Source organism: Protomyctophum bolini, assembly GCF_963924005.1.
Source record: "Protomyctophum bolini genome assembly, chromosome: 7".
Classification (NCBI taxonomy): Eukaryota; Metazoa; Chordata; class Actinopteri; order Myctophiformes; family Myctophidae; genus Protomyctophum; species Protomyctophum bolini.
In genome coordinates, this window is record NC_137868.1 from 41,152,678 (window position 1) to 41,215,709 (window position 63,032).

A 63,032-nucleotide genomic window follows, 5' to 3' on the forward strand; every position below is an offset into this window, starting at 1 on the left:
AGAGACTGCGGCAACAGCTCTCTGAGGGGAATTCCTCCTCCGTCTGGAAAGGTCTCAAGACCATCACCAACTACAAACCAAAGTCCCCACAGGCAACTGACAACCTCCCCCTGGCAAACGAGCTCAATGAGTTCTACTGTAGATTTGAGAAAGAGACGTTCCCCCCACCCTCTTCCCCCACCCCCCCCGGCCACAACCACCAGCGCCACACCCCCCTCTCTCTGTCACGGAAAGAGAGGTAAAACTGCTGCTGAGGAGCCAGAATCCCCGTAAGGCAGCCGGCCCGGATTCTGTCTCTCCCTCCGTCCTGAAGCACTGCGCTGACCAGCTCGCCCCGGTGTTCACCAACATCTTCAACGCCTCGCTGGAGCAGTGTCATGTCCCAGCTTGCTTCAAGGTCTCGACCATCATCCCCGTCCCCAAGAAGGCCAAGGTCTCGGGCCTTAATGATTACAGACCTGTCGCCCTGACCTCTGTGGTCATGAAGGTCCTGGAGCGCCTTGTCCTGGCTCACCTGAAGAGCATCACAGATCCTGTACTGGACCCACTGCAGTTCGCGTACAGAGCCAACAGATCCACGGAGGATGCCGTGAACATGGCTCTGCACTACACCCTAGAACATCTGGACACTGCAGGCAACTACGCCAGGATCCTGTTCGTGGACTTCAGCTCGGCCTTCAACACCATCCTGCCATCCATCCTGGAGCACCAGCTGTTCCTGCTGCAAGTGCCGGACTCCACTCGGAGCTGGATTACGAGCTTCCTCACCAACAGGTCGCAGCGGGTGAAGCTGGGGAAGAGCATTTCCAGCTCCAGGTCCACCAGCACCGGTTCCCCGCAGGGCTGTGTCCTGTCCCCACTCCTGTTCTCCCTGTACACCAACAGCTGTGTTTCTCTTCACCCATCCGTCAAGCTCCTGAAGTTTGCGGATGACACCACCCTGGTGGGCCTCATCTCCAAAGGAGATGAGTCGGCCTACAGGAGGGAGATCGAGCGGCTGCGGAGTTGGTGCAGTAATAACAACTTAGAGCTTAACGCTCTAAAGACAGTGGAGATGGTGGTGGACTTCAGGAGGACCACAGCCCCGCCCCCTCCCATCATGCTGGGAGGCACCCAGGTGACCCCAGTAGAGTCATGTCGGTTTCTAGGCATGATTCTCTCTCGGGACCTGAAGTGGGAACTAAACATCATGGCCCTCTTGAAGAAGGCCCAGAAGAGGCTGTACTTCCTCAGGCAGCTGAGGAAGTTCAGACTATCAAGGACCATGATGGCTCAGTTTTACACAGCCATCATCGAGTCCATCCTCACACACTCCATCATCACCTGGTTCCCCGCTGCAGCTGCAAAAGATCTTGCCAAGCTGCAACGGGTGATACGCTCTGCAGAGAGGGTGATTGGCCGTCCTCTGCCCTCCCTCAAGTCCCTGCATGACTCCAGGGCATTGAAGAGAGGGAGAAAGATCATGGCCGACCCCTCCCACCCTGGCCACGGCCTCCTCACCCTGCTCCCCTCGGGGAGACGGTTGCGGCTGCTGAAGACTACAAAAGTCCGCCACAGACTGAGTTTCTTCCCCTCAGCCGCCAGGCTGCTAAATGACTCTGGTCTCCCTCCCACCCCTGCCCCCTAGGGAGTGTCACCGGTCATGTTTTGCACTATCCATAAACTCTGCACTTTATATTTATACTTCCTACACAGTGTTGTATTTTGTGTTGTTGTTGTTTTTTCGTTTTATGTGAAAAAAGATAAGAAATGCACACATGTCAAATGTCAAAGCAAATTCCTATGTGTTTTACACAATGGCAAATAAAGGTATCTGAATCTGAATCTGAATCTGAATTCGGCCGTAGACACTTGCCCAAATGTGCCCAAATGTGCTGACCTCATCACATTTGTGATGACGGCTATGGCAATTTTTTAGCCCAAGGAGTGTTTTTCATGCAAAACTAATGCTTGACTAGCGCGCGTGATAGGTTCCGGGTTCGCCTCCCAGCCGAGGCTACACAAATACCTCAAAATTGTATGTACAGTAAACTTAAAGGTTTCATGACATTAATTTGAATGAATGAATTTTCTTTCAGGTTTTATGACCTCAATTACATCCAAAAAAACTTTAAACATTCAGTGGATTTTCTGTGGTCTGGAGCTTTCTCTGGGGTTTGGAAGTCTTTCTGAGCTGCAATGAAAACAGGCAAAACTGTGAAAACAGTGACATCTGCTGGCAAATCCCATTGACATATATGGGATTTTCTGTCTCTTACATCACAAACAGCAGGAAACTCAGAGCACCTGTTTGAGCCAGAAAACTCCACACCACAGAAAACCTAGTGAATGTTAAAAGTTCAGTTTTTTGGGTGGAATTGAGCTCAGAAAACCAAAAAAATGTCACAATCCCTTTAAGTATAGTTACTTTCGACTACTGAATAGCAGACCAAGACAAACTGGCATTGTCGCGGATGCACGCGATGCGTTGTGTGAGCTTCCTGGTCTGCTGTTCTCAGCCGGGCCGTTCTCGGCATGCACGACGACATTAAGGCATATAAATCAGGCGTTTGAGGTTCTTCTGAGATGAAATGTGCGCTCCGAGACGCCGCGTCATCCATGACCGCTTCTGAATCAGTGGCGTTCCCAACGTGGCCATCTTGTTCTTCCTCATATCTCGTCTTTAAATGGATTCGTGGCCTGCGCCGTGCAACGCGGAGGGACGGTCCCCGAGCGAGAGCGTGTCACCACAGCATGTGTGAATAATGACCACACACACACACAGCAGCCTAACGTCTTGTTAGAGATGAGGAACGGCCTCGAGCTGGCCCGGGTAGATCCAGTTCAGAGAGAAAGAGAGAGAGAGATAGAGAGAGAGAGAGAGGTACAGTGACAGTATGAGGTGAGAAGAGACGGATAGAGGGATGTCAGGAGAGAATGAGCGAGAGAGAGAGAAAGAGAGAGAGAGAGAGGGATGTGGGGATGTGAGGATAGAGAGAGAGAGAGAGAGAGGTACAGTGACAGTATGAGGTGAGAAGAGACGGATAGAGGGATGTCAGGAGAGAATGAGCGAGAGAGAGAGAAAGAGAGAGAGAGAGGGAGAGAGAGAGGGATGTGGGGATAGAGAGAGAGAGAGAGAGAGAGAGAGAGGAGCATGGCGATGGTATGGGGTGAGAAGAGAAGGATGGAGGGATGTCAGGAGAAAGAAAGATGAGAGAGAGAGAGAGGGATGTCAGGAGAAAGAAAGATGATAGAGAGAGAGAGAGAGAGAGAGAGAGAGAGAGAGAGGGGGGGGGATGTCAGGTGATAGAGAAGTACAGTGCAAGATGAAGGTAGAGGGCCCGGAACAGAAGGATATAGAGAGAGAGAGGTGTCATTAAGAGAGAAAGAGAGAGATGGGGAGAGAGAGAGACATAGATGGGAAGAGAGACGGAGAGACATACAGAGAGTTGTGGGGAGAGAGAGGGAAAGAGATGGGGAGAGAGACAGAGAGAGAGACAGCGGGAGCGAAACAGAAGGGTAGAGGGCACCGTCTCCCGAGGCCTCCGCGCTCCGCTGCCAGTGTGTGTAAATCAGCAGGCAGCTCACGGCTGCAATGAGGTAGAAAATAAAAAAAGCATAAAAGTGTCGGAGTGAAATAAGAGGCAGGGAGGAACCTTTTATGACGAGCCTAAATTCTCCTTACTCCGCAGTAGATCCACTGGGCCGGGCTCGGCTTGTCTCCCCGCCGCGGCCGTCCATCATCTCGCCATGCCCCTCCCCCTCCCCTCCCCCCCCCCCCCCCCCAGGGCCACAAATTACTCAAATTACCCCACCTGCTATTCATGTAATACATATGTAATGAGTATCCTAAATTCACATGATTATCATTCATGGTATGTTAATAGGCCGGCGGGCGTGGGCACGCCAAATTTATTAAGATGCCAGGCGGCGCAAAAAATGGTTCAGTCGACGCATTTGGTCTGGCAAAAAAAAAGAGGAATATCAACAGACAAGTTGAAATGCATACAAAGGGCCTGGAGAAGTTTGTTTGTTCTGCGTTGCTAGGCAGCGTCTTGTTGAAAACCCTCACGTGTAATGTAGCGGACCCAGCCTTGGCCTTTTAAGGATGAAGTCTGAACTGATGATTTTGAAGTTGCTTCATTCATAGATCAACGTAGCACTGGGACAGAAATAAAACACAATATATCAATGGTCATGAATTATAACTACAATACAATCCATAAACAGTTCAAATCTCAGGCACAAATTACATTTTCCATACATCACTAAAGTACACTACGCAATACAAAAGCAGCCTTCTGCATACATTTAACAATACCAATAACAGTGCAAGCAAATCAATAAAATACCTTGTCCCCCGTTTTAGCTAGGTGCTATCTTCTGTGTGTGTGGCATCAGTTAGTTCTATGGTTAGTTGGCCTTTGGCCTTCCTTTCCTTAGCCATCCACAACCAACAAACTTCAGCCACACCATTTGCTTCAGAAGTACTGGGGCAGTGCCCTGGACAGCCCTAGCGCCAGCTCATCACTGTGACATACCAAAAGTCATGTCTGTCATGTCCTTACACCTGGGAAAAACTGAATCCATTCTCTTCGGATCAAATAGTAATCTCAGCAAGGCAGATGGCTTCTTGGTTAGAGTGGGTGACAATATTATCACACGAAATATACTATATAATATTACCTACCTAGGTTCCATCCTGGAGGCCAATCTTTCCGGTGATAAAATGGCCACCAACGTAATCAAAAAAGTCAATCAAAGAACAAGATTCCTTTACAGGATCTCCTCACTGGTCAACAAAAACACCTTGAAGACGTTAACAGGAGCCTCGTACAAGGTTTCTTTGACTATGCATGCACCTCTTGGTACCACAGCACCTCAAAGCCCCCGAACCCACCTCACCACTGCCCACTTTGACAGGCCGGGATGGCTTAGGGTCGACGACAGAGTACAGCATCTTGCAATGGGTCTGGTCCACAAGATTCGATACACCACCAAGATACCCATGTACCTGTCTAAATACTTCCTTAATGTAAACAAAGTCCACACCCACAACACCAGATGGAGTGCAACAAACCATGTACAACCCAGATTCTGCACAAACAAAGGACTAAATTATTTTCGCTCCTATGCCACCAAAATGTGGAACGCCCTACCAACAGTCATTAAGACATGTGAATCCCTTAATTGACTCCTTCAAAACCGCTTTCAAAGAGCACCTACGGACGGCTGCAATTCGAAACTGGCCCCCGTAAAATCTGAATCCCCCCCTTTTTCCCCTCATTGTATATGTTTCTTTTCCCTTTTTGCTTCCCTTATGATGAATTCCTGTTTTGTTCTTTAACTATATAGAAGTGTCTATTTGTACGTCTCTAAATGTTTTGATGAATTGAACATGGTGGACCCTGTTGTAAACAAGTGTAATGCTTAATTGGGTAACTGTTAATAAATATTTCAATCAATCAATCAAACATTTGTGATGACGTCTATGGCCGTTTTTAGCCAAAGGAGTGTTTTTTTATATAGATTTTTTTCCCCCACGATTTTGTAACCCATTTTTCACCCCTGTGTGATCTAATGTGATCCTGGGCTCTGCACACCCTCCGCCAACCTGGGGAGAGCAACGGACTTGAACTCATGCTTCCTTCATGCATGAGTGTCCAAGTCGCTCTTTTACACCTGACAGGGGGGGGGGGGGGGGGAGTTTCCCTGGTTGGACGTAGCGCGTGGAAGGAACACGTTATTCCAACCAGTTCCTTTCCAATCCATCAGGCGCCAAGGCTGGCCAGGGGGAGGCAGTTTAGAGACCAGGATTACTGCATGTTTTTGTGTGCAAAAATTAATGAATCATAAAAACCCCCTAGTTTGACACGTCACATAATATACTTAAAGCATAATAGAATTTAGAAAATATTGCCTTATAGGTTATCAATGGTTGCATCTTGGATTTTAGGGTATTAGCAGTGAGCAGATTAGGGTTGATTTTTTATCCTGGCTATAGTAGACCTAATGTCCTGTCAGAATCATTTGAGAAACAAAATGATCCAACTTTGTACAACCTCTGCCATTTAGCCACGTACTCAATGGAGTGAGTACTGTGGTGGTGTCAGTGTTCTCCTTAGTGTGCTGTGCCACCCACACTGACCTCTGACCCCTACGCTAACCCCTCCCCCGTCTGTCTCCCCCAACCTTGTATGTCAAAAAATAAAACAGCATTACACTTTTCAGAAAATGGAGAAAAGAACACGTGTTCCAAATGGGTCCCCAACGTGGTTATTATTTTAGTGACGGCTCCATGGTTAATAATACTTTGGTTCAATAATTATAAACCTCTCGATCACACAATGAATTCACTCCGTCACAACGCTGACAGCTACAAGCTCACAGCGCGTTGCATTGCGACAGGTAGATATACGTTTAGCGAGCCTTGCATACTTACAGGCGTATATATATACACAAAGGCTAAACTTATGAAATGTATCCAGTCGCTCTGGATTAAGAGCATCTGCTAAATGCCTACATTTTATTTACTGTAAATTGTGCTAATACCAGTTGGCACCTACAAGAAAACCCTTCCAATATATATGTCCGAGATGTAGTGAAGTAGAAGTAAAAGTACTGGAAATTGGAAATACTCCAGTAAAGTATAAATACCTCAAAGTAAAAGTAAAAGTACTTAGTACTTTCCACAACTGGGTGCAGACTGACGAGCACTCGCCCACATGGACCCGTACGCACGCACGCGCCTAAATCAGCGTATAGGCATCTCTGACAGACAGGGGGTGTACTTGGATACGCGCCACACACAGCAAACACACAGCGACAACAGGGCTGAACGGGAGCGATATATGGATGGCCGCCGCGGGCTGGCTGTCCAGCGGCTTAACAGCCTCCTCGTAACCCGAGCCCTCATTCCTCTACTTCCAGTAGTCATGAGACGACGACAGGCTCTGGATTACCATACAGCTGCTCAGCGGTGGAACGGAAACCAAGTACATTTACTGAAGTATATACTGTTTGAAAACTTTAGTTACTAGTTACTTTGTAGATTTTTCTTTTCGTTACAAAACCTCCATCCATTTGCAACCGCTTATCTTTAGTCGGGTCGCGGGGGCAACAGACTCCAGCAGAGGGCTCCAGACTTCCCTGGAGCTCCAGAGTAAGATTCGTATAACTTCATTCATCCTGGGGGCATTCCGAGGCATTCCCGGCAGATATTGGCATAGGCGGCGGGTGTGTAAGGCTAGGCAAGGCTTAGCCTTCCCAAAGATTTGGCTGGGTATTTCTTTTTTTATATATATACTCCAACTCATCCTTGGTCTGCCCCGCGGGGGTCTCCCCCCAGCGGGACATGCTTCGAGGACCTCCCGGAGAGACGCCAGAGCTAGATTTCGGCTATTTGAAAACTTAGAATGGGACATTCTGCACAATGAGTACTTTTCACGGTTGGTACTTTAAGTACATTTTGTTTGATGCCTTATACAGTACAGCCTGCGAGCCTTAATTGTTACTTGTAACAGAGTATTATACAGTATCAATACTTTTGCTTGAGTAAAGAAATGGAGTGCTTGTTTTCACCTCACCACCATACTGACAGCTGCTATATGAGGACCTGACATTGAGCTGTGCATCCCTCCTCTGTCATTCAGCCCAGAGCCACTCCATGGGGGGTGTGAAACATTAGGGGGGTGAAAGCAGGAAGGAGAGAGGGAGAGAGAGAGGACTGATCAGCTTGCCAAGAGGTGGGCGAAGCATGAGCACAGCAGCAGCTGCTGCGAGGTGTTCACACAGTACAGTGAGCAGAAGGCTCCGGTTTCATCTCACACATCCCTGACCTCCCGTTTGAATAACACCCAACGACCGAACCGACGAAGCTACCAGGCCATCACTCACCTCCCTAACCCACTGAGACCGGGCAAAGCACAACCTCGGCGTTGCCGAAAAAGCATTATTTTACACTTTTGGCTATTTAAAAAAAAAAAAAAATCAGATCTACAAGCTGATAGCGCGTCACTTTGTGCCGTGCTATGAGCTTGTAGATCTGATATTTTAGGAAAATCTTGAAAATGTGTACAAATCTTTGAATATATAATCTTTTAAAGCAAACAAACAAGCAAACCCCAAATCTTTGCTTCTAGGCGTCGCTGGAACTGAATATTTTTTATATGGGGGGGGTCCGCAGCAGAATACACATAATTCCGGGGGTCCTTGACATCTCAATGGTTTGAGCACCATGCACTGACACACCAAAATAAGAGAATATATAGAAGACATTTTCTACAATCGGTATAACCTCAGGTCTCCAATGGGCTAATCTAGTGGAGCGGAGCGGCGTGGAGCCGGTTTTTGCCCTGACCTGATATTAGAGCCTATACTATACCGTCCCGGGGGCGGTCGAGGGTAGAGTAAGCGGGGGCCAGAGAGAGTAACCCGGGGCCTAGTAAATAATCACAGGACGGGACTGACGGCCCGGGAGCAAAGGCGTAGGAGATGTTTATAGCGAGTGGACAAACAGCTGTCACGCTGATGAGCCTGATTTATCCCGCGAGACGTGTCAGCACATAGTTCTCTCTCTCCTCCTCCTCCTCCTCCGGGCCTGACAGGCTGTGGGCAGTGGGCCCTGTGCCCCCCCCCCCCCCCCACCCTGCACAGTAAGGCAGGAGACCTGCTTGTTGGAACGGGCAGTGGTGTCTTTCTTATGACGAGACGCAGTGATACACTTTGACGCACTGAGAGCCCTTTTTCCACCGGTTGGTTGGTTGGTTGAGTTATTTTTGGTTCTTATAGCCCATGAGCCAGAATGGGAACGTCAATTATGAATTGAGTTGGGCAAAACTATACCTATATTAGATTGTTTATAGGATCAAGTAAATTAATATACCGGTACGATAACCCTTCCACAGTAGTTTTCATATTTTCTATTCTTTGCATATTTTCCTATATATAATGCCTCATTTGCATATTTAAAACATTTAAATTTACAATACAATAAATCAGTGTCTTTGAAGTAATCAACTGGGGAAGTTTCATGGTGAAAACAATCTAATATACTGTAGGTATATTATTGGCCACTCAATTTTGAAAATCGAGTCAGCTTGTATAGATGGCCTATTTTCAAATAGGCAAAATGTAAAAAGTTTACAGTAAAGTGGTTAATGTATGTTTAGTAATAACAATATAAAAAGTAGCTAAAGCTTTCAAATAATGTATTGTAGTGGAGTAAAAGTATCGGAGATAAATCAGAGATGTTGTGGAGCAGAAGTAAAAGTATTGAAAAATGGAAACGCTACACGTAAGTAAAGGTACGTACAGTCAGTAGCCTACTTTACTTTAAGCCACTGGTAACGGAGCGATGCATACGGTAAGGGAACGATGCATACGGTAAGGGAACGATGCATACGGTAAGGGAACGATGCATACGGTAAGGGAACGATGCATACGGTAAGGGAACGATGCATACGGTAAGGGAACGATGCATACGGTAAGGGAACGATGCATACGGTAAGGGAACAGCTTCTGTTACAGGTTTACGTCAGCCGGGGGGGCGAGACGGCTCAGCGGTCAGGAAGACCATTCCAAAAAAAACGAAAGGTCACAGAGGGTCACAACAAAACCAGAGTGTCCTGTCAGAGCTTCCCTCGAGCCAGCCGCTGAAAAAGACATAATACCCCCCTCGCTCATACTATAGCCCTGCTCTCCGAGACTGTAAAATGTAGTGTGTAAAAAAAAAAAAAAAGGCAAACATATGGTGGAACATTTTGTGAGAATACATTAAAGGTTTTTTGCGGCAAACAGAACACAAATTAACGTCGCGATGAATCAAAAGCAAAGATTAAACCCGGGAGCCCCCTGTAGAATAGCTGCTGGTTGGGGGTTCGTGCGTCTCTTAATTCCTAAAGACAGAGGCGCCACTCGAGTCTCCCGTCCCGTCCCTCCTAGGAGATTGGTCCCCAGACGCCGATGCTAGCCTCCCTGCTCCCAGGAGCCAATTAACAGGCAGTATGATTGACCAGCCTCCCGATAAAGCGCAGCGTGTGGGTGTGGTGCTCTTAACAAATGACCCGTCTATCCTCCGAGATGCACTGTCCAAAATGGGGGGGGGGGGGTAAGATGTGCTAATTTACTGTCCTGCCATCACTGCCACCAAACCTGGGCCCGTGTGTAAGCTCGTAAAAAAAGAAACGCGGGTATTCACAAAAAACACGCAATCTATTTTTGTGAATCTATTGATTTCACAAATAACTTACAGGGGGTTTTTTTTGCGTGGTCTGTGTCTGGGTGACACCAGGAATTCGATCTTCCGGAGTCTAGCGGAGTAGAAATATGACACGAGCATTGGCAGTATTCCATCGGCATGCCAGCAAAGGTTTGGGTGATGACGAAACACTCATGCTAATGGCGTCCGTAATGACCTCCCAACCACCCCCGGAGAAAAGGAATGAAAAAAAAAAAGAAACTCCCGTCATCACAATTAGCTCGCATTGTAAATAAACGCTGTCTTCCTCTTCTTGGCGGTGTCATAAAGCCAAGTTGAGGAACTCTCTCTCTTTTGGCGGACGCGTTGAGTTGCATCTACGGGACGGCTGACCTCAATTAAAAGCGACTTCCATTTAAAAGGAAGCTTTCTTTCCCAGATTTAAAGGTTCAGACCTGTGAAAGGTGCTTTTAATGGAACGCTGACAGAGGGCCAGTTGGAGAGGTAATACATTTCCCCCTCAGAATGCCCGAGGATCCCACATAAATAAGGCCCGTGTTATTCACCCACAGAAACTATGATGCCGGGGCAGCAGCAGGCGTGATCTACAGCTGAATAACTAAAAAAAAGGCAGCAGCGCAGCAGAGCTGACAGCTTGATCAAGACTCTAAACCCTGCTCTAAAGTGGCGTAGATTAAATCCTCTATGGGCTCTACCACCTATACAGAAGAGATGAGAGGATGGGGTGGTTCATACCATACGATAGAACCACCTTTTTGTTTTCTGCGTATTGTTGTTTTATGAGACAGAGAGGGCATGACGTGCAACATCTATACCGTACAGTTAGAGCTGGATTTCACCCCCATAGAAACTGCACTTGGGTTTATAATGTCTCTGCTGTCGGGAAGAAACCACCTAACTCCAAAATCTCTTTTTTTTTTCAGGAAAATTAAAAATATACGTTTTTCAGGAAATTAAGAAATCCTTATATTTTGAAAACGAAACAATGCTGCCTCATCAAAGTTGGTCTTGTGGTTTTATATATTGTCAATTACTTCCATGAGAGGGGGAGAGGTGGTGGAGTTAGTTGCTTTAGCAGACAGTTTGAGGGTCCAATGGAGTTAAGCGGTTTTGTCCAAAGCATTTTCTTTTTTTACTACTTTCCACTTTCTAAACAACACACAGACAAAGGGTGTTCAATAGCACTGACTTATGCAAAAAATAAAAACTCAAAGATGGAGTTAAGAGGTTTCCTCCCGACAGAAACGATATGCTCCCGTGTGTTTTACGCACTCGCTGAGACAAAAGGGTGAGCAGAGTACAGCAAAGGTTCCGAGCAGTTGGCAAATTTGTGTACTGATATTGCCCCCGGGGCTACTATACACCGCAGAGCAGAGCACTTGTCCAAAGTTGCACAAAGTACTGGGGACCATGCCAGCAGCATTATACAGCCCCATATATACTTCATATATGACAGTGGCACGCCGCACGCAAAACAAAAACAGCCCATCTACAAGCTCGCAATGCATTGCGACGTATCGTGAGCTTGTAGATCTGCTATTTTCATGCCTGAAAAAATCAACCCCCCCCCCCCCCCCCCCCCAACCACCGAACCCACGCACCAAAACGTTAACAGCCTACGAGGAAATAAGTTTCACACTTTTCATCATCAACACTTTCCTCCATTTATTAATACTCAGCAGCTCAATCTATATATCTGGCCTGGGTAAAAAAAAAAAAAGTGTATCTTTATGGTTGCGAGTATTAATTAGTGATATTCCGGTATCATTAGTGAAATTTAGTGCCGGGTAGATTAATGGCACCCTGGCATTTATCTATGAAACATTATATCTTGATGTTAAATTGCAATAAAAAGGACCTGTATATTCTGGGGGGGATATGGCCGCCCAAAGCTGAGAGAGGGGTGGGGTGGGTGCTGCTGGGTGCAGTTGACTTCCATTAAGGAAATCTTTTATTGGCAACATAAAAGTGAGAGGCAATATTTAGCCTAACTTGCCTTTGGCAACCTAACCCGTAGCCCAACATTACGAGGAGGTCTCGGAAGGGGAGAAATGGCAAACTTTGCCACGGGTCTGGTAATATTTGTCCCACAACAAAAGCCTTGGGCACAATATACTGTACTGTTAACAGAGCATGACCTACAGTACCTAAATTATGGATTAATCCACAATCTCACGCTGTAAGCATATTTCTTGGGAGAGGGAGAACGGGGTGGGGGGGGGAGGTTGTTTTACAATCTTCTCCGGCTGCAGATCACATTCTGCATTCCTTCCATTGACGAGTGTTACAGTCCCCCCCGAAAAGCAAAGAAAAAAAAAAAACCCTTTCCTCCAGTCTGTATGCAATGTGATATATTCAATAACTAATTATGGTAATTCATTACATATCCAATTAGCAGAGAGGCTTTATCGCCGCGCTATACCATAAAGAATGGGATTTATGTTGGCTTTGAATGTCACCCAGAGGACAGGCGAGCGGGGCGGCATCATTCAGGAGAACAAAACATGAAAGAGAGAAGAGGAGTGGAGAGAGACAAAGGCATGCCAGAGGAGAAGGAGACAGAGTGGATGAAGCCGTTTTCTCGGGGCTGACCCGGCGCGTTTGACCCTTCTGTTGTCGCTCGCAACCTTGAGAAGACCTTGACAGAGGAAAAAGGCACTTCTACACGTGGTCCTAATCTATGTGAAAATATGGCTTCACGTGTTTATTCATACTGTATGCTTCATTGCACGATATAATCGGTATAGCATATCGAAATCGGCCATGAAAATGCCATATCGGTATCTGTCTCAAGATAATACTGATCATTTTCACAGATATTGACGACGCAATAACAATGTGACCGACAATGACTCAGTCACTCTTGTTTCGTATATATTTCTAATGTTTGAAGGCAGCACAATCCGTATAATATCAGAATCGGTATCGGCAGATATTGACCCTGCAAATAATCGGAGATGGGATATGGGTCATAAATCGTGCACGCCTACTAAATGTATAATATCATACGCTCATGCACGCCGAGAATAGCCCATCTACAAAACGCGATGCGACCTTGTAGGTGTGGGTATTTTCGTTAACGCAACACCACAAGGCTATCGGCATATATATATATATATACATATATATATAGTATATTTCAGTGAGGGTCCCACAGATAGGTGTGTCTATGAGACAGTACACATTGTACTGTATATCCTCCAGCAACAACATGGCTGCTGAGAGGCAAACGGCCCCTCTGAGGCCGATAAGCCGCGCTGCTGGCCGCGTGGGTGGCTGCCTTATTAGGAAGGACCCTGTAGCATTTCAGTCAGGCACACGGCGGAGCCAGCCATCTGCCACGCAGCCTCCCCTCTCTCTCTCTCTGCCCGGGCCCGCTATATGCTCTCCCAGGTGCCATAAAAGAAAAAAAACTGCCTGCCTTTGAAGTCTGGACACAAAAATGCTGAGCAAATAACTACAAATCCCCTTTCTTTTTTTTTACGGAAACAGTGGTCACTCCCCATTTGCCAGGAAGGGTGGTGGTGGGGGGGGGAGGGGAGTACCGGAAGGCTATTTGCATGCATGTGTAGTACATGAGGTGTGCAATATTTACAGTACATCGACTTGAACTCCTCTTTTCCTATAGCAAAGAGCTTGGCAGTAATATAGTTGGAAGAGAGATACTGGCTCTGGCGTGTTGGGAGTTGTGCTTGGCAGTGGAAGTGTGGTGGCTGCTGCTGCGTCTAAAACGTTGTTACAACCCGGCCTTGCTCGGATCATTTAGGGCTCCCCTCCTGTGCCGGGTCAAGCCCGGGGCTTTTATCAGTGGGGTTTCAACCTTTTTTCATTTCAAGGCCCATTATTTTTCGGGGGCATTTGAGCCACAGATTATAGACCACCATTTGATGAGATTTTGCCTCTCAGACGGCCTAAAAACTAATGAAGGTTGTGGTCTTTGGATAAAACCTTCCGTCCACAATTCCATGCTGTATTGATGTTGGTATATATCACAGGAGAGACAACAGGCAAACGTTGATCAAAATAACAATTCTTCTACATTCTGAAATTGTATAGACTTAAATTAAGTAAATGCAGACGTTTAACAATTTAACTCTTGAGAGCGTAAAATGAACCTGTAAGGGTCCATTTGGTTTCATTTTACACTCTCAAGAGTTAGAGTTCTAATAAGGGTCCATTTGGTTACCAACTCTCCATCAGTTGGGGACCACCTGGAACCCCCTCAAGGACCACTCACCGGTGGTCCCTGGACCACTGGTTGAAAACCACTGCTTTTATGATATCGCCATTTTGTTGCACCTTGGTATATAGGGTCAAAGCCTCATACCTGTACTTTGCAGTGCGTCGCATTATGAGCTTGTAGATCAGTTATTTCCGTTGCATGACGGATCGATAGTAGCCAAATGAAATGTGCAATAGCACAGCTTTCACATGTTTCTATGCTTTCAACTTCTCTCTCTACACAAGTCTTTAAACAATTAGGTTTCTTAACAGTACCTTCATGATGCTCAGTGACATCATAGAAGGTAGGCTTGTTCCCCCTGCCCACATCACTAGTTAGACTGATAGAGAACTAGATAAAGTAGGTCTCCACCAGGGCAGGTCAGGTTGTGGCCTCCTGGTGGCGCTATAGGGTGAAAAGGGTGCCATTTCTTCTTAAGCCTTGGGTGGCAATTGGATGATTTGAGACATTTTGTTCCAAGAATGTGTTTAGCAAAAATCCACCTGTTGGTGGCTATAAAGATTTCACGTAAGTTGCACGCTGCATTCATGATTTGAGGCCTTTTTGTTCAAAACGAGCCAATCCTGCAAACTTTGAAAGCCAACGTTAGCCAATTAGGATGGAATATGAAATATCGGACAGATCCGTCTTGAACACATGACTATAGAGATCGGGTGAAACGATTTTGCGTGATTTTGACAGAATCTGGAGTAGTTATATCAAAAAAATACGGGCCGCCTATTGTGGAACCCTGGATTAGGGTAACAGACAGGACGGACGGACGGACGGACAGTTATACACGGAGGGAGTGCAAAACATACTCTCTCCCCATGCCTTCGGCCTGGTGGAGACAATAATGGGCTTTTTTGTTTTTCCTTCACTGGACCATTCTCACATGTCCCAGGCCAGGAATAGGTGGACCAGAGGAGAAGTTCCCACTTCCCAGCTCCATTCTGGGTTTTTTTAGGAATACTTTTAAGATAATACGCACGTTTTTCACCTATTTTGCACCCCCCCGGCCATGATATTTAGTTTTAGTTTTTTCGTGAAAAGTCGTGATGAAATATTAAAGAAAAATAAAGAAGTTGCCACATGTATTGCTGTATATTTTGATGAGAAATATTTTTTATGGAATATTTTACAGGTATAAATATACCCATGTTTTTATGTTTTGACAAAAAGGATGTTTAGTGTTCTAAAGGGTTAGGATCAGTGGAATAGTAATTGACTTGTAGGATCTGGGGGGTTTTCTGGGTTATTTCAATGAAAGGAAGTCTTCTATGACCTTTGCAGAGTCTCTACTGCCACCTTGTGGGCTGACCGCCATGCACATTTAATACTCACAGAACAGTTCAATATCATTTATCATTTATTCACTCAGTTTGCCTTACGCCAAGAGCAACTCAACAGCACACTGTGAAATGTCTTTGGGAATAGGCCAACAAAGACATATGGATTTAGAAAATAAATACACAAAAAGCAAATGCAAAGTTAAATTAGAGAAAAAAAAATACAAAAATGTGGAAAAATATCCTGATCAGTCTCATACAGTAAATCTGGTTCTTCCTAAAAGAAGAAGAAAAAAGAAAAGAAAAGAAAAAGATTCAACTTAATGATTTGAACAATACCAATATGGTGATGTATACAAGTGGTTCTCAAACTTTTTCATGTCATTTCATTATTGAAAATAATATGCCACGAAGCCCCATAAGAGAAGATTTTCAAGGACCCCCCAGTTTGACATGCATTAGGCTACGGTCCTTTTCATCTCTGGGACCCCGATTTATATTGTAAAAAATAGTAAAGTCAATGTTAATTTAACTCTCGAGGGTGTACAAATGGAACCAAACGGACCCTAACGCAGAGTTACAGACACATTTGGGTCCTATAGGATCATTCATCTGGAGATCGCCTGGAACTCCCCGGACCCCACTTTGGGTACCACTGACGTATACATGATGATAATGGTCATGCTACTGTACGTGTAAAGTAAGGTTACTTACAGTCATGCAGTACACGAGATGCATTCAGAGAGCGTACAGCTCCATGAGGTAATCTTTGGGTACGATTCCAACGGCTCCCTTCATCTCTCCGACCCACCAGCCAAACTTCTGATACTCCTGATAGTGGAGAGAGACACATAGTATGAACTGCAGTGTGCCGGATGTCCATCAGGGCTAGTATAGTTAACCCATTCTGACCTGAGATCAGATTCATACGAGGTTTCCACTAGGACACACACTGGTCTGATTAGCCCATTCTGACCCGAGATCAGATTCTAAAAATGTCAGTCGTTCTTCGATTTTTCAAAAATAGCAGACCTACAAGCTCGTAGAGCTTGTAGATCTGCTATTTTTCAATAGCTAAAGCATAACACGATGCCGACACCAAAATGGGTTCCCGTTCAGAATGGGTTAAGTAAAATTAAAAGTTAAATTAAAACAAATAAATAAATATAATATTGAAATAGATAAATTAGTTAATGTCTCACAGGTTATTTCTTAGAATTGTGTTCCTTTTGTTGATACAGTTAACCCATTTAGGCCGTACGACGTGTGGGAACGTCATAACTAATCCAATCGACGGGTTGCTAGGACGTGTATAAAGCCCTTAATTTCTTTTTTTATCACATTTTGTAACCCATTTTTCAACCCCTGTGTCGATTAACTAATGTGATCCTGGGCTCTATACACACCCTCCGCCAACCTGGGGAGAGCAACGGACTTGAACTCATGCTTCCTTCATGCCCGAGTGTCCCAAGTTGCTCCTTTTACACCTGACAGGGGGGAGTTTCCCTGGTTGGACGTAGCACGTGGAAGGAACATGTTATTCCAACCAGTTCCTTTCCCCTCCATCAGGCGCCCCGGCTGGCCAGGGGGAGGCAGTTTAGAGACCAGGATTACTGCATGTTTTTTGTGAGGGTACCTACCCTAGGGGACACGGGGAGAAGATGCAAACTATGTATGGGCACTGATGACGCGGAGGAGGAAACACGGCGCCAGCACGCAAGCCGCAAGCCCTTCATTTCTGACTTCAACATGCCTCTCGTTCAAAATATGAAGCGAGTCATCATCAGCGACTTATATCGTAATCTTAGCGAGGTAAGCAAGCAAAAATATGTCTCCCGGAACGGAAGGGGGGGTGGGGCTTCACAGAGTTTGAAAGAAATCCCGGTGCCGATTGTTAATATGCAACTTTACACGAATGGCGCACGCATGCGTGTGTGTGCGTGTGTGTGTGTATTTTTTTGTTTATGTTGTCAGTGAGTTTTCTTCTACACAGATCTCTAGATCAGTGGTTCCCAAAGTGGGGTCTGGGGACCCTTAGGGGTCCTATGAGGGAATTTAATGTCCAGGATGAGGTACATGCAAGGAATGTGTTTTGCCACATGTGGCACAGTAAACAACACCACTATAAAATAAATACAGTAGATTATATTGACCACGGTGCAAATCGAGGTTGGGGACGGACGGACGACACAAGGTCTTTAACATTCTTGCTTTTCCTATCGCTCTCTTCTCCTATACATTTGTACAAATAAAGGAAAAAAGGAAAAAAAAGGCTCAAAATCTTTTTTTTTTAAAGAAAAGAAAGAAAGAAAGGAATAGTAGCCAGTAAAAGGGTGATCTACAACGAGGGCTCAGCCCCCCCGTGACCTTGACGCTGGAACCCAAGGTCACGGGGAATAAAAAGCTTAATGGACGCCGCAAAACAAGCATCGGCTCCGAGACCTCTCGTCACCCCGTCCTCCCTCGTTATGTCTTTAACTCTCTGCCTCGCGGTCCATTCTCCCATGACCCTCTTCTTCTTATTCTTCTTCTTATTCTCTCTGCGCTCCTCCGAAAAGGAGGAAAAAAAACAAGCCCCGGCCGACCGTCCCAGTGACAACTTTTACTACACGTCTCCCCTTCTCTCCCTCTCTTTTTTCCCCCCTGCCTCCTGAACACGCCGCACGCCCCCCCCCCCAAAAAAGGCCTTCATTGTGCACAGAGAGAGAGAGCACCGACGTCACGCATAAATCTGTCACGGCGCGCCGAGTAATAGCTCCAAATGGCTGTCAGCGTGCAGGAGATATATAAGGAGGGGGGTAAGCGGCAGGGAGAGAGAGAGAGAGAGAGAGAGAGAGAGAGAGAGATCTGAGACAGACAGAGAATACCCCTGCTCTGCTCTCCCTTTGGCCGAGAGCCTGACCTCACATCAAAGTCCTCCTGGGGACATGAATCACTGTAGCGGAGATCACATGATGCTACCAAGAGGCTGAGAGAGTAGGGCCCAGAGTGTGTGTGTGTGTGTACGGTGTGTGTGTGTGTGTGTGTGTGTGTGTGTGTGTGTGTGTGTGTGTGCGCGCGTTAGTTATTTGGGAAAGAGGTCCGCTAGATATAGGGAGTTATTCAGGAGGTCGCACAAGACACATACACACACACGGTAAACGAACGTAAACATGTATTTACACACACACACACACACGCACACAAAAAACATACAAGTGTTTTTGAACCGGAGCCAAAGCCACACTACACAGGGCGAGCTGGGAGGGAGACAAGCTGTGGGATTTGTTCCACACGCTGGCCTGGAGGTTGTGAAGGAGGCGGAGGAGGGGGGAGGGGGGGGGGGGGGGGGTACAGTAGAACACAAGGCGAGGGAGGGGGCTGTCCTGTCCTGTCCTGGTGGGTTCCAGCATTTTAGGGTGCATACCACCATGTAGGAACAGAACAGCCCCCCCCCCCCCCCCCCCCCTAGCTGTGATGTCATGGGTTCGTGTACTTGGCCCGTGACCCCCTGCATGGCGTCTGCCCCCCCCACCCCCTCCCCTCTCTCGAAAATAGCTGATCTACAAGCCCCGAGCACGTAACAAGTCCTACATGGGGCTATTTTCGGCTTGAGGGGCGTAACGTTTATTACAGAGTAGACGACTTGGATGGAGACATGGATTAAAAGATCAGACTTAGATGATGTAAGGCTTGGGGGGGGGGGGGGACTTTGCGGCAGATGAAGAGATAAGGAAGGCGCTTGGCTTTTTCTGTTACGCCACAACAACACTGCAATGTAAAAAAGAACACCTGGACGTTATCTAATTACTACATCTAACGAATTAACAGCAAATTAAACAATGCACCATAAGTTACCCCCAAGACACAAGCTGGTAAATATCAAGTCTGGTGGAAATGGTATTTTGCGCACAAGTCCCAACTAATCAACGCAAGCATGTGCGCGTGTGTGTGTGTGTATGTGTATGTGTGTGTGTGACAGGGAGACTTATGTGTGCATTATGACTTCCTGAAACTAGCCTTTGAAAGCCGCAACACCTCATTGTGCAGCTCTGCCCTGCAGTGGCTGACAAATAAGTCATGCTTGAGTGGGTGTGCGGCTGGAACATGCGCACGCACGCGCACGCACACACACGCACACGCACGCACGCACGCACGCACGCACACACACACACACAGGTGTGTGAGACCTAATGAGAGCCTGCGGACGGGGGTACGTAGGGACCCCACACTGTGACAACAACACACACACACACACACACACACAGTATATGACTGCCCTGGTACCTCTGCGTTCACTTCCTAAAATCCCCCCCCCCCCCCCCCCCCCCCCCTCCTCCTCCAATATTTTAGTTTATAAACATTTGGGCCGATGATGAAGTGGCGAAGTACGATAGCAATGCAAAGAGCTCAAAGCCTATACACGGGGTTAGTGTGATGCAATGCAAAGAGCTCAAAGCCGATACACGGGGTTAGTGTGAGCTCAAAGCCTATACACGGGGTTAGTGTGAGCTCAAAGCCTATACACGGGGTTAGTGTGAGCTCAAAGCCTATACACGGGGTTAGTGTGAGCTCAAAGCCTACACACGGGGTTAGTGTGAGCTTGTGGACATTTCCGGGGCGCGACCACCAGGCACGCGACTAAACCCTGCATACCAGCAGCACGCGTCATAAATCCAGGCTAACGGAGGAAGAGAACAGGTTTTTAAGCCGTGAGGACACAGGTAGGTAACACAGCTGCACATTGATTTCCCCCCCTAATGAAGCGGCCTCGGAGAGAAGCAGACATGTTTGCCCGTTGTGTGAGAGAGAGAGAGAATGAAGCTGAGAGAGAGAGAGAGAACATAGTGGTGGTGGGTGTGGGTGTGATGACGATGGCTGGCAGGCGCAGATCAGATAATGGACGGTGTTTACAACGTATCAATCCTTCTGGCCGCGTACTCAGACACTACTCGGGTCTAGATTAGTTTTTATGTGCTGTGAGTTGCGGCGGGATGGGGGGGGGGGGGGGGGGGGGGAGACGAGGGACTTGTTGGACATTCTGATATCACACAATCTCCGTTCTGCCCAGTCGACCGACCGACACCCAAGTGGGGGGTCTCTCTCACAGCTCACAGGCGTGTATAGTGTGTGTGTGTGTGTAAGGAAACTATGGCTATTTCTGAGCTGTGGAATGGAGTGAGGGGGGAGGGAGCGAGGGAGAGGAGAGGAGAGGACTCAGGGGGAGTGGAGGGAGAATGGAAGGGAAGCTTGCAGCTGGTCCCCCCACGGTCCAGACAGGTTTTATGGTCATTGCCCTCCCCTCCCCCCTACAGGCCACAACCCCCAACACCAAGGTTTCAGCTAATGGCACTCAGTCGCCGTGAAAGGGCAACTTGATTCTTGGTTCTTTTCCACAGAAGTGTAGGAGGGAGGAGGGGGAGAGAGAGGGGCAATAAAGAGGCCAGAGGGGGCTGTTTTTTTTGGGAGATCTGCTTCGGATCTCTTCCCAGGCACTCCCAATTTGAAGACAGATGCAAAATCATTACTTTGCTTGACGTGATAACACCAGGTTTGTTACGTTTACAAAATAAAACATTTCGTGGATAGGAACGTGGGAATAAAATGGGGGTCGAAAAGGCTCATCAAAAAAAAAATATATATATATTGTTTTTTCATATATCCCCTTTCGGCCACTAGATGGCAGACTTGAATTTGTAAAAAGCCTGAAAGGCTGGCAGGTTTCCACCATGCAGGCAGAGAGCCAGAGTGACTCATGTGAGACATAACAAAACACGAGCCAATCTGCGCCGTGCATGTTTCATATAATTTGATATAAACCCCTGCAGTTGACAGAAAAATGAACCACCCCCCCCACCCCCCCACCCCGCTCTCGGGGGTTATTTGCTTTGCCATGTTCGACAACAAGCTTGATAAATGTAGCGAGACAAGAAAAAGAAAAAAAAGAACTAGCACACGGTGCGTGTAAATCACTTCAGCACAAAGGGTCTCCTATTTAGTGGCATAATAAGGAGGGAAAAGGCACATGCATGCAGGGGCCCCCTCGCCCCCCCCCCCCTACAACACTCACACCTGGCTCCCGCCAGCACCAACGAGCCCCGGAGCCGCCCGACACGACAAGCTCTCGGAAATTGTTCCGTCCACTACACGTCCTCACCTGGTCTGAATAGAGTGGCCGACCGCGGCCACGGTTTCCTGAGAACACACATTCTTATTAAAGCCTCCCCGCCTGGAGAGGTGAGAGAGACGTCTGCGAGGTGTGTGTGTGTGTGGGCTGCTGAACCCCCACGACCCCCCCCCCCCTACAAATAGCGCCTGCCTGGCACACACACACACACACACACACACACACAGATGAAGAGTGATGGAATGAATGGCGCTCCCTCCCTCCCTCCTTGCCAGTCGGGACCACGCCGCGGCCAGCGGCCACTAAATAACGGTTTCCGTTGTGACACAACTAATCCCCGTCACGGCGCCCGAGAGCCGCGGGCTCCGCGTCAAGCCTCGCCTCTACTCGCCCGTCGGCCGAGTAACTAAAAGTACATTTACTTATGTAAGTTTATTTATGTAAAGTATAGCCTACTGAGCTTACAAAAATGCATAAGGTGTTTGTATACACTTTACTCGAGTATTCATACTCCTTTTTACTTCCACTCCACTACATCTCAGATCCAAATATTGTACTTTTTTTAGTCCACTACATTTATTTGACGGCTTTAGTTACTTGGTTATTTTGTAGATTTGGATTAGGGAGCTTGTAGATATGCCATTTCCAAAAGATTTGTATACATTCGAAAAGGTGAAATGAGACATTTCTGCATAAACAGTACTTTCTACCTTTGGTTTTTAAATACATTTTGATACTTTTACTCAAGTACATTTTGAATTGCGGACTTTTACTTGCAACGGTGTATTTCTATTGATACTTTTACTCAAGTATACAAAATGTAAGTACTTTTTTCCCCCCTGCCGCCAATGCCCTGCACCATTCCTGCCCGCTGTATACAGGCGGCAGCGAGCCAGACGCTGCCAGTAAGGATATGAACAGCCGGCTCCCTCGGAGCGTTGAGAGAGGCCCAGGAATAACTCCTTGGTGGTCTTCTGGTCTGGAGTTGGCACGGCCTCTCCAAATACCACAGTAAGTCTCACAACACTTGGCATAAGTGGGGCCAGCAGCAGCAGCAGCAGCAGCAGCAGCGCTAACACTGGAGCTATGCCCCGTGTTAATGAAGACACTGCAGAATATTAGCCCATTCAGGCCTGACCAAGATTTGAGGCACATTTTAACGATTTAAAAAAAATAGCAGACCTACACGCTCGTAGCGCGCCACTCGGTGGCGCGCTATGAGCTTGTAGATCTGCTATTTTTCAATAGCTAAAGCGTAACATAATGCTAACACCAAAAGGGGTACCCGACCAAAATGGGTTAGAGAGAAATGTGCCTTCCAACCTCAGAGCAGGGGTGGGTGGGCAACGTCGACGATGGAGGGGGCCCCCACTATGTTTCCACACTATCACTCCAGAGTAGCCTGGGCACCATTTCATTTAGGGTATATTATGATCCTGTCGGGAGCGGATATGATATCGTTATACATCATGTTGTAGTGTTGTTTTGTATAGTCGACAGGCAGGAACAACAGGTTGGCAACTTCCTTCTCCCCTCAAACCGATTTTTCTCAATAAAAGCTACGAGAGCTTTTATTGAGAAAAATCGGTTGTTCCTGCCTGTCGACTACAAAACAATACTACAACACCATCCACTCCCGACAGGATCATACGGACTTTTGAAACAGAGACCAGGCTTTCCTCCCGAGGTGGTGGAAAGCCTGGTGAGGCGAGGTTACTCCAGAGGGCCACATTGCATACTGTATCACTAATACCGTCGTAGCAAAGAACAGCCGATCTACAAGCTCAAAACGTGTTGCGGTGCGACGCGTTTTGAGCTTGTAAGATGTGCTATTTTTTCTATATTTAAATTGAAATCCTGAAAAGTATAATTTGTATTTAATTTCAAATTTAGTTATACTTATGTTAACTTTATGAACATAAAAGCACTAAGCGACTAATATAGACGCGGCTCATGTTTGGAATTGTAACTGTAATCAATACTATATCAGAATTCCGATATTAACTTGCGGGCCGCATTAAGTGCGGTGGCCCCCGGGCCGCCAGTTGATATTAACCTGCGGGGCCGCATTGCGTGAAGGTGGGGGTCGCACGCAGTGGCCCCCGGGACGCCAGTCAGAGCCGGACTTACCGTTGGGCTAGGGTGGGCTGCAGCCCGGGGGGCCCCCCGACTAGGGTACACAGCTCCTTTGCGCGCCCCCAAGGGCCCTCAAATTTGCTCCAGCAAGGTAAATCCGGCTCTGCCGCCAGTTGGTATTAACCTATGGGCCCGCATGCCGTGGCTGGTGGCTCCCGGGCCGTTAGTTATGTATTATTCAGAGGAAGAAGAGGAGGAGGGTTCCTCTGCTCTGACTCTATACTGAAGACTGAAAAATGTTGCTATAGGCCAAGTCCTAAATTAGGCGATCTACAAGCTTACAACACGTAGGAGGACACACTTCTATAGAAGGCATGCCGACGTCCATCATGGAATCGAAATGAATTGTTGGCGACTGAGAACGTGAATCATCCATGCCTTGGACTGTACCTTGCTCAGGATGTAGATGGCATCTCCACGTCTGAAGGACAGCTCGTCTGCGCGGTCTCCCGCGCAGTCCCACATCCCTTGGTAGTAGTTGGGGTAGTCGGTGCTCTTGTTAACAGCTGCACAAGACGGGGAGACGAGAAGATCGGTCAGACAGACACCTTTATGCTGTTTTTTTGTTGTTGTTTTTTTATGGTACCATCATGCCCGATGAAGGTCTGACGACCGAAACGTTGCTCAATAAATCTAAACTCAAGTGAAGACAGTGTGCGGGATTCTTTTTTTTCTCTACTTCTCAATGGCACCAACATCAACATATCGGAGCAGTGGTTTTCAACCCTTTTTTTTCATATCAAGGTCCAGAGTTTATTCTGCATTTGAGCCACGGACAGACCACCGTTTGATGACATTTAGCCTCTCAGGGCCAAAACTAAAGAATATATGTTGTTTTCCTTGGATAAGATTCTGTCCACAACTCCATGCTGTATTGATGTTGGTAACATTAGGAGAGATAACAGGCAAACGTTGATAAAGAAATAGCAATTCTTCTACATTCTCTACAATTGTCTAAACTAAGTAATGCAGATGTTTAACAATTATGAATGTAACTCTTGAGAGCGTAAAATGAACGGGTCCATTTGGTTTCACGTTACGCTCTCAAGAGTTAAAGATCTATAAGGGTCCTCATTAGGTTACCAACTCTCCATCATTTAGCTGGGGGCCCCCTGGAACCCCCTCAAGGACCACTGGTGGTCCCCGGACCACTGGTTGAAAAACCACTGTATTAGAGGTCACATGTACTATATGTATGCGCCTGAAATTTCCTAGCACGGCCAACAGGAGGCAGTGGAGAGCCAACTAAATAAATGCAATGTGACTCCATGAATGGAGTTGGTCCCCCATCCCATGATCATGAAGCTGCTCATTAATTTACTGCAGTGGTCCGGGGACCACCAGTGGTCCTTGAAGGGGTTCCAGGTGGTCCCCAGCTAAATGATTTACTTGGCAACCAAATGGACCCTTAATTATTGTTAAATTAAACATCTGCATTAAGTCCCCACAATTAGGGAATGTAGTTTTTTTTTTAATTCTGATCAACTTTTGGAACTATGGGCAAAATCTTATCCAAAACAATACTGAATAATTATTAATAATGATGGCCCGTCTTAGTTTTAGTCACCATAGCTTAGTTTCCGTCAGTGAAAAAAGGTAGTAGACGAACATTTTTCGTCATAGTATTAGTCGACAAAATCAACACTTGGTCGAGTATTTAAATACAATATAACCAATCTGTGTGGTCGAGTATGTTAATACAAAGCGGCAGGACCACTACTACTTGTCCACAAGAGCGGTACTGCATGAAACTAAAAGGGAAGCGTCTCGCCTTCACAAACGCGTTCTTCGTTATCAGCTCAGCTGTAGAAATGTGTACTGCTCGTGCAGGGGGAAAAGTTACAGATTGCACCATTTCAAATACATTTTAAAATCGCAGTTGGTAATTAGAGTCACACGACGAAGACTATAAGGCCTTATCAGCTGAAAACACATGTATTGCATTAAACTCACAACGTTGCATTCTTAGTACCAAAGGAAAGAAGGAAGTGGCCAACTAAAGGTTAGTTAAATTCAGCACTGCTCACTTTCAGCTTGCATTGCTCACATAGAATAGTTCCTCTCTCTGCAGGCATCACTTCCTCCATGTCATCCTCTGTAGTGGCAATCTCAAAAAGTACATTTTACAGTAAACCCCACAACCTATTTTCTCGTTGCTGTCGGGAGGAAACCTCATAGCGCAATTTTGGAGGTTTTTGTTTTTTGGCATAAATCAGTGCTATTGAACACCCTTTATGTTGTTTCGAAAATATTGAACCAATGGAAAGTAGTAACAAGTGCTTTGGACAAAACCTCTTAACTCCATTGGATCCTCAAATTGTCTGCTAAAGCAACTAACTCCACCACCTCTCCCCCTCTCATGGAAGTAATTGACAACATATAAAGTTAAATCAACTTCGATGAGGCTGTATTGCTTTGTTTTAAAAATATAAGGTTTTCTTAATTTCCTGAAAAATTTATATTTTTCATTTCCTGAAAAATGAACATTTTGGAGTTATGAGGTTTCCTCCCGACAGCAGAGATATGTTCCTTGTTGTATGTGGAATGATTTTCTAATAATCAATATATTTTTAAGCTTGCAAACCTGTAACATATTTGATTGAATAAAACATTATTTAACCCAACTAATAATAGCCTTTTCCCAATCAGCCATGGTGGCCGGTGATTCTTTATAATTAACGGCCAATTAAACATTTTATTGGTAAATACCACCTGAGGGAAACCCCGAATGGGCCTCAGGTCTAAATGGGTTAAAACAGTGGTTCTCAACATGGGGTCAATGGACCCCCAGGGGCCCGTCAGGGCCCATTTGGTTCCAATTGTACAAAGAGTTAAATTGACATTGGTTTTACAATATAAATTGGGGTCCCAGAGATAGAAATGGCATTAAATGGGGTTCTGAATTAAATGGTCCTTGAAATTAAAATGGTTGAGAATCACTGCTAGAGCCGTAGAAATCTTCTCTTATGGGGGTCCCTGGCATATCTTTCCACACGGGGGTCCACGGGCTAATACGTGTCAACTTGGAGGTCCTCGACACGAAAAGGTTTGAGAACCACCCCGTTAAAAGAGAGTAATAACAGTACCTGGCCTGGGCCGGCTTAGTGGTCCGGGCACCGTGGCTGGTAATCCAGCACGACAGTGTGTCGCGGGTTCGAGTCCCGATCCCGACGAACTTAGCTGTGCGTCTTCCACCCCCCCCATCGCTCTCCCCTTTCCCGTCTAACTACTGTGATCTATAAATAAATAAAAGTATCTAAAAAATGTAAAAAGGGAGTACCTGGCGCAGGAGGAAGAGGAGGAACGGGCTTGGTGCATACGTCCACCTTGGGGGGACATGGTGGTGGTGGCGGTAGCGGCATGTCGTCGTCCTCATCTGGGAAAGACAGACGGACAATATCCACACATAAGTCAACAACGTACAGTACCGCTTCTCAAGGCAGGGTCCCGGGACCCAGTGCTGTAGCCTAGCTTTTCTTCCCCACAGACGGTATACAGTACCATAATTATTCCCTGCACGACATGCGCACGTATATAGGCTATACGCTCGTGCGGGGGTTACTGGGTCAATGAATTAAATGATTAGCAAAACGTTGTGCGCTTTTTTCCCCCCTCCAAACACACACACACACACACACGGCACACTGTGTATATAAGCGGTTGATCCTGATAGAGATCACCTGGCAGTTCTTCATAGATGTCATCGTCGACGGGCTGAGGGCCCACGTCGTCGTACGTCTCCTGGTCGTCCTCGTCGTCCTCCTCGGGAATGATGCCCGTCATGTCTGCAAAGAACCAAGCGCTGACGTTTATACGTGGGAATGATGCCCGTCATGTCTGCAAAGAACCAAGCGCTGACGTTTATACGTGGGAATGATGCCCGTCATGTCTGCAAAGAACCAAGCGCTGACGTTTATACGCGGGAATGATGCCCGTCATGTCTGCAAAGAACCAAGCGCTGACGTTTATACGCGGGAATGATGCCCGTCATGTCTGCAAAGAACCAAGCGCTGACGTTTATACGTGGGAATGATGTGACGCCCGTCATTTATGCTAACACCGAACTCTTAATGTTTATCGTCTCGGTCGGGCAGAACCCTTGTATCTCCATATTTCTGTTTTTTTCCCCAGAAATGAATCCCCTACTTTGTAGCCGATCTACAAGTTCACAACTCCTTACATCGCAAGCTTGTGATATGGAAAAATGTAATGTCACGATTGTTTTTATTCAAGCAGTATCACGATACATGATATTATCACAATATATTTTTTCATGCTGTTTTATGGTTATTTTTCAACTTACTTAACAGTACAACCACCTAAGAGGCGACACAAACTAAGAGAAAAAGGAGTCAAGAGACCATTTAAGACCTAAATACGAAATACCTAAATATGAAACCGTCGTTCTACAGAAGTATAAATTAAGGTATAGAACTGCAAATCATAGAATGTGCATTCATTCTATCACGATATATATATATATATATACACACGATATCTCTGAAACGGCATATTGTGGAGACTTTGTATCGTCTCGATATCGCCCACCCCTACTGTACTTGTCCTAGTGTAGATCTCCCATTTTCGAGAAAACAAATATCACGTGAAAGTGGTTATACGTCTGCCTGTGGGCTTCATAAATATTTAACCAATGAAAGTCCATTTGGTTTCACTTTATGCTCTCAAGAGTTAAATTATTGTTAAGCATCTGCATTACTTTATTTACAAGAAGTCTACACAATTAGAGAATGTAGAAGAATTGTTATTTTGATCAATGTTTGCCAAAAGCATGGAATTGTAGACAAAAGTCTTATCCAACGACAACAAAATATTCTTTAGTCTTCTGGACTAAATCGTAACTCCGGTGGATCCATTTTTGGTATTTCAAGCATTCTGTTCTACTTTAGCTATTGAAAAATAGCAGATCTACAAGCTCATAGCACACCACCGAGTGGCGCGCTACGAGCTTGTCGATCTGCTATATTTGAAAAGTCGTGAAAATGTAGCACACATCTTTGAATATATATTTCAGAGCGAACATTTTTAACAAAAATATTGGCTCTGGTATATTGGTCCCTGGAACAACATATTTTGAGATGGGGTTCCGTGGCCCAATAGAGATCATTCTGGGGGTCCTTGACATGAAAAAGGTTGAGCACCACTGACATAGAAACATGGGTTTTTCCAGGAATAAATATAGGATTTAGAAGCCTTTTTTTTTTAATCGACCTCAGTCCAAAATGGGTTCAACATGCAAGGTTTATAGCCGACAGCCACGATATGGAAAACAAAAATGGCACTCGTGCACAAAGAGAGCGGTGAAAAACATTTCGAGCGGCGGTTCTCGACCGGTCTGCGGCCGGGACTCAAAATATGACCCCTCTCCGTGACTGTGTCAGTGAAGTGACCTTCTGCGACGGGTCTCATCATGGCCATGACGACCCACTTTTGGGTCCTGGCGAGAACCGCAAATTTGAAGAAGCCCCATTTAGAGTGTCGTCGTTCCACATTTGGATTTAGCGTTCGTGCGGAAGCAAAAATACGTCGGGGGTTAATATTCATACATGGGCCACGTTGAAAAGCCGTGTGACGGGCGGCTTCACCCACCTTTCAGGACAAAGTCGATCTGTTTCACCCATTTCTCGGCCTCTTTGGGAGATGACGCACAAAACTGCACGAAGGAGACGAGACATGAACACGGCACTCAGTCCCGACGTACAGTTATACATATATTAATTAACATAAGCAAATAACACTGCATTTATGCATAGTAAAATGTTCCACGCCAACGTGTTAGAAACGCTCATTTAAAAACCCTTTTAGACGTGCATGTCAGATTTGGCCCTTTGAGAGAGGCCCGGGGGGGGGTGCAGAAAGAAATGAATGTTGTTTTATTAATAACGATTTAATGAAGTGTTAATGCAAATATGACTTTTTAAATGGCGTGTAAAGTCGAGGCTCATGCTTGGCGTTTCGTGGACAGAAAAGGCTACATTTAACACGGCGATGAGTGGGTCTGCTCAGGCGCATCCATTAGGAGCCATGTCACGCCTGTGACCTAAAGTCATGCAGTATTTTGGAATAACTATCGTATCATTTACAACATATAAACCCATAATCCAATTCTCTTGCTTCTCCAAACATCCGCCATCGGCCCAGAGACTCTAATCTTAATCGTCCCGTTCGGAGCAGATGAGGCCTTTACTAGCAGCCCTCATCGCGGTGGTGTCCGGAGAACTCGCCAGTTTTTCCGACTCGCCGAGGTTTAGTGCATTTAGTTTTACTTCACTCCGGTATCCCTCATCACCACACCCCGTTTCTCCTTCAATGCTTTACTCCTTTTTACATAATGGTGAGATAATGCTACGGCTGAAACGTTAACCAATGGGGTGGAAATGATCCGTATTAAATATTATACTGTCATTTATCGGTGGGACAGAGGGTCAATCTTTCGTCACTCGGTGAGGGTCAAGGGAAATATTTCTGTTGATTGATTGAATACGTTCTGAAATGCTTCCTATAAAGTTGTAAAACATTTTTTGGAAAAATCTGAAAAATCGATTACCGGTATATGCTTTGGAAAGTGGTTGGCAATAGAGTGAAGTATGATTGACTTCAATCAGCCTGGCATCATGCCAAGTGTCAGAAAGCATGTGAATAGTTTAAGTCAAGATTTACAGTCGACATCTGTCAGAATTCTGCATTTAAAATACACTGGGATTGTTCTTTAACCACTTTCAAACTACTTCCCAATGTTGCACGTGCCTTTATAGGGTGAACAAACTCTAACAATGAACATTTTCAAAAATAGTGAAAAGAAGGGCCATTTCCACATTTGATCGTATGGCAAAGTAGATTATATGAGGCTTAAGTGGTTAAGATGCTCCACTCCATTCAGAGCTACAGCACATGGTGGTTTAGTTTCAAGAGCATTCCTCGTGTTCCCCTCCCCGTCAGCCTTCCTACTACCTGCATCAATAAAGGAAACTTAGAAAGGGGGATTGGAAAGCCCCTTCTCAGATATTGTCAAAAGGACCACTGTACCTGATACACTCGCCTGCCGGGGGCTGAAATCTCAAAGCAGGAGTCTTTCTTGGAATCCTTTCGGAGGGTGCCGTTCATTTTGACGGCATATCCATCAACCCCGAACTCACCTTTCTGCTGCTTGTCTGTCAAAAAGATAAGTTAATTGAGCAAAGATGGTGGGGTCCTTAAACTCCACATGACTGACACACCACATGTGCTCCTTTCATAGCTGCCCAAAAAATAATGCATACATTTACGCCATCTCCCCATTTGCTTATACTTTCTGTCTCAGAGAGAGAGAGAGACAGATACTGTATATTGTTTTCCTATTGTTCTAGAAATATATACTACAGCATTATATAAATGTAGCCCCTTTCTTTGAAAACAAAGTTGGTTAAGATTAGCAGTAACAGCATTGAATGGACTATACTGTGCCTTCAACCATCTACAGAATAAAATGAAAAGGCAGCATCGCCCTGCTCCCTCCGATATCAATTCCAATAAAAACCTGCTCTATGCATCGTCAACATGTTTTCTGAATCTAAAAGAAGAAAAAACGCCTGTACCTTTTTCACTGCTGTAGTAGTAGAACGTATGGCTGCTTATAACGCACCATCTCTTCTGCCATTCAGTGCCAAAGAAGCTGTGATCTACAAAAGAATGTTATGTACAGAAGAATGTTTAATAATCTTATCTACTCGACAACCTTCCAGCCTTATTCTGGGCATGTCATAATAGAACGAGCATGCCCATCTGTCAAAAACAGCTGATCTACAAGACCTTGTAGATCTTTTATCTTCTTGTGTTTTTTTTTTTGTCTGTTCTGTTCCGTTCAATCTTCATCAACATTCCTGGTGTGGATCTGACGGAATTACGGACATAGATGGAACCCACCTTTTCTGCGTTTCTCCAAGTACCCTTTTTTTAATACAGAGGTCAGATCCTGGGCTGCCACAGGTGGGGACAGTTGAGCACCTGCAGGGGAAGTGAAATGGAGAACATGTTTAAGAACTCGAGAACACTACAGATAATCCCCCTGTAGTGACTAGTGGTGACTAGCACATCAAAAAGATGTCATATTGTCATCACAAACTCGCTGAAAAAGGCCAGCAAAATATGTATTCAGGCTTTCTTTCTTTCCACATGAGCCTTCTCTTGGGTGTGAGTGAGTGAGGCTACAGCTTGTTTGCTACCATCAACAAGTCATCATCCCCTCCTGTGTCATCATTAGCCTCTGAACTTGCATCCACCAGAGCCTGCAATTAATTCATATTAGACATGCAGTAAGTACGCCCAATTAGGGTAGAGGATATCTGCGTACAGCACGTCTACTTAAAACTAATTAGTAGCATCCAGGTAGCATCCATGACACCATTTGATCTGACCGTGAATGGTTGGAGGACATCATTCATACAACATTTGAAATCCTCCTCCCGTTGCCTTGATATTCTGCCAGCAGGCCTGAGGCCTCAGACAGTCTACAAATTGTCAACACATCTTTTCTCTCAGGTTACTTCCCACAGGCCCTGAAAACTGCAGTCATCAAGCAGTCAACAAGCCACACAGAATAATCTATACACGTCATTAATGAACAATTAGGCCCATATTTAAACAAGAAAATATGTTGCAAACCATGGTAATCCAGATGACATACCATTTTACATAACCATACCAGGGGACTAATGGTGCAATGCAAACGCTGGGTGAATGCATTGAACAAATCAATTAGACGAAGACAAAACTGAAGTAATTGTTTCTGGAGCCAAGGAAGAACAATTAAAAGTCAGAGCTCAGCTTCAGTCTGCAATGTTAAAAACCACAAAACAAATCATCAGAAATCTTGGTGTAGTCATGGGACATGAGGCCCAGACGCTGAGTCAGAATTATTGATCCATTCATCTCAACCCAATTCACTAATACTAATACATTTACAATTAAGGGTTTGACAGACTGCTCTCAACAGACACGATTTAATAATTAATACTAAGGGATAAAGTATCTGTGTGCTAAAAAGGAAATCGCTAATGCACACAAAACGTGCTTTTAAAAAAGTAAATACTTCTACAAAGTAAAACAATAATGGTTATCAGCAAATTCAGTTCATAATCAAATAGAATGACCTCAAAGTTGAACATTTTATCTAAACGTCTTATTTCCGTCACTTGGCTCAGGTAATTGCATTGTCATACCGCACACAATTCCGTCCTCAAACTGGGGCCTGGGGACCCCCAGGGGTCCTTGAACAGCTAGGAGACTGTAGCTTTGAGAGTGTACGGGTCCATTTGGTTCCATCTGTACAAAGCTTGGATTTTATAGTACATTGCGATGCCAGAGGAATCTATGTCAAACGGGGGTCCGTGCCGTGGCGTGGACTGATGAATCCCAAAGTGGGGGGTCCTTGGAATTAGCAGCGGTCGCCAAACCTTATTGGCCGTGCACCCCCTGTTACCTCCTGACCTAGCTGACGCACCGCCTAGTGCCAACTGCCAAGTCTCGTTGTATTTGGCCGAAAATGTTACATTTTTTAATATGATTTATATCACAGAATGTCACTGCACTGAGAGACATGCAGCTGTTGTATACTCCCACAGCTGCTCTATACATCTCCTTACAACAGTGGTTTACCGGATTTTGCCGTTTTGGGCAACAAAACAAAACACCATAAAACCGCCATTACCCTTTTCATGTCACACATCCCCTAAAGGGCGTTCGCGCAACACAAAGGGGTGCACGCACCACAGTTTGGGAACCCCTGATGTAAAGTATAATGGTTAACATCTATAAGATTTGATTAGAAAAGACTATATTATTTTAGGGGTGGGGGGGTTGACATAATCCATATACGTATCCGATTCCAGTCCATCACCTTTGTTATAATGTACTAGGTTGATAAAAGTTCAAATGAATAGTCAAGGTTTGTTCATCCACTCGGCTGTGTTTTGGCTGTGTTTGAGTCGCCCTGTCCCGAGTGCAACTTCAATGCAAATGCTCAAATGCTGTGTCAAAGTTGCTTTGTGTGTGAAAGGGCGGCTATAAAAGTGGCAGCTGCTTAAGAACCAATAAAACCCAGACCCTTTCTCTAACACTACAATCACAGGAGGCTTTCCCCTGATACTCCGTCTAAAACAAGTCAAGTATACGAAATAAGAGAATCTCATAATGACCATCTACAGGTATATACTAGACGTGGCTACTGTACATTGAGCAATGTGTTTTCTCTAAAACTGCAGGCCTGGTGGTAACTGGTAATGGGCCAGGCCAGACCATAGACTGTGACCAGGGCTAATAAACCATGCTCTTGCTGTCAGGGGTGAGGGGTTGGGGGGGGGGGGGGGGGTTCTGTCTGGTGGAAGTAGTTATACCCTCAGATTGCTTCCCCAAAGTATGTTGCCAAGCTACAGCTGGAATGTCTGCCTCACTCTCGCCTGCTCAGAGTCACTTTCTCCCACACACACGTCACTCTGTGGTTTGTATGTTCATTCCAGACAGAATGGAGACCCTATTTTTTTTGCCCTTGGGGAGGAGAGATTTTCACTAAAGGTTTGCATAAACACGCATCTAAAAGTGCAAAACAGTGAAGGTATTCGACACAGCATTTACTGAAAAAGAGGTGTCAGCCAAGTTAAGAGAGTCTCCCGAGAAAGCCTCAGCCAAGAACACTCAGGGGTGAGGTGAGGTGTTGTATAACACAGTGTGGTTCTCAAAGTGGGGTCCCGGGACCCCACTTGAGAAGGGTTCCAGGGGGTCCCCAGTTAAACCCCAAATGGATCCTTACAGGTCCATAATAACTCAAGTACAAATGGAAAAGAAACTGGACCCTCGCAGGTCTGTAACTCAGAGAGTGTGTACACACACACCCTTGAGTTATAGGGGTCCGACGTGGCCCAATGCATACCAAACTGGGTGAAAATGTGAGAACCACTGGTATTAACAAATATCCAAGTGGACACGTACGTGCGTACGCGTCCTCGTCTTCTCGGTCTGTGCCATCCACGTTGCTGTCGACCTCTTCCTCGTCATCGGAATCCTCCACACCTGTGGAGGGACAGAAAGAAAGAAAGTGCTACAGTAGGTAATCATGTCACGTGTTTAACCATCAGCTATATGACGTGAATCGGAAATTAAGAGCTACTAACAACATGGACCGCAGTGTCCCTATATTCTTGAGTGAACATTCGTCAAAAATAGCAGCTCTACAAGCTCACCACGTGTGACAAAGAGGCTTGTAGATACTAAACTAGGCTATTTTTGCCAATTCTGGTGTCCCGAGGGCCCTAGCCTCGGTCCCAGCCTTACTCATCTGCGAAGAGAAAAGCCTGGTCACAATATAAGGCAGAGAGTGCATAGCCGGAAGTGTCGGTCTGGAACATGATCCGTCAGATATTTTGTTTGACCAATCACAACACTTGTTTCATTCACGGAGAATGTAAACAGACTGGGTAACCCAGTATATTAAGTGTAGGGTTTAAGTGAGAAAAGGACTAAACCATATGTTATGTCTCTACTCTGTGTGCCATCTTTACATACCACTGCTGACTGTACAAGGCATTAAATACAATTGCATTATGTATAACAACGTACACCTGCAAGCTGATCATTGTTATAATAAAATAGAATCTCACTTTTGGCCTGGAAATCATGTGGGAACCTGTGTGGGGATACAGTAAACAGAGAACATTTATCACATGTTATACTGGATAGGCTACTATATACACAAAAAGGATATAAGAATATAATAAGACAGAAAAACATAATGTATTGAGAGAAGAGAGCGTACTGTACATAGCATACACATACCCCAATTTAACCTCTCTGATTCGTTTAATAAAGGCCTCTCTCTTCTCCTTTGCCTTCTTACTCAAAGTTTCTCCTTTCAAGCCATCAGAAAGGAAGGTTTCTAGATCTAATTAGAGGAAAAGTTTTAAAAAGAGATGAAGATATTGATAATTAAACAAGTTAAGGTCAACTCTGTTGTCACTTCAGGCTAGGTAATTAATTCCACCATTGCTCAATTTGATGTCATTAAATTAAAAGAGAAAAAGAAAATGCCAGCAACAACAATGATGGGGTACTCTGTCGTACGGCGGTGTCGCTCGCTGAAAATAGCCGATGTACAAGCTCACAACGCCTCGCCTTGCAACGGGTTGTGAGCTTATACATCGGCTCGTTTTGTTTTTCCTCCGGCGAGCGACACCGTCGTACGACGAAGCATCGAGTGCACTCACTCTCCTTGACTGAAGCTTCCTCTTTCACAAAACGGTCACTTTACTGTTTACTTTGCATTTCTCTCTTGGGCTGGGCTTTACTTTTCGGATCAAAAAACGTCAAAGCGACACAAGGACAACAAACAAACATATAGAAGTTATCGAAGTTATTGTGTGTGTAAAGCATACCCGAAATAAGTGTCGTTAACTCCTCTGGAACAGCACGCATACTTAACATGAATTATTCACACTCACAACAACAAGCCCAGTAGCCCACCGTGGCAACAATGTAGCGTCCAGAGTGGAACTCTGCTATGGCTGAACACACACACGGAAGGAAGCGAAAGTGCATCAGAGACACGGAAGTTTCCATGTATTATGATCTCTCTGACCACCAGTGTGCTCGGCTGCAGACAGCCATGCAGGACAACGTCTGTTAAAGCTGCAATCCGAAGGTTTTCATCATCATCAATCAATCATCATCGTCGTCGTGGCCTTGGGGTCTGGCATTTGAAGTTCGTATTTAGAAAATGCAAACGTAGCAATAGCATAACTATATTGCTTATTATAGTCTACTACTTTTACATTTTTATATTGACAAAAATACGTAACCTATAACAAAAACGGGTTAATAATAATAATAATAATATATACGATTTATATAGCGCTTTTCTGGGTACCCAAAGCTGCAATCCATTATAGTTTCATTGTCCTACACAGACCTACAGGATGTCCGAATTATAAAGCTTGTTCTCCGACGAGAAGATACAATTTCTTGCCCTTTCAAGCATGAATCCCGCTTGTCCCTGTAGCCCTACTAGTGGCACAGGTGCCCACATCACATGTCCCTGGCCTACAGCGGCTAGCTCCCAGTTATCCTGGTGCCCACTCTCCCAGGTGCCAAATTATCTCCACCTCTTAAGTGCCTACTCGTCCAGGTTGCCCACATCATGTTTGTCCCGGATGGGTTTGGTGCCCGCCTGTCCGGTTATCTCCACCCCTAGGTGCCCAGTTGTCCAGGTGCCAGGTTATCTCCACCCCTAGGTGCCCAGTTGTCCAGGTGCCCGGTTAACTCCACCCCTGGGTGCCCAATTGTCCAGGTGCCCAATTGTCCAGGTGCCCACATGTCCCTAGTGCCCGCCTGCCCTGCCCGGATGGTATTGGTGCCCAGTTGTCCCTAGTGGCCAGATGGTTTTGGTGCCCACTTGGCCAATACAGTTATAAAGGATAACGCCCCATGCTATTCATTTTGGTGGCGTTTTTGAAGCCGTTCCCAAGTAGGCCGGTGGCAGACTGCGGAACGGTCTATACTTCCGCTTTTCTTTTTTTGTTTTGTTTTTTATTTTGGTACCAGAATTTGGTGCCCAAATATGCAAATAATGTCAAACTCCAGCCGCACAGGGTTTCCTCATGCTAAATGCACCCAACTGCAGTCCCAGCTCTGACCAGTAGGGCCGAACACTTCACCGTCGGAGGAAAGCTTGGTCTGTGTTCCAAAATCGCTGTGTGAACCGGTCTGGAGCGGATGGTTATTTTACGTCATGTTGTAGTTTTGATTTGTAGTCATCTGGCAGGAAACCACAAGGCGGAATCAGTACTATATGAATGGCAGAATTCTTATTCCGCCTTGTGGTTTCCTGCCAGATGACTACAAATCAAAACTACAACATGACGTAAAATGACTACAACATGACTACAACATGACGAAAGTTACCGTCCCCTCCCAATCGGATCAAAAACCCCAAATGGAATGCTGCCCACTGTGCCCAGGCTAACCGTTGGCAAGCCCTTCTGGGCCGTGCTATATCCTACCTGACACGATGGCTTCAGGGATATATCCTATACTAGGATACCACCTCCAATCACAGCAGATTGCTTAAAACAAACCCTTTGTGTATTAGAATAAGGTCCGGATTGTAGCTTTAACTGAGACTTGATTTTAATACACATGATAAATTAATGAACTGACTGAGGGGTTTTTAGTACTGTTTGTCGCCCATGGTTCAGTTCACTTCCCAGTTCATAGAGTTTTATATGCTTTCAACGGTCTGATAAAAGACAGGGGACTGAGGAGATGGAGCCCTAATGGAACCGATGATCTTTACAGACTTGTAAAATCAATAATCCAGGCGTCATATTGTGATAATATTCTGCGATTGATTCCAGATAGCGTTTCTCTGCTGCATATTATAGAGCCTATAGTCCCACGCATTCAATCATGAAGATGAATCATCTCGCTATTCAACACACCTAGCCTACTTTTAATAATTACGCCGATGTGAGTGACCAATATGGGGCCTATCTATGACATTTTGATTGAATGGACATTGGTGGCACTGGCAACAATGTAAATCAAAAAAAGATGTAATGTTGCTGTGTGTGCGGGTAAGACGCTGATTTACTAATAAAAGTCAATTTCCCACGGTGTGATAAATTGATAATAGGCTATTTTTTTGATTGATGCTCTCTGCCAGATAAGGTGGGATCAATACACCAAAAAAGAAAAGGATAGTTAGGCTATACTATGTGCAATTCCAAGGAACAAACAGAGATTAAGAATATCTGTCTTGCGTAATGTCATCTGTGTGTGTGTGTGTGTGTGTGTGTGTGTGTGTGTGTGTGTGTGTGTGTGTGTGTGTGTGTGTGTGTGTGTGTGTGTGTGTGTGTGTGTGTGTGTGTGTGTGTGTGTGTGTGCGTGCGTGGGTGCGTGCGTGCGTGCGTGCGTGTGTGTGTGTGTGTGTGTGTGTGTGTGTGTGTGTATGGTTGTGTGGGTGTATGGTTGTGTGGGTGTATGGTTGTGTGGGTGTATGGTATCGGGTGAGTATCTTTCCGTCATGTGAGCTTTTGTCTCTGAGCTTTATAGCCTAATCATTCTCCGTTGCTATATCAACTCCATATTTCATATGTCAAATCAGTCCTGAAGTGAGTTGAGGGGATCTCCCTTCCCAGCCGAGGAATTACTTTCAGATGCAACAGTGCATGACCAGAAACACTGTTGGCTGCAGGCCAACGGACTGTGTTGTGCAACTATTCTGCGTTGTGTTCACTGAAGGATTACAGTGTGAATCCGCGGTTTGTCACATTGTTTATAGAGGTGTCAGTCATTCATTAGTCACCTTCTGACAAACAGCATCACCCAATACAGGTTAAAAGACTCAGCCTTTTGAACTGCAGAGATGATTGCCGTCCAAGAATACCTTGAAGCGAAGCAGAAAATGTCACTCCAGCTGTAGAGAGGGGGGAGGGGGGTGAGTGGGGATTCTTTCTTGGGCCTTGCAGGTGGTGGTGGATATGGGGGTGGGCGTCTGGAGTCTGCTGGGATTTGCTGAAGAACACATACCCCCCCCCCACACACACACACACACACACACACACACACACACACACACAAACTAGTGACTGGAAGCAGAAAGTATTCATGACCATGTTTATTAAGGTAATACAGTCTAGGTGAAGTTGGGCCCAAATACATGGACTTCTATGGGGCTATGGGTTTTTCTGGGTCCAATGACAGCGCCACAACAGGCCATTATATGAACTTTCAGGAAATCCCGATTTCCTCAGTGGCTTCACAAAATATCTGTCTGACTGCCCCCCTGGACAGTACATATACATTGCAGAGATCCTGTAAGACGGGTCCCCAAGTTGCTCCTTTCAACAAATGCTATACACATGATGTCCTTGAGATCCTTTGTTCAGCATTTATGCATGTACTTTTACTTCTTCGAATAGGAGAAGAGTACAAGTTGTTTGATAGAAGATTATGAGATATGCCTAGCTTGATGGATTTTACATTAGATTACAATTGATACGCGTGAGATCTGAATCCAATCTGCATGTATACCAGCTATGTCGTCGTACTGTATTGAATGCACTTCAGTATTCCCCGACCATTTTATTTCTAACAGCAGAAGAAAGTATGTTGTGGACATGTGTGTGTGTTTGTGTGTGTGTGTGTGTGTGTGTGTGTGTGTGTGTGTGTGTGTGTGTGTGTGTGTGTGTGTGTGTGTGTGTGTAAATTGGACATTAAAGCCGCTGGATTCGGTGTGCGGTCCGACTGGATGGATCTTAATGATCTATGCCAGCGATCAGGATTACAGTTAAAGTGGGTGGCGCCTGATACAACAATTGCTGCGCTCAACAACAGCATAATCATAGATCCGCGTGTCCGTGCATGTGCGACCTACGAGCAAGACGGTGCGCACCATGAACTGTCAATCAAATCCGCGACCGCAAGAGCCACCATTCTAGGAATGAAGCGATCAGAAAGTGCACAACACTGGACCAGTCTGAGGCTGCAGGGAAAACTGGCTCTTCTTCCCTTTGCAAACCACTCATTATCACACTCTATACTGTCAAATAACACCATAGGTGAGGACATTCTCATTTTCACTATTAAAGCCCGTTTACAGGTGTTGCCGACCAAGTTCAACTTGGCAACCTGGTATCCATCAGCACACGACCCACACTGCATCCTACATCCAGTACCACATGACAAAGAAACAGTCGCACACATCTTAAATGGTTGCAGCCACTATAAAGGACTGTACATTGCCAGACATGACCGTCTGGTGGACCTGGTCTCAGACAAGATCAGAGGAGTACAGGACAGGACAACAAGAATGTATAAACACAGCACTGTAAAAATAGACTGGTTTGATCACAATGACACGCATGTCAATTCACTACAAAATATTCCAAATACCCCAGATATTGTGTTCATCAATGAAATTAGAAAAACTGTCACTATATTTGAAATAGGCTGCCCATTTGATTTGTATATGGACACTTGTTTTACATCCAAACTTATGAAATATCAGCTTCTGGTGGAACGTATTATGGCCTTGGGATATAACTGTCAACTTATTGTCCTTGTATTTGGAAGTCTGGGCCATGTCCATAAACTTGTGCTCAGGGGTTTGCAATTGGGTGGATTGCTAAAAACAAATGCAAAAAAGCTGGCTAAATACTGTTCTGTCTCAGCTACTATGGGCAGTCTGTCTGTCTGGAGAAGGCGTTGTTTCATTTATCCCTAGGAGGCTTAAAAAAACCCAAAACAAACATCCTGTCTAGTAGTATCAAGTATATAGTATGTCAACAATGTGCTGTATATATATATATATATATATTTTTTAATATATACTTTCTCTTCTTTTCCCTCTGTGTGTTAAGCGCATGTGCAGCAGCTTGGTTGGACCATGTAATGTATAACCTTATTCTGACCAGTGTTTGGGTCTATTCTGTATACGCCTCTTGTGCAGATCCAAATAAAAGAATTCAAATGTGTGTGTGTGTGTGTGCGTGTGCGTGTGCGTGCGTGCGTGGTTTGGTTTTAAATCCTCTTAGCAGACCTTGCATTGAACTGTAATTTCCTGTGTTTTTTGGGCAAACTGTAAAGTATTCAATCAATCAATCAAATGTATTATCCTTTGGTCGGGTATAGGACCACTACTGGTTGACAAGCTGAAAGTACAGGTTATTCACTGTACAAACAGGCGGCGGTCTTTCTGTATTAGCTCAGCAGTAGAATAGTTGCCCCGGGGACCTGCAGGGTTTGAATCCCAGGTAGGATATGAAAGTTAAGCTTTAGTTGCTGCTTTAATATCAACACAGCATGGCAGTCCAAATGAGCACGATACGTTTCCAGCCTGAAGTTATACTTTTCACCATTCAAGACTTCTATTCATTATAGGCTGTAGAACTAACTCGTGGTCATGTATATGCTCTGATTTATATACTTATTGCCAGTGTTGTGTGCCAAACAGCAGATCTACAAGCTCACTCAGCATCGTGTTATAGTTTATCTTGTGACACTATAGCACTCAAATAAGTATAATAAGGATCAACGGCACGGTCACACATGCCTGATTGAACCAGTCACATGCCATTCACTTCCATTCCAGAAAGCACAGCCTTATGTCTATGACTTGGCGATCTGAGCCGGCGGACATTTTTGTGCCCTTCTGCCCGTCTCAAATGTATTTGCGTGCAATTTGGAAACAACCCATTCTGTCCACCACAGGTTTCCAACTCAAGAAATCAACATGCCAGCCCCTTGGTTGTCAAGTGATGTGAAAACCACAGTAATGGAGGCATTGTTTGCTATAAATGTGCTGGTGCTAGAGAATAGTAGGCCTACACGCTGACTGGAGATCTGTGATACAATTAGTGAGCTTATAGACGAGTTCAGAAATGGGTCTCATGGTCGCAGCTTACGTATTTCCTTTAGGCGGACTTGAAATAGCTGCAGGGTTTAAACCCTCACAGGGCGCACCTCTTCTACTACAGTGAACGGTAGGCTATAGTGACTGTTGTTAGTCTGCCTCAAGTCAAACGTTACACTTTTACCTGCTTTTTACTAACACTAACATTACAAAGGTGTCATACTTTAAATGCTTAGTATGAGGTATAAAGTACAGCAGCCATGTGTTCATAAAACAGAAAGATTGGGTATTGGGTAAGACTGACGTTATATCTTTCAGGACCTTTCACTGCTTCGTCTCTGCCACCGCGGTGGATATTTTGACATTTTTTGGAATGTTGCCACTGCTGTTGGAGCAGCCATAAACTAAACAAGTTCATCTCGAAGTTCTGGGCATCTTTGTAATGTTAGTGTTAGTAAAAAGAAGGTAAAAGTAACGTTTGACTTAGACTAACATCAGTCACTCTACCGTTCACTGTAGTAAGAGAGAGGTGTGCCTGGTGAGGGTTTAAACCGCCTACAGGAAATACGTCAGCTGCGACCATGAGACCCGTTTCTGAATTCGTCTATAGTCTTTGGAGACAGGCTGTTGGCTCACAGTTTTCAAATGGCTCTGAGTGTAATAGTCTGTACAACGCAGCACTGAAAATGCACAGAAACTACACCAGATGTCCGCACTTCCCCACTTCCATCTCATCATTACATGTTGCATAAATAAATCCTACTGTAACTGTTTTAAAGCTATTTTATCAAATATATTTTCATGGACAGAAATAACAGATGACTATATATATATATATATATATATATATATATATATAGCATTTGAAGATTGTGTTAATAGTTGTCTGGCTTGAGAGACTGCAGTAAGCTTCCAAGTTGATCTTAAAACCATGCCAGCAATGTGGTTTCAATTAACTCCTGGAGTGTGAAATATAAACAAGGCAAGTGTTACATTAACAATCAGAATAAGTAGCATTGCTAGTGGCTACTGTGTATATGTATAAAACAATCTACACCTAATTATGCTCTCTGGTGTCATAGGCTGTTGGTTGGGTTTGGTGCAATCTGAGCAGCCAATAAATAACTTCCCTCTCCTGGTCATCCAAAACCTGACCCATCCCTGACCCGGCAGCAGTTCCACCCCCCGGCCTGTTGAGGGAGATGAGAGGCAGCCCGACCCTTGACCTGCTGTGTGTGTGTGTGTGTGTGTGTGTGTGTGTGTGTGTGTGTGTGTGTGTGTGTGTGTGTGTGTGTGTGTGTGTGCGTGTGTGTGTGTGTGTGTGTGTGTGTGTGTGTGTGTGTGTGTGTGTGTGTGTGTGTGTGTGTGTGTGTGTGTGTGTGTGAGAGAGAGAGAGAGAGAGAGAGAGAGAGAGAGAGAGAGAGAGAGAGACAGACAGAGAGAGAGAAACAGAGAGAGTGATGGAGGGCTCAGGATGGAAGGGTGGGGGCGTGGTGTTGTGTTGTATACAATTTCCCCACAAAGCACTGCCGAAGCTAGTTTCGTCCAGCTTCCTGTTCACTCACAAATGTCTCTCTCTGATTGGCTGTCTGTCTCACTGTCTCCCACCCTTTTTGCCCTCCTACAGGTTATAGTGCATCGTTCCTAAAACGTTTCAGGTCAGGACCCAAAAGAGAGACTCTAGATGTTTGCCCACGACCCAAATAGTGAAAACAGCAGTTTTCACTAGGCCTATATATATATACTTCTTAAACATTTTTTTTTGTGTGATTTCTTCATGAAATTAAAATCTTAGATATTTTTTTGAAATGAATGAACATTTTAGCTTTTTTGGGAAGGTTTTTTGACAAATGTTTTAAAATAACAATAATTAAAAACAAAATGTAGGAAACAAAATAAAGTTACTGTTTAGGAAACAGTGGGGTCAGTAGTTACACTCTCAATGTAATGGCGTAATAAGACCCAGTGCGGTTCTCAAACGGTTTACATATACCGTAAAAAATACGGAGATATGGAAAATAAATGTGTACACTCAGAGTTACAGAACTATACAAGGATCCACATGAAACTCCCTCAGAGACCCCTGAGGGTCCCTGCGGGCCCCATTTTGGGAACCACGTTGCCCTGCATGCCTACCATTCTTGTGCACACATTCAAATCATTGAGAAACGTTTCTTGTGCAAAAAGGAAGGCTATATATTGGTTAAGAAGTGGGGGGTGTGGGGGGGCGGCACTGTCACATTGGCCACTCATATTTATTTGATTGGATGAGGGGGGGGGGGGGGGGGGATCACACCCGTGTGAAGTGAGGGGCGCTCTAATCATCGTATACGTCATCATCAAGAATGGTGGACCCTCATTGGCCAAGGGTTCCCACCGACATATATGCCGATTTGCTCAGACACATTATATGACCTAAATTCTCCATTCATTGTCAATGGCTTGTTTGTGTTAAGACTGCAGAATCTGCAGCTATAGTGCATTCTACACTATAGCTGCATGGACTAGCGCGCCCTTCAATAATATAACATTTTAAGATTTGTATAAGCACAAATAAAGTGATATTATATGGAATCAATATAACATGGTTGGGGTTAATCACTTAATCACAAGCTCACAACAATTGTTCACTATTTTAGAAAAGAAAGGTGCACATGTGTGTGTGACTGTGTGTGTGTGTGTGTGTGTGTGTGTGTGTGTGTGTGTGTGTGTGTGTGTGTGTGTGTGTGTGTGTGTGTGTCTGTGTGTGTGTGTGTGTGTGTGTGTGTGTGTGTGTGTGTGGGGGGGGGTTGATTTATTGTTTATGCTATTTATTATATTTAAATACGCCTCAGACAATTCAATGTTAATCTAGATCTTGTTGTTATGTTGGGATGTGAGAGACATCACACATAGGATAGCTATCCCTGGCCTATATAGATCATTGCACTATAGCCCTTTGATTATAGTGATAATCCTAATCATGGGACAGGCTTCAGCCGCTAAAGTCTATATGTTATTGTGATGGGCAATGCATATTAATTCACCAATGCAAAATATAGGTCTAACTGTGTTGAGATATCGATATGTTTATGTCAAACTCGGACACGAACATCTTGTAGGCTATGTCTCGTATACACATGACATTGATGCTATAATGCTAATGACGGAATGGTGGAAATAGCCTATATATTCATCAAGAATAGCAAAGAAAGATTTAGGCCTGTTTTTGTGGCAAATGGCTACTAATTTAATTATAGAGTAGACTCAAATAAAAAGCACGCTGGCTTCAGAAGATATATTCATCTTATTATCGTGTATAGTAAATTGCATATGATATAGGTTATAATAATAATGCTATATGCGCAGACTGCGTCACCGCCAACAGCACATGAGTTTTTGAAAAAATTAGGACATGTCATGCAGTGTTGGCGACTGTATGCCTTAGGCGCGATCTTTAATTCAAGGAGATTGAATTACGCCGTGAGGGCCAAGCTATAAACAAGCACCCTCGGTGCTGCGAGTTTTATAAGGCTATAAATTTTAATTGTAGAACGCCAACAAAGTCACAGCTTTTTGGCCTGCAACTCCCGAGGCATGCAGGCAGAGCCGCGATACAGGCTCGTGCACATGCAGCGTTCACCGAGACTAGCCTATTTATCTCCGAGATTACCTCTTCAATCGATTATTCTGATGACGACGGGCTGCAAAAACACCACATGGACCCCTCTCAATGTGTACAACTTTCTTTACTATTGCAGTAACTATTTGAGTTCATTTTTTAGTACCAAAATGCGCGGTCTGTCTCCCTATTTGCATTTTAATTGACGTGTGTGTGTGTGTGTGTGTGTTTGTGTGTGTGTGTGTGTGTGTGTGTGTGTGTGTGTGTGTGTGTGTGTGTGTGTGTGTGTGGCGTGTGTGCTAATTGTTGCTTGTAATTATCGTCCTATAAAAATCATGAGCATTTTATTATAATACAAACAAAATGTTTGAGAGGAATTGTATATTAATTGGTGGGGAATACTATAGCCTAATTATTGACTAAAATAAACAATGACAGCCACACTGTGTACATTCTATCCTTCGACTAGTATTATTTCAGTAATATAAAATGCCAAACATTTCTGATGATAAAAAAAGAGAATGGTGCAACTTCAATAAACAACTCCAAATTAAGTTTTTATTTATAGGAAAATATTCTGTTCAACTGTACCCGAAATTTATACAAAAATATACGGCGTAATATTCTTGTATAGCCTTACTAGAATAAACATTATTCTATAGATATAGGCTATATTTTCGCCTTAAACTTACCTTATTTGCGTGACCTATATTTATGCACTCCACAAATACTAAAACTGCCTATAGGCTATATTTAAAGCAAAAGTCTCCGAAATATAATAATAATAATAATAATAATAATATAATTGAAGGGTATGTCTTTTCTATAGCACTTTTTTAATAGCTCAAGTTTTGCAGGTCGATTGTTGTGAGCGTTTCCGAGAAAAAGTCAAAGGTCTCCGTGGACAGAGTCATGCACGTTGTTGGACTATCCATGGAATCCGACAGGCTGGGAGAGAACGAGGAGGGCGAGGAGGAGGAGAACACGTTAAAATCCTGCAGGGCAGCGTCCAGGGAGCCTTCTAGAGGAGGAGGAGGGGAGTTGTGGTGGTGGTGGTGGTGGTCAGCCGGCCCGCCGCCAGATGCTGCCCCGTCCGGGCCTATTGTTGCCAGGCACACAGGAGGAGGACAGGGTGACGGGCCGGGGAAATGTTTCGCATTTTTGTCATTGCTGCCGCTGTTTAGCGGCGCAACAACGACAACAACGGCCGAGCTCTGGTGGGTATCTCCATTGTTGTGTCCGTTATTGTGCGGCTGCTGCTGTAAGGCTAAGGTATTCTGGTGGAAATACCGCTCTCTGGTCTCCAGGAGCGCCCCGGATACACTGCTGCTGCTGTTGTTGTTGCTGCTGCTGATGGCGGCGGGCTGCAGCGGCTCGAACTCGTCCTCCCCGGCCCCGTGGTCGCCGTCGTCGTCCATCATCATCAGGTACTTCCCCGCCTCGCTGCTCATGCCGCTGCAGTCCTGGTTCTCCTTGCAGTGGGTCTGCCTCTTGTGCTTCATCCTCCGGTTCTGGAACCACACCTTCACCTGCCGCTCGGTTAGATCCAGCAGCGCCGCGATCTCCACCCGGCGCGGCCTGCACAGGTACTTGTTGAAGTGGAACTCCTTCTCCAGCTCCAGGAGCTGGGTGTTGGTGTACGCCGTCCGAAGTCTCCTGGACGATGCCCCGCCGCCGCTCTCTGCTAGCTCTGGCGAACCTAAATAAAAACATGAAACATTGGGCTATAAAATGCAAAAAAAAAAAAACCGCAGTCGAAAAAAGAAAGGAAAATACATAGTCATAAGGGTTAAGAGGGAAAACAGAGCCTGCATGGGCAGGAAAGTCATTTCTGGAGAACAAGCAACAAGCACTGTGCAGATTTATGGGCCCCGGGCAGAATATGATGGCTCTGCGTGGACAGCCCCAAAAGATTAATGGACATGCCAGCTGTCGGGTCGTGTAGGAATAATCTATCAGTCTCCATTACTGTCAAGGCATTAACATTGTTACACTGCATCACAAGTCAGCACGCTATTTGATGAGATTACAAGAATGCTTAAATCAAAACACCCGGCTATAACGCTTAAAAAAAATAATGTACGCCCACACTGTACAACCCATAGGGACCTATAAGTTACTATTCCAAAACCAAAACAGAGAGAGAGAGAGAGAGTGTGAGAGAGAGAAAGGGGAATCTGTGCGTGGGGGGGGCTGGCTATATAGCCTGCATCCTCAGACAATTATGGAAAGTTAGATTGAGGTTATTAATCATTGTCTTGCCTTGGGGGGAGAAGTAGAGCGGCGACGAGTCGCTGGTAGCCGACGCGGCCGTCTGGCTTCTCTTGACGGCTTTTTTCTCTTTCATCCACGGGTACTCCGGGGGTGAGGAGGAGGAGGAGGAGGAGGATGCAGCAGCGGGCAGCGGACTGCAGCCATTCACTGCAGGCTGCCCTGCATGCTGCTGCTTTGAGCGGCCGTGAGGAGGGTGGCGTGCAGGGTGCAGGCTGCTGCCCGCCGGTGGTGCATGCAGGAGGAGGAGGCTCGGAATGGAGTGCTCGAAGCAGGGAGGAGGAATCAGTGATGTTGTCGACGCTGAAATAAGCGTCGAGCTAGCAGCAGTAGTAGTAGTAGTAGTCTTGATTGATGAACTTTGAAATGCACCGCCGACAGCCTGGGTAAGAGATGTCAGGCACTCAGCAAGCGACGGCCGACTGTTGATGAAGCCACTTTCTCGCTCGAATTCGTAATTCATCTCCCTCTCTTCTATATCGCCGCTTCATGTGTTGAAAATGCACTATAGCCTATATATACTTAGGGTAATCGAGGAAACGGGGAAAATAAATGTCAGATTATAATATTTTCATAAACTAATCTAAAGTGCATATAGTCGTATATGGAGAACCACTATGCCATAAACCATTGCCTTCATGAGGACATGGCTGGAATGAGACCGTGCTGCCTGTCACATGATTACATCTGCCCAATGACAATTTGGGGTTTTATCAAAAGACGCCACTGTCCTCTGTGATTGATCGAGAAAGTCGGAGGGGGAACGCCTCATTCCGGAGGTAGGGGCTGCTTTTATTTACACTTTTTTTGGGGGGGGGGGGGGTGCACTTGCAGTTTGTTCGGCTACTGCCCCCAAAAAATGGGCGTCATGTGCATTCAGAAGAGTGTGTATTTGTCACGTGCACGCAGCTGTGTCTGCGTGCGTGCATGCGATCGCAGGCCAATTGGGTGCTGCATGCGCTGTGCTCGGCGTGTTTATTCCATCCGGGATCCAGACAGGCCACAAATCATTTCAGCACCCTGCATTTAAGCGCTGTCTTCTAATGTAACGACGCCCGCAGTCGTTATCAGAGCAACTCGTTAATCTCCAGACTTCTTGAAAGACTTTACAGCGCGTTGGCAGTGGGGAGCGCACGCACGCACGCACGCGCAAACACACACACACACACACACACACACACACACACACACACACACACACACACACACACACACACACACAGTCACACACACACACACACACACACACACACACACACACACACACACACACACGTCCGACATCCAACACGTCCGACATCCAACACGAGTTCTATCCACCACACTTATAGGGTCAGACTCCACCCCTCCCCCAAAACACATGCAGACACACAGGTATACGATATGACATGAGACATAAATATGATTTAGATAGATAGATAGATAGATAGATAGATAGATAGATAGATAGATAGATAGATAGATAGATAGATAGATAGATAGATCATACATGCATATATGCAAATTATATAGGCCTAAAGCAATAATCTCGGTCCACTATGAGTCAATATGTGTTTGCTTCCAATTTCTTTGCACATTTCAAAACGGTTATAAAACGTTATGGGCATGCAAGATCATGATGCAACCAACCTTTGGCCACCTTGATTCAATTAAACCGTAATATCAAAATCTCACACCTTCAGCATGCATGAGCAGCAGCCAGCCAGCATATAATATCTCGTTTTCAGTTCAGATTAGGCTAAAGTATAAACATTGCAGCCTGCATGACGCGGTTGCTTACAGTCTCAGACATGAGTAAACGCACAGGGAAGCTTTAAGGCAGTTTATTGCTTGGACTCTCTCTAAACAAAGAGCCCTGGAACTGGAAGACTGCGTGTGATCAATCTTGCTCGCCAAAAGGTCTGACAGCTCGGTGCCCTGAAACTCACTTAAACCCTCTAACACTCTCCCCTTAGATCATATATGGCCAGGAAGAGGGGAACCACACGGTACTTATATGGGGGAGAATCTTCTGCATGCTTATAAGACTTTTTTTTTTTCTTCTTCAATTTATGCCATATATATCTGAGAGAAGAAGACTGCCTTATTCCGTTTGGCTCTGCAGGTTATTGCTTTGCTTCGTTCTAGGTGAGAAACTGCTGTTTAGAAGACAAATGTATATACAACAAGCCTTTTCGTTTGCCAAAGGACAATATTGTGGCAAGCAAATATACCCCCAGAAGAGAAGAGATGGAATGGAATTGACTGGGTTTTACATATATGGGATGAATTGTTTTGCAGAGGTGAGTGGGTGTCGGCATCCAGCGAAGAAACCCATTCACTCCCACACCTTCTTATCGGTACGGACACACATGTCGTTTTGAGCATAATGTTAATATATATTTTTTAAATGACTTGCTTATACTTGAAGAAGTATACATTTAAGTATAGGCTATGCCATATAGGTTTATTGTGAATAATATTCTAAGTTAACTTTAAGATATAGGCTCCCTGAAAGCCTTATAATATATAGCCTATATCTATATATTATTATTATTATATTATATGGCAGAAAACGAAATGTGCAAACTGTTCACTTGTACAATAAATAATAAATGGACTATAACGCGTATTGGGACGTATACTATACAATACATGCAGTATATATTATTGTGAAAAATATGCAGAAAATGTATATGGGGTTATCATCACTTGTGCATTGACTTGCATATTTATTGTATATTTTTGTCAAGTTTACACTATATGTATATGTTTTTGTCTATAAGATACAGGTGTGGAAGCCATTTGCAAAGAACCTTCTCTGAACAGAACAGACTCCATATATAGACCTAAAACTAATAGAAGCTAAATAAATATCACTTCGTTATTTTTTTTTATAGTAGGCTATTCGCACCGACACGGCTTTAATTAGTTTCAGCCGTATAGACTTGATGTTTCCAGCAGTCTGTCCGTAAGAGAGAGCGAGAGAGAGAGAGAGAGAGAGAGAGAGAGAGAGAGAGAGAGAGAGAGAGAGAGAGAGAAACATTTCATTGACAGAAAAGTGTGTGTTGTTTGTGTTTGGCTGAACCTGTAAGTTCGTTCTCCGTCTGTTACCTCATCAAGCGCAGACATCTGGAAAGCATGCAGGCCAGTAGAACCAGTGACTGTCTGTGTTCTCCCCCCACGGCCCTGATATTTAATCATTCAGTCATGGTAGCGCATATACATGTTACATTGTCTGTTTTTAGTTATAGTTGTTGGTTTTAAGAACCTTGAGAAACATCAAACAACACATTTTTATAAATAATCCATCCCCGTCTATACGGAAAAATAAAGGGTGGCATCTTTCTTAAAATACTCAGTATAATTAGCCTAATTATTATGTTATTAAGAAGACGATATGTCTATGCTTCTATAATTGCATTTGATTTAGAATCATAATTAGTTGTTTGAGGCGTGCAGGCCTGTGTTTGGCACATTATTGCTCAGATACATTAACCTATATACGGCGATCTATCCATCGCCATTAATATGACTATAGACATGGGAAAAAATAATTATGGTTGACGCACACACACACACACACACACACACACACACACACACACACACACACACACACACACACACACACACACACACACACACACACACACACACACACACACACACACACAGGCTATATATAAACAATAGGCCTATATGCATTGCATAATCATATTCTTTTGCGTTATAGGCCCTATAGCCTATACCAAGCTTAGCTGTGGCCTATATTAGACTAATTTGGTCTCACAACATATCAAAAGATGCGGACGGTCGGTCACGTTTGTGGCATAACAGTAAATTATTTCCATTAATGATGCCATTAGGAGAGGACTACTGCTCAGTGCTCACATTGTTCTCCAATAAAACATTTGTTTCCTGCAAGTTCAGTGGACTTTTATAGCTTAAGTAGCAGACAGACAGACAGACAGGCAGACAGACAGACAGACAGACAGACAGACAGACGTGTGGGGGATGGGTGCAGCGCTTCAAAGTCTCCGATATAAATTCGGCATTTAGAATTAGGATTTAAGCAAATTGTGTCCAAAATTAGAAAATACAGGCTATTATGTGAGAGAGGTATAAATTCGCCAAATACAAAGCATTACATTTTATGCAATAAAAAAATAAAAAAATAAACGAATAAAATATAATCTGGAAATGCAGAGAGACAAGAACCTTCATAGCCTATACGTGATGAATGATGATCACCACTTTAACCTTGTTCTGGGCATTCATGCCATTATTGGCATTATTTGAATCGCCAAAAAGTTCAACTTTACCATATTATAGAACTTTCAAAATTGCTATTTCTAAACAATTTTGATATAGGGCTTCATGGTTAAACCCTTTTGAAGGAATATTTGAGGTCAGGTGCATATGGGATAACAATACAATATGCCCATGGTTGTGTTTATTATAGGGACAGAACCCCAAGTACAAGACACATATTATCAAGTGGTGAATTCTCTGTAATTATGGGAGGCTTCACTAGACAGCTGTCAGGATAATAGGTGTTGGCAAATATCCAACTTTAGGCTACAGAAACAGAAAGAGTGAGCCAATAAATACATCTACTCGATATAGGATGATTAAAATAAAGGAAAAGTATACACCAATGGTGATATTATTACTGCATGACCAAACTATTGTGTATAGAGATTATGCTTTGTTGTATATATATGTACACAGAGGAATATATCATATATTTTGAGAAAGAACTGGCATCTAAAATAAATAAATAAATACATTAAAAAATAAGCTGTTGTCAGCTCGTTTCTATATATACCTGTATTATGATTTTAAATTAAAATGTTTGTTTTGTTTCAGCCAAACCTATAGCAGACTATAAATCATCTTTTAACATCCTCAACTAAAATAAATATGTATACCGTAACTAAGAAACAAACACGTCAGGCTTTTCCTTAAACTCTAAAACATATAATATTTGTTGCTAAACAGCAGAACAAGCAGCCAAATAAGAGATTTATTTCAGAAAGCATCCGACATTCAGTGTGCAACAATGTTTTTAGCATCAGGCCAATATATAATTGACTGCAGGATAATCTATTCACCATTGCACTCACTATACTTTCTTGTTGTTTTTATAGCATGCACAATTGCACAGTCTGCACAGCACCATGACTCCAGTTAAGCACTTAAACCAGTGCTTTTCAACCAGTGGTCCTTGAGGGGGTTCCAGGGGGTCCCCAACTATAAATGATGGAGAGTTGGTAACCAAATGGACCCTTATTTAACTCTTGAGAGTGTAAAATGAAACCAAATGGACCCTTATACGGTCCATTTTGTTTCATTTTACGCTCTCAAGAGTTAAATTATTGCTAAGCATCTGCATTACTTCATTTACGAGAGGCGTATACAATTAAGAATGTATAGAAGAATTGTTATTTTGATCAATGCCTGTTATCTCTATGGTACCAACATCAATACAGCATGGAATTGTGGACACAATCTTATCCTAAAACAAGAAATTCTTCAAAGCCTTGGGTCTGACAGGCTAAATGTCATCAAATGGTGGTCCGTGGCTCAAATGGCGAGCAAATAATGGGCCTTGATACGAAAAGGGTTGAAAAACACTGGCTTAAATGTTTGTTGACCATGTGGGTCCCCCAGGGAACTCTCCTTTCCCCCTCATACATCAAATCCTTTTGGTGAAAATAGCAGGTCTACATCTCCCATCAGTGCATCATATTCTGCTATTATTCTGCTATTTTCACTAACAATTCACCTATCATGACATGCACAGGGACTCTAGGGATCTTATTTAGCTTATATGTTCATTGTAATTTTGGATACACAACTCTGCAGTGTTTTATAATCATTATTATTTCATAGATTGTGAAAACTACACGCTCACGACAACATGTTACTCGACACATTGTGATCTATACTTTAGGGGGGAAATAAATCATTTTTCAAATATATTTTTGAAATGTATGAAATTATTATTATTATTTTTTCAGATAGATTTCTTTTTTACATATTTGGGAAGAAAATACATACAAAATGTAAAAAAAATATGGGTCTCAAGTTCCATTAACTCATCGTGTGGGGAAACGTCAGTGTTACGTATATAATATATAAAATGGTGTGCTGACGGTAACGTTAATTGTGTTCAAGCAAGACTTTTATTGAACTTAACTGAACGCTCTCATGGATAAACATGGCGGCCAGGTGTTGTTCTGGGCATGCTGCTGCAGTCAGCCTGCAGGACAGAGCTGCTCTCCTCCAGAGTTCAACAGAGGATCTGTTGTTGTGCGCGCCGTGCCGAGGCGGTGTCAACGGTGGGTGATGTATGGGGGTCACGGCGGGCCACGCCGCCAACAACATCCAAGGCACTCACTCTAAAGCACTGTTTGAGCAGCAAACGTCTGAGCAAGTGACACCGTTCACGACCACTCTCAAAACCAGAGGGTGGAATCCCGTTCAACAACAACAACAACACAACATTAGCACGTGATCGTGTTTCATATATGAGCAAACACACCATAACAACATCTCTTATGTTATGTCAAAGTCGCTTTGTTCAAAAGCGCTCCGATGGAAGTGAGATCTTAAGTAAATAACAGCCTTTTTGTTGAGTTGTTAACTTTCATATTTATATCCTATATAAATCCTTGCTCCGAATCCCTCCCCCACCCTTCTTCCCATATATATATAGCACTGAAAGTCCCCAGGCGTCTATATTAGGCGGCCTCCTCCCTTGTTTTCCCTCTACACCAAAGCTCTTTGAAGAAAATAGCAAATCGTGAGCTTGTAGATCAGCCATTTTCACTGAATGTTGCTCCAGAATATATAGGGACGCCATGGTTCGTGTTGGGTGGTTGGTGGTGGCGCTCCCCCTCTATTGCCATGTGGTGGCCTGGGATTGAGTCCCATGGACGGTGTCCACCGGGTCCTTTCTGTCGGCTCCCTCGCTGCCTGTCCATCTCAGCGCGCAGCCTGCCCACTCTTCTTTCAAATAAAACACCCACGTAAGAATTCCAGCCGGCATGTTGAAGGAAATAGGATCGGGGGTGGATTATCGAGTGTGGGCATGCAGCCATTTGTCCTTAACATATACCTTCATTGACAAGAGTTCCCCCCCTTGGGTCTTCTATGCATGGCGCCCCTCCTTTCTTCGTCACCAAATCTCTTCAAGATTGGCTATTTTTTTTGCTATGTTCGCCTGCAAGAATATAGGGCGGCACTATAGCTCTGGTCCATAGCTCTAATGCCGTTTCATTTAGAGCTATGTTACCGATGACTTCCGGGGCTCGCATAAATGCAGACCAGCCTCTCGTCTTTAGCGTAAATAAAAATAACGTTTTAGCTATACTCACCAATGTCATTAGAAAGCCTATACTTTCCTTAGTGGAAGCACTCTGAGCCCCTCCACCACACGTATAAAAGGTACTTTTTGGGCAGAAATTGAATTTTGTTTTCACTGCAGGAGGAAAGATATTCTCTATGTGGGTTTTCTCTTGGCAATATCGGTAGAGGGCGCAGTGGAGTAACTAAAAGTATTTTTTTTCCTGGTGGCCAAAAAGTGCCTTTTATACATGTGGTGGGGGGCTCAGAGTGCTTCCACTAAGGAAAGTAGGCTTTCTAATGACACAACCCACCTTTGTATTGGCGAGTAGAGACGAGAGGCTGGTCTGCATTTCTGCGAGACCCGGAATTCATCGGTAACATAGCTCTAAATGCGACGGCATTAGAGCTATGGACCAGAGAGCTAGGGAGGCACGGGTTCACGTGCAAGAGTATATACATTCCTGTCCTGCATGGGATTGTGTCTTACCTATATAATATATACGGTCTCAATTTACAACTTTTTGTTTCCATTTTCCTGCCAATTTAGTCATTATTTATGCAGTCCTCGTCACTGCCACGTGATTATGAATTCTACCACAGCTATAGGATATATATAGACCCATCTGATTGGCTCCCGGGGCAGGCTCACTGAGGTTAGCGTTAAGGTTATGTTTAGGCATAGTTTTACTGAGGTTATAACCGTTTAGGCATATAGTTTTACTGAGGTTATAGGTTTAAAGGCATATAGTTTTACTGAGGTTATAGGTTTAAAGGCATATAGTTTTACTGAGGTTATAGGTTTAAAGGCATATCGTTTTACTGAGGTTATAGGTTTAAAGGCATATAGTTTTACTGAGGTTATAGGTTTAAAGGCATATAGTTTTACTGAGGTTATAGGTTTAAAGGCATATAGTTTTACTGAGGTTATAGGTTTAAAGGCATATAGTTTTACTGAGGTTATAGGTTTAAAGGCATATAGTTTTACTGAGGTTATAGGTTTAAGCATAGTTTTACTGAGGTTATAGGTTTAAAGGCATATAGTTTTACTGGGGTTATAGGTTTAGGCATAGTTTTACTGCGGTTATAGGTTTAAAGACATAGTTTTACTGAGGTTATAGGTTTAGGCATATACTTTTACTGAGGTTATAGGTTTAGGCAAAATGAGAACTGTCAATGGCAGCGACTACCAGGTCAATCACAGCGGGGTTTGCCTATAGAGCCGTGGTGGGATCCATTAATCCATTAATAACGCGTCACTGCCAACCCTTGTGTTAACTTCTCCGATATAACACACACACACATCAGCTTCTTTTACACCTAATTTACATCCGAGTTTCACCAGGAAAGAGCATAACGTGTGTGGAAGTTCATGGCAGGAATTGAACCCACGTTTCTGCAGTGTGGGTGCGCACGTGTTGTACTTTGTTGTCCGGAGTCCCTCAGGGGTCTATACACGATTCCCCTCTTTTCCCTGTACACCATGATATCTTAACCGTTCTACAAGCTCATAATGCATATAGCGTTGTTTTTTATTCATTTTATATTTAATAATGTGATCATCTAGTCTACATGAAAGAGCAATGTGTAATCCCTGCCCACAATTCACACATGTACAGTACATCCATACCAGAGAACATCCAAACGGGAGGCACGCACATCTCAAAAATGTTGACGGGTGCAGGACAAAAATAGACATATAGTCCATGGGCCATATGAGATGTGACAATACCGAAAGGTGGCAAAGGCTACTTATCATTTTTGAGAAGCTCTATGTCTGTAGATAATATTTTGGTATGATAACCCTTCCTAAGTGGTAGCTAAATTGGTGTTATCAGCTGATAAAGGTACCCTCCCCCATAAAAAAATGCCATTTTAGATACAGGTGCATATCGTGATATTGGCTCATTTTCAGTTTCATTTCATTTCATTTCATTTTCAGCAATATGGTTTGCTATAGTGTTTGCAATCATTTTGAAGAGGACACTTTAAGCTTTCATTCAAGCCCTTTTGTGTGTATGTGGGACAAGTACAGTGGTTACCAGTGCTCTTCAAACTTAGAATAAAACATTCTTTACACAATATTTTCCTAAATCATATTCTTTCTTTTAGTTCTGTGCCATCAAGAAACATCAGTGACACAAAACACAGAATCTGGAATACTGATATGACTCTAAGGATTCAGGAAATGTATAATTTACCTTCAATATTTTGTTCTAGGGGGGTGATTTTCAGCTTCATATTAAGCAATCAGTTGTAATGTGATCAGACCATAATTGCAGCAGATTAAGTCAATATATCATAAGAATCGTTCACTTGATGATACAAGCACCAAATTTGGCACACAAGTGCTTCAGAACCTACTCTCTCAGAAAAGTACGTTGTCCACTTAAAAAAAACAAATGGCCACCATTTTTCAAGATGGCCGCCTTTCAAAATGGTTTTAAACAGTGTTTGAACTATAGTTTGATTGAATAATCCTATTGTGATGGCCTATACATCGAAATGTATGTTTCTGAGTATGAGAAATCCAATTCTGCATTTAGCATATCAAAATTATTTAATATTATGATGATACAATGGGAATTAAACGATAAAGTGGGGCAGATTAAGTCAATATTCCATAAGAATCTTTAACTTGGTGATACAAGCACCAAATTTGGAACACATGATGTCCAGGAGGTCCTTTCTATGAAAAGCACGTTATCCAGCTGCCAGTTTTCAAGATGGCCGCCTCGTCAAATGCAAAAAAACAAAACAATAAATAGGTTTTCGAAGTAGAATTTAAATGTGTGAATGATCCAAGTATGGATCATTCATGAAAATGAATGTATTCTGACTGTAAGAACTCAATGGTGTTGGACTTCAATTCCAATATGGCCGCCAGTTTGCAAGATGCAGCTATTACGGGTCTCAAAATTAGCTTTTTCGGAAGCTGTCTGATCATAGATATTGTTGAAGCAGGGCAACATCATTTGTTGATCATGCATTGAAATGCTGTGATCAAGCTCTATTGGTTTGTAATGTTGTATATAAGAGTGATGTCAAAGCACAACCATGAGGACATACTGGTGACATCACTGCTGTGAGACTCAGCATGGGGTTCAGTGTCTGCTTGTAGCGTATTAGCTGTTGTAGTGTACTCACTGTAGTTTGTTGTATACTTTAGTGTCCTAAATGCTAATTAGCCCCTGTATATATCTCCACTAGAAGTTTAGTTAGTTGTAGTATTGTAGTTGATAGCCGCACCTGAATTGACAAGATGTGCCAGTGTGGCTTCAGTTACCTGGATGGTGTACAGATCACACAGGACTTAAATGGCACTGGATGAACGGTCGTGCTAGGTGTAGGGCACCAGATGCTTGAACCTAGATCATGGTTCAAGGTTGGACTTTGTTACATCTTGTGTACAGGTACATAAGAGTAAAACTTATTTTTGTTTGGCTTCCTTACAGACAAAATGCAGTGGCATAGATAGAATAATATTCAAGCAACAAAGTAATAAGTAACATTACATATGTAGATGTGCATGTTTCCCTGTAGTAGCAAAGTTAGGTAAACTTTCTCCTTGGTTCTTATCAGTTCGTTCATGTATCTGATTGTTTGGGGAAAGAAGCTTATTTGCGTCTATTTCCAGTGGCTTCGAGACTGCGAAAACGTTTTCCATGAGGCAGCATCTCAATCAGCTGCTCTCTTAGTGGAATGCTGGAGTTTCAGTTGCTAAACATTTGCCCGAAATATTTTGTGATACTTTGTACTGTTTTGCCTCAATGTATCCTCACTGCCACCTCCATCATCCAATCTGGATGAGTCTAACATGATGGGCAGCACAGGTGTATTGCCTGAAATACGGGAAGACTTCAACTTCAACTTTCGTATCTGTTTGACAGAGGAAACACTTCCTCCAATCAGTTTTAGTAGCGGAACATCTTGTGTTATACGGTTAAAGGCTGAGGGCTAGATCGTTTTACCACCCAACCGTAGAAAACATCAAAGCACATTGAAATATGGGATGCTTCTAGGTTGAAGCACCTGGTGCCCTACACCTAGCCTGACCATTCATCTGGTGCCCTTCACCTAGCCTGACCATTCATCTGGTGCCCTACACCTAGCCTGACCATTCATCTGGTGCCCTACACCTATAGCCTGACCATTCATCTGGTGCCCTACACCTAGCCTGACCATTCATCTGGTGCCCTACACCTATAGCCTGACCATTCATCTGGTGCCCTACACCTATAGCCTGACCATTCATCTGGTGCCCTACACCTATAGCCTGACCATTCATCTGGTGCCCTACACCTAGCCTGACCATTCATCTGGTGCCCTACACCTAGCCTGACCATTCATCTGGTGCCCTACACCTAGCACGACCATTCATCTGGTGCCCTACACCTAGCACGACCGTTCATCCAGTGCAAGTCCTGTGCGATCTGTACACCATCCAGGTAACTGAATCCCTGTTATCCTTGTCTCAGCTCTCCCACACTGACACATCCTGTCAATTCAGGTGCGGCTATCTAACTACAATACTACAACTAACTAAACTTCTAGTTTATATATATATACAGGGGCTTAATATTATTATTATTAATATTTAGACACTAAAGTATACTACAAACTACAGTGAGTACACCACTACAACAGTTAGTAAACCACAACTACAGCTAGTACGCTACAAGCAGACACTGGACCCCATGCTGAGTTTAAACCAAAACCAGGCTTGTTAAATCCTGTACAGCCTGGTTTATTCCGTTCCACTAAAGCCAAGCGAGGCTTAGAATGGGTGGATTTAGCGAGCCAGGATCACAATGATCTTGTCGAGTAACTTCGACAAGACTGGTGAACCGTGGGTCATGGGTTCAATAGTGGGTGAAACGTTAAAATGGTAATGTGTTGTAAAACAATGAGTAATGGTAATATTTATATATATAATATATTCTTAACCACTTGCACGACAGCAAACCTATTCTGGGGAACATTCACCAAAAGTAGCTGATCTACAAGCTCACAAGCTGTCATGAAGTTGTGTAGCCTATAGGTATATTTTGGTTCTTTGATTTTCTATAGTGCTTAAATTAGTCCTTTAATGCAGACCGATAAAAATAAGGCAACATAAACCCATAATAATTGAATAAGTGTGGAAAACATCATTGGTTTGTGATCAGATTGACTGCTTATAATGAACAGTAAAGACATCAGGATTAGGTTAAACCTGGCTGTTAGCCTGGTCCGGAGCAGGTTAAGTCCAAAGAATTATTTTCCATGGGAACTAATGTGGCATTGCTTTCATGAAACCGAATCAAGCCTCAACATATCCAGGTTAACTGGCCAAGTTAATTTGCCAAGATTAACCAGTTTTCATGAAACCGGTTAATCGCTGATCCAGGCTATAATAAACCAGAATATCTGTTAAATCCGGGTTTAATCGCTAATCCAAGTTACGTGAAATAGGCCCCTGGTTGTGCTTTGACATCACTTTTATATACACAATTACAAACCAATAAAGCTTGATCACAGCATTTCAATGAATGGTGATGTTGCCTTTCAACAATATCTGTGATCGGACAGCTTCCGAAAACGCAAATTTTGAGTTGCATCTTAAAAACTGGCGGCCATATTGGAATTAAATTGACACCATTGAGTTCTTCCAGTCAGAATATATTCATGTTGATGTTTGGATCAATGTGTGGATCACACATTTCTGTTCATTAAAGTTCTACATTTGACGAGGTGGCCATCTTGTAAACTGGCGGCCATCTTGGATTTTCAGCTGGATAACGTACTTTTTTTAGGAAGTACATCCTAATTGTGCCAAATCTGATGCTTGTACCACCACATGAAGGATTATTATGGAATATGGACTTAATCTGCCCCACTTTATCGTTTAATTCCCATTGTATCATCATAATATTAAATAATTTTGATTTGCTAAATGCAGAATTGGATTTCTCATACTCAGAAACATACATTTTGATGTATAGGCCATCAGAATAGGATTATTCAATCAAACTATAGTTCAAACACTGTTTAAAACCATTTTAAAAGGCGGCCATCTTGAAAAATGGTGGCCATTTTTTTTTTAAGTGGACAACGTACTTTTCTGAGAGATTAGGTTCTGAAGCACTTGTGTGCCAAATTTGGTGCTTGTATTATCAAGTGAACGATTCTTATGATATATTGACTTAATCTGCTGCAATTATGGTCTGATCACATTAAAACTGATTGCTTAATATAAAGCTGAAAATCACCCCCCTAGAACAAAATATTGTAGGTAAATTATACATTTCCTGAATCCTTAGAGTCATATCAGTATTCCAGATTCTGTGTTTTGTGTCACTGATGTTTCTTGATGGCACAGAACTAAAAGAAAGAATATGATTTAGGAAAATATTGTGTAAAAAATGTTTTATTCTAAGTTTGAAGAGCACTGGTAACCACTGTACTTGTCCCACATACACACTAAAGGGCTTGAATGAAAGCTTAAAGTGTCCTCTTCAAAATGATTGCAAACACTATAGCAAACCATATTGACATATGTCCTGAAAATGAGCCAATATCACGATATGCACCTGTATCTAAAATGGAATTTTTTTATGGGGGAGGGCACCTTTATCAGCTGATAACACCAATTTAGCTACCACTTAGGAAGGGTTATCATACCAAAATATTATCTACAGACATAGAGCTTCTCAAAAATGATAAGTAGCCTTTGCCACCTTTCGGTATTGTCACATCTCATATGGCCCATGGACTAATACAGGAAGAAGGTAGGAAGTCCGCACACCATTCTTTTAGCTCCCATCAATTTTATTAGGAATCAGGAATCAAATCAGATTCCTGATTCCTAATAAAATTGAAGGGAGCTAAATGAACGGTGTGGGATCTTCCTACCTTCTTCCAGCACATCCATACCCCCAGCATATAATAATTGTATCACATTTTATTAATTATGCAGACTCATGCACTAAATAGCAAAGTCCTTCATGCTATAGTATGACCCTGAGTGTGTAAATATGGACCTATTTATCATGAAGGGTCATTTCTTACACCCTCAGAGTTAAATGAGAATTTTGCTGTGTCCACTAAAATGGAGCAACATTCATTTAGTTCCTTTCACGTCCCTTTTGTCCCCATCAATAATGTATTGATTCCATGTGGACTTGGCAATTATCATTAGCTGAAGGTTCCCTGGTGTCTAACCAGTTAGTTTAATGACAATAGCTGCAATGTCCCTGATTTGATTCCCACTCTGACATATATTACCTATACTGTATATATATAATCCTCACTGTCAAGTGGGACATGTGTACAGTTCAGTATGTCCAAAAAACCTTATACTTTTCAGGAAATGTATAGAGGAAAAAAAAACATCTTGTATTCCAAAAAATAACGTTATATTTTTGCAACTTTAACAAATCTTGTATGGGGGTCCCTACTCCCTAGCTGGCACAAAATATTTTCAGAAGGGAGTCTGTGGCCA

General features: G+C 43.9%; 2 protein-coding genes across 2 annotated transcripts; both read right to left on the reverse strand.

Moving 5' to 3' along the window:
* Positions 1-15,799: 15,799 nt before the first annotated feature.
* On the reverse strand, positions 15,800-36,550 carry skap2 (src kinase associated phosphoprotein 2). Its single transcript, XM_080767916.1, has 13 exons — positions 36,371-36,550; positions 35,775-35,880; positions 35,600-35,625; positions 34,932-35,012; positions 31,872-31,952; positions 31,544-31,627; positions 30,996-31,120; positions 29,559-29,622; positions 27,632-27,736; positions 27,232-27,327; positions 24,342-24,457; positions 16,424-16,540; positions 15,800-15,986 (listed from the first exon to the last, which is right to left on the reverse strand). The coding sequence occupies exons 1-12, from the start codon at positions 36,417-36,419 to the stop codon at positions 16,448-16,450; spliced, it is 1,026 nt and encodes a 341-aa protein (XP_080624042.1). The 5' UTR covers positions 36,420-36,550; the 3' UTR covers positions 15,800-15,986; positions 16,424-16,447.
* Positions 36,551-46,527: 9,977 nt separating this feature from the next.
* On the reverse strand, positions 46,528-48,758 carry hoxa2b (homeobox A2b). The gene is made up of 3 exons (XM_080768331.1): positions 48,209-48,758; positions 47,755-47,777; positions 46,528-47,670 (listed from the first exon to the last, which is right to left on the reverse strand). Exons 1-3 carry the CDS (start codon positions 48,678-48,680, stop codon positions 46,783-46,785), a joined length of 1,383 nt encoding a protein of 460 aa, XP_080624457.1. The 5' UTR covers positions 48,681-48,758; the 3' UTR covers positions 46,528-46,782.
* Positions 48,759-63,032: the final 14,274 nt, after the last annotated feature.

Coding starts and splice junctions, on each gene's coding strand:
- skap2 (XM_080767916.1), bottom strand. CDS start 36,419: ATGTTAAGTATGCGTGCTGTTCCAGAGGAGTTAACGACACTTATTTCG. Junction 35,013..35,599: donor ACATGATTTCCAGGCCAAAA/GTGAGATTCTAT, acceptor GTCCCTCCACAG/GTGTGGAGGATTCCGATGAC. Junction 31,953..34,931: donor AGACGAGGACGCGTACGCAC/GTACGTGTCCAC, acceptor CTTCCCCTGCAG/GTGCTCAACTGTCCCCACCT.
- hoxa2b (XM_080768331.1), bottom strand. CDS start 48,680: ATGAATTACGAATTCGAGCGAGAAAGTGGCTTCATCAACAGTCGGCCG. Junction 47,778..48,208: donor GCTCTACTTCTCCCCCCAAG/GCAAGACAATGA, acceptor CTTGTTCTCCAG/AAATGACTTTCCTGCCCATG. Junction 47,671..47,754: donor TGACTTTCCTGCCCATGCAG/GCTCTGTTTTCC, acceptor TGCATTTTATAG/CCCAATGTTTCATGTTTTTA.